The sequence below is a fragment of the Choloepus didactylus genome, chromosome X (assembly GCF_015220235.1).
Source record: "Choloepus didactylus isolate mChoDid1 chromosome X, mChoDid1.pri, whole genome shotgun sequence".
Taxonomy (NCBI): domain Eukaryota; kingdom Metazoa; phylum Chordata; class Mammalia; order Pilosa; family Megalonychidae; genus Choloepus; species Choloepus didactylus.
The window spans coordinates 160,996,513-161,068,601 of NC_051334.1; the positions used below are offsets into that span (position 1 = coordinate 160,996,513).

At 38.3% G+C, this 72,089-nt stretch overlaps 1 long non-coding RNA gene across 1 annotated transcript; it reads right to left on the reverse strand.

Moving 5' to 3' along the window:
- Positions 1-4,574: 4,574 nt before the first annotated feature.
- Positions 4,575-30,395, reverse strand: LOC119522953. Its single transcript, XR_005214571.1, has 3 exons — positions 30,184-30,395; positions 7,208-7,277; positions 4,575-4,622 (listed from the first exon to the last, which is right to left on the reverse strand). It is a non-coding gene; the product is annotated as an uncharacterized LOC119522953 (long non-coding RNA).
- Positions 30,396-72,089: the final 41,694 nt, after the last annotated feature.

A 72,089-nucleotide genomic window follows, 5' to 3' on the forward strand; every position in this document is an offset into this window, starting at 1 on the left:
AGCGTCGGCGCAGCAAGGAAGGAGACAGACACGCAAAGTGTCTGGGACGAAGCTCAGGGCTCCGACAATTTTAATGAAAAAGTGATTTTCTTTTATAGCTCAAAGTTACATAAGCTCTGCACCTGGATCACGCGGGTGAGAGCTGGCAAGCACAGCTTATAAATCACAAAACCATTGTTACTCAATTCCAGGGGACACTGGGGTCCGAACAGGGCGGGGGGACCGAGCAGTGTGTGTTTTCATCCCTATGTTAAGACAACTCTATTCCGGTGCAGACCTTCCAAGTTCCTCATGATATTCTTCCTTGTTCTCAGTAATGATCTCTGTTTTGGCTATTTTTAATTATTTAGGAGGGCTTGTTTTTGTACCTAAAGTAAATTAGCTGTGGGCTCATACGAGGAACTACTCTCGTACCATAAGCCCGTGGGGTGGGTGCCCAAAGAATTTCTTGTATGCTCTGGCTGCCCGAGGCCAGCCATAAGGCACTAGTGGAGCGTGTTGACCCTGATTCAGTTCTAACCTCAGCAAACAACGGGGCCTGTCAAGGAACTGGGTGATGAATTACGTGGTTTACATTGCTTCTGCTTTGGCCTTCTAATCACTTTCTCAGTGAAATATTTTTGGATGTCAAAGGGGGAACTTGTGTAAAGGAGGATGTCTGGAAAGGGGCAAGGGGGCTTCAGGCGGCTAAACGGGGTGGCTGCTTTCTCATAGGTGGAGGAGGGGGTTCATCGAAAGGTAAAATCATCGGAAGGTGCCCAACACTTTGTCATATCTTTGATTATTATCCAGAGTATATCCCAAATAATAACATTAGCAAAGAAAAAGAGAAAGCAGAAGCACAAAGATTCAAAGAATCAGCATTGCAATAGTCCATCGGTGGTAGGCTTTGCCAGGATCCGTCGAGGGGCCACGCCCGCCGCCGTGCGGCACATCCACAGTAATGTTTTCTGTTGAACCTGAGGCCTTGCCATCAGGTTTAGGATGTGGCGATTTGGCTCCCGACACATTCTCTTTAAATTGCTGGCAGGAAAAAAAAATCTTGACCAAACCAAAATTCTATATCCATTGAAAATAGTCTTCACAGGTAAAAGCAAAATGTATGACTTCAGACAAAGGAAAAATAAAATTATGTGTCACCACCAGACATACACTAAAATATAGGATATTCTTCAGGCCAAAAAGAAATGATACCAGAAGGAAACATTTTCAGGAGCCAATAAAGAACATCAAAAATGTTGAGTGTCTAGGTAAATACAAAAGATTGTATTTCTTTTCACTTAATTTCTTTGAAATAAATATGAATACTAAAAACAAAACTTTTAACTTTGTAGAGTTTATAATGTATGTAGATGAATTACATGTGACAACTATAGTATATAGGACACTGGGGGATGGTAAATGGACCTATATTTTGTAAGGTTATATTTTGCAGGAATTCTTCCTTCATGGATTGAAAGTGCATAAATATTAGAATTCGATATTATCCCAAAGGTCACTGAAACTCTTTCAAACTTATTAACCCTTTTTATCTTTGTGCTCAACATTGGATAACTATTGATATGTTTCATGCTCATTGATAATTTCTTCTTCAGTGTCTACTATGCTGTTCAATGTCCATAGAATTTTTCATTTCATATAATTTATTTTTCAAGTCTAGAATTTCTACTTGGTTCTATTTCTTCATTTCTATTGCTCTCTTTAATTCTCTATTTTTCTCCCTTACTATGTTCAAGTTTCCCTTTAAATTCTTGAATGTATATATGACTACTCCATTATAATCCTTGTTTGCTAATTCAATTTACTTTTGTCATATCTGTGCCGAGTTCTATTGACCAATTTTGTCCTGGTTATGGGTCATATTTTCACATTTTTATGTACTTCTAAAATTTGGGGCTGTGCACACCCACCCACACATACCCTTCTACAAACACATAAGGGAATCTGCTTCAGTGCACATAAAAAACGAACTCCAATCTTTGTATCTACACCATTGACTTAATTTGCTAATACAAGTATAAGAAACAAAAATGGAAGTCTTTCTCCATTTATGATTACCTAGAGCCATAAACATATATTGATTCTAAAGAATGAATATGCACAAAGGGAATTATCTGGAAGGCTTCTAATCAATCTATTAGTAGGGCCAATCTCTTCAGAGTGATGTTGCTAAGGAAGAGCCTACATGTTGTAACTTTAACCCTTTCTGAAGGATTGAAATGTTGACCATAAGCTATAAAACATCATTTATTGTAAGATTCTATTTTTCTATGAAATTACATACAACCCCATCTACATATTGGAATGATTAAATGTTGCAGTCTTAATGATCATGGAAACAAAAGACTTCTGGAAAATTATTACTTAACATAAAATCCAGTCTTTTTGAGGCTATTTAATGATATTTGAAGTGGCCTTGCAATAAAAGACCCAAGAAAATCATGAAAGAAGGAAAAATATCAAACCATAACAAAATCCCCTGTAGACTGTCAGTCAAAATCATACTAAAAATCTTCTGTACATAAAAAATACACAGAGACACAGATACAATATATATAGAAGAAAGAAGAATGCAATAGATCAGAAGGTCAATTGAGTTTCTACTAAGCTTATATGATTCAGAGTATCATCATTTTCCCATTTATAATTGCTTAATTTAGCATTTCTTTGCCACATGTATATATTACCCTTAGGACTTGATCAATAATAAAGGGCTGCTTAGAGATTTAACAAGAAAATGCGATCATAAATAGTTATGTTATCAGAAAGTCCATCATACAAGGCTGAGTAAATAAACCATGACAGTATAACGAAGATGCAATTCAAGAAAAAAAAATAATGTATTCATCTGTGGGTGACCACAGATGTGTGTGTTTCAAGCACCTTGCTGAACAAATAGGGGAGAACACTGATAAATAGTGGACACTATTCATTTAGTTAAATGATATCAGCTCTCATTTGATCACATGCACCCATTACGCTGCTAATGTTTCCTTGGGAAAGAGAGATTTGGGATGAAATGTGTCCCTATGTCCTTAAGAGACTTGTGTATTGCATGAGATTTTTCATAAAGCTTATATTATTACTTAAATATTATGCTGGTTTGAATCTGTTATTTACCCCAGAAAAGGCTGTTCTTTTAATCCATTCTTGTTGGGGCAGACCTACTGTGGGTGGGACTTTTCGGTTAGGCTATTCTAATTAAGATGTGATCCAGTCCATTCAAGGTGGGTCTTAATCCCCCAGCTGGAGTCCTTTATGAGAGGATAAAAGACAGATGAAATTCAGAGAGCTCAGCGAATCTAAGAGAGGAAAAGCCCCTGGGGGAGCCCAGAGACAAAGACATTTGGAGACAGCCACTGAAACTAAAACCAGGAGAGAAGGACCAGCAGTTGAAACCATGTGCCTTTCCATGTGACAGAGGAACTCCAGATGCCAGTAGCCTTTTCTCAGAGAAGGTATCTTCATCTTGATGTCTTAATTTGAATATTTTCATGGTCTTAGAACTGTAAATTTGTAACCTAACAAAATCCCATTGAAGAAGCCAACCCATTTCTGGTATACTGCATTCTGCGGCTTTAGCAAACCGAAATAAATCACAAATCCAGAAGACAAGAAATTATAGGGGAAAACTTTCTGTGTTGAATACATGAGACCTAACAAATATATGACAAAAATATGTGAACATAGACAAGAGGATTGAAGGTATAACCACTTTTTGCAAGTCCTTTTCTGCTTGAAGTGGGATTACCTGCAACTTTGCTGTACTTCTTTGTAAATGGTTGTAACTAGACAGTTTGTTAAGAAGCCTGTCTAATTTTGAGAGCCTACTCATGAGCAAGTAATCAGTATTTCAAAGCATATTTAATGAAGTTTGGAAAGATAAAGAAGTGCAGAAAACATATTTGTACACTGGAGCTAGAAAGGAATTTGAATTTTCTTTTTTGAAAGTTTTTATTTAAGTGTATTAGTAAGAGATGAGAATGACATTTTAAAAATCTTTATTTATACTTCTTGGTGTTGAACTACTATTTATTTTCATCTTTATAATTTCTCAAAATTTGAACAGTTTGCTAGCTGCAGGTATTGCTTTTGTGAATCTCTTGGATAATAATCTTTTGAATATGGAGTTAAATATAAAAGAATTTCAAGTTCTCAAAATACATATATGTATTTAGGAACACGGAAATTGTATAAGATAGTGATGAAGATTTTGTTTAAAACCCACCTTCAATTATGTTTAAAGGGAAACAAACACACAAATTACTATATATCCATCTATATGTGTACTAGTCAGGGTTCTCCAGAGAAACAGAACTGATGGGATATATACATATATATTAAATATGTAAACATTATGAGATTTATTATAGGAATTGGTTCATGCCACCATGGGGATTCTGTAAGGCAGGCCGTAAGTTGGGAACTCTGATGAAAATTTCCATGAATTCTCCAGGAGAAGCTGGCCAGCTGAAATAGAGATAGAAATTCTTCTTTCTAATAGTGATATCAGCAGTTTTCCCTTTAAGGCCTTCAACTGAGTGAATAAGACTTCTTTCATTGCTGAAGGCAATCTCCTTTGTTGACTGTAGATGTAATCAGCCATAGATGCAAGTAAGTTCCTGAAGATTTAAATCCATGAAATAGTCTCACATATCAATCAGGCCAGAGCTTGCTTGACCAAACAACTAGACACCATAACCCCTAGCCAAGTTGATACATAAACTTAACCATCACACCATGTTTACAAAAAGCATATTTTGTAATTAACCATAGTCATGGTGATTACTACAGTAACAATGCAATTAAACTTGAACCTCTGTGTCCATATATATGTGTGTATATGTATATACGTGTATATATATGCACGTTTGTGTGTGTGTGTGTGTGTGTGTGTGTGTGTATATATATATATATATATATATATATAGAAAGAGAGAGAGAGTAGTGAAAGATTATAGATGAATATAAAACATGTGAATGCATCCACCTCGAAGATCTGTTAGAATACATACCTGGGTCACAAAGATAGGAAGACAGAGACACAAACTTCATTTACTCATTAATGTGTCATTATACATCTTAAAGATAAAATGTTAGGATTAAATTTTAGATTAAAGTATAGGCTACAATTTTGAGAAAAGTTAAAAAAAAAAACCCCATACATTATCTGAGGCTTATGTGTATAGTTGTGAGTCAATATTTGTTTCAGAATATATATAAATATATATATATATACACACACAAAATAAAGCATATAAATATAATAAAGCATAATAAAGTTTAGACAATATAGGTCTTGAAATCATGATACCTGAGGGATGGTGGCCTAGGCGTTTAATTTCTGGTTGTTAAATAAGGGTCTGTAAGAACTGAAATTTTTTTCATTGAGATCCTAATATTTATTAGTAAATGTGGAAATCAAAAAACTCCTTGTGAATGTTTCATTTACTAAAAATCAGGTTTTGCAAATTTTTCATGATAATGGCAAATTGCCCAGGGAATACCAGTGAATATATGATCCAAACCGCAGCATATAAATCCTATTTCAGTGTACGCTTACTGTTGAGTATGAATTTAAATATAGAAGTCGGTATGTGAATATTGAAATGAATGTATGAGTACACTGAAACTGAGTTTGTATAGATATATTTGAAAAATAATCCAAGCGTTTATTAGCTTAAGGAAAATTAACAGGTTTTATGACGGTGCTTAACTATTGATAAGCACATCGTTATTTTCTGAGTTCTTTGCAAACACTATGTCTTAGTTACTAATGAGAAAATATTACAAGACTGACCCTTGAGAGGAAAACAGTGACACACACATACACAGTAAAGTGATAGGAAGCAGTCAAAGGACATTTAACGACATTGGAAAATGCTTATTTCCAAGGTCAAATGATGAAACCATGAAACAAAATCATGTGTCCCATCTAATTGGAATTTATACATATTTGAGCATATGCATTACTCCAAGTGGGACATTGTATGGCAAGCAAACTTGAAGCTATCTGGATCCTCTTCTCAGGATTCCAGCACAATGGCTGCTTCCTATTCAACACAGAAGGCCTAGTGCCTAGGTGAGAAAATGGACATCTGAGAAATGGACCAGATGTCCTAGTGTCCAACTTTGCTCTTCTCCAGGCCCTTAGGTGCAATCATTTTCCATTCCCTCTTAAGCCTGGACCCCTGAGGCTTGCCCCTTCAGCTTGTACAGGCTTGTTCCTTCACCACAAGACAATTTTAAATCTTGAAAAACTAGGCGTGAAGAAAAGGAGAGCTATGGATAGAGACCAGGTTGGGTAGAAATGTCTTGAAAAGAAAAGATGCCTAAAGAGTGTGGGGCTTAAGACCTCAGTTTGATTTCAAACGCAAACCGAAAAGCAAAAGCACAACATTGTGGACAGTTTGGTTGAAACGGGGAAAGATACAAAACTGCCATATTTCCTGGCAACTTGTGGCATTTTTCTTTTTCAGACAGGAAGGGCGGGAGAAGAGTGCAAAGGGGGCGGGATCAGTTAGAATTTCTGGAGCAACACTGCCATCATGAGGAAATAGTTGGAAAACAGCCCCAAGTCTTCTCTTAGTTGGTAAAGATCCATTAAGTAAAGAGGCTGAACTTATCTGGGCACCAAGCCAGAGCTCAGTACTTCTTCCTGAAGTCTACCAGGAACTTGGTATTGAGCTGGGGTATGGGTGTAGAAGCCGGCCAGTGAGAGGGCAGGACTGAGCCAGCAGCTGCCAGGAAGCTGGGAACAGGAAGTCTTGGGGTGGGGCCTTGGTATGATCCCAGTGTGGGCGGGACTAGGGGAATCCACTAATAATGTGCAGACCCTGTGGCTTTTGTTTCTTTCTCCCTGCCCCTCCAAGCGTGAGGCAGAGTGGCACGTGGTGTCCCCATGCCCTGGGGCTTGTACTCCTTTCAGTAGCCGAGTCAAAGCGGGGAGGACAGGCCAATTCCAGATGGCATGCAGCAGGAGCCTGTGTGTTTGCTGGAGGTCTCAGGTGCACCCAAATGTCTGGGGGCCGATTGCCTGGAGCTGGGAGGGCCTGAAGAGAAGTGGAACCATTCAGCCAAATCAAGAAAGGTTAGAACTTCTTCTAGGGGAGCAGATGCACACAAACAGATGGGGACCAAAAACAGTGAAGAGGATTGAAGAAGAACCCACATTTTAAAAGTCCTTGTCTGCAGGAGGTGGCATTACCTTTGGCCTGGCTTTACTTCTTCATACATGGCTGTTGTAGCAGGTACATTATAAAGAAGTGTGCTTGTTTCTAGAAATGCAAAAACAGGTGGCAAAATTTTAAAACATGTCAATATTCCAAGAGTTATTTAATGATGTTTGAAAAGCATTCAAGCTATAACTGAGAACTTGTTTGAACGCTTGAGGTACAAGGGAATTTGATCATTATTTTTTTAAAAGTACATATTAAATGTGCAAAGTGAAGAAATGAGCATAAAGGCAAAGATATTTTTTAAGTACCTGTTTTTTCTCCCTGTGACTGAGGTACCATTTATTTTCTAGTTTATAATTTCTCAAAATTTGAACTTTGCCAGCATCTGATATAGGCATTTTATATCCTATTTATTATTAAGTTCATACATAAAAAAATTTATGTGAGAACCTCATATTTTGAATTAATAAGCCAATCAAGAAGTTCTTTGGAAATGTTTTATTTTCTAAAATCCGGGTCGTGCAAATTTTTTCATGATAGTTTCAAATTGCCCAGGAATCAGAAGTGAAAATTTAGGATTTAAAACCAGATGTATATATCAATCCAATTTAAATGGAAATTTATTGTGTATGAATGTCAACTGTGTGTGTGTGTGTGTGTGTGTGTGTGTGTGTGTGTGTGCGTGCGCGCGCGCGCGCGCGTGTGTTGGAAGGAGTGGAAGTCAATATGCAAAGGGTTTTGGGTGCTTAATAGGTTTTATGCTTTTACTCTTGATCAGCACATGGTTATTTTCTGAATCCTTTGCACATTCCATGTCTTTATTTAGTAATGAAAACATACTGTAGGACATAATCAGTGATTTACACACATAGAAGGCGTTGAAGGTCATTTAGAAAAATGCTTGTGTTCCAAAGTTAAATGGTGAAACCATGAGACAATTATGTCCCCTCTGTCTGGAATTTATATATACACACACACACATATATATATATGTATATATATTTATTTAAAAATATATATATATTTAGTATAAATGTTACACCAAGTGAGGAAGGCATTATGCAGTAAGAGTCTCGTGAGCTATCTAGATCCTTATCTTGGGGTTCTGTTTAGGCTGCTTCCCACTCAACATACAAACCTGGTGCCTAGGCCAGTAAATGGAGGACTCCCGGGGAACCTGGGAAGTGAGCCAGGTTAAGGACCATGCATCCCTGAAGCTGGATTTGCTGTTCTCCAGAGATAGTTTCCATCATTTTCTTCACTTTCTCAGCCCCAGATCCCTAAGAATGGCCATTTGAAGCAGACAACTTGATAACTCAATGCTGGTGATCCAGGCTAAGTAAAGAACTGAAGACATGTGACGCCTTGGAGAAGTGGAAATGGAATTCTTGAAAGAGAATTTAGTTGATGAGGGTAGGTAGATTAGGCCTCGGTTTGATTTCAGATGAAAACCGGGAGCAAAAGTACCACTGTGGGAGATTTCCCCCAAACAAGGCAAGTTGCAAGTCAGCCTCTTTTTCCTGGCTCATTCTGTCTCTTGGTGTTTTTTTCAGACGTGAAGGATGGAAGTAGTAGAGGGCCCAGGGATAGGGCTAATTGGGTTTCTAGAGCAATACACGCCATCAAGAGGAAGTAGTTTGACAAAACCCAGAGCTGATAGTGTGAATTCCCATGGGGCCCAGCCATTGAGAAAGGAAGCTGAGTGGGCCCTGACCCCAAGCTGGTCCTCCTTCACTTCAACCTCAGGCCTTCCAGGAACTCTGGCTAAAGGTGGGAACCTGGTGAAGAAGCTGAGGAGTGAGAGGGCAGAACTGAACAGGCACACACCCAGGAGACCAACCACAGGAGGTCCTGTTGCGGGGTTTCAGTGTCTGCTCAGTGAGGGCCAGGCTAGAGGAAACTACTCTGGGCATTTGTCTCCTGTACTAGCCCTTTGGATAATAAGGCAGTAGAGTTGACACAAGGTATTCTTGCATTTTGGAGCTTAGGCTTCCAGTGGCAGCTGTATTAGAGTGTGGGTGGGAAAAAAAATCTCAATTTCAGGTGACATGTGACAGAAGCCAGTGCCCTTTTTTTGTGGATCTCAGGGACACCCAAAGATCTGGTGTCCCATTGCCTGGAACAAGTATGTGCCATGCTGTCAAGTCAGTAAACTCCAGAACATCAGTAGGAGTACAAATGTGCACGATCACAAGGGGACCAAGAATAGAGAAGAAGACCTGGAGAAATTCTCTGACTCCTTAAGTGACCTGATGTAGTGGCTTTGCAACTGTTTTCTAGGGCCCAGTGTGAAGGCCTACCTTCTTAGGGGGACCTCCTTTCATCTCAGCGCTCTTAAGAGACAGAAAGCGGTTTGTTGGCAGTTTGCATTCCCCAAAGGAAGATGAAACAGTTGAGGCTTGGAACTATGACTGTTCACATACACTAGCAAGTATTATTCTCTGTGCCTGCTTCTTAGCCTTTTACTGATGAAGATTCCTTGAGCACCTAAGAATACATCCTCATTTGGGGAGTTGAGCACCTAGGGTCTCAAAAACACTTGCTCTCAGCATAGCAAAAATGCTCTCAGCATAGCAAAAGATATCTAAGTTTCTTAGGAATTGATGTATCCCTCTTCTGTATTAGTGATGGTTTAGTACCTGACTTCTTGCAGAAGAGGAAGGGATTTTTTTTCTGGTGCACTGCTGTATTGTCTGATCACCTCCTGTACTCTGTTGTCCCAATGGGAAGCTACAGCTACCAGCAAGCTTCTAGCAACTATTATAATTACATGTGTCCCTTGGTGAAATTAGCTCTCTTGATTTCCATGCCTGGGCGTAGCTGTCCTTGAGACTCTTTTTGATTGAGGGCAGCAATAATCTATGGACATGGGCATCATTGGCTCCCAGGAGTGTCTGCAGACTTTTGAGAAAGCATGCCTCAATGCTTCCAAGTACCCTGTGAAGGTAGAAGGTGACTTCCGACTCTGTGGCCTACTTCAGCTGAAGCAGATCCAGAGAGAAACCCTGCATGCAGTGGGTTAAGCTTCCTGCTTTGGAGTGATAGTTTAACTTGACCCATACGCTGGACTGGGGAAACCAGATGTGTGAACACAGTGTCCCATATCTGAAGTTAGAATTGTGAATGACACAAGAGTAGCCCTGGTCTTGGAATTCCTCAGGCTCAAGAATTTTTGGTTTATACATTTTGACTTACATCAAGAGATTGCATCTGTCAAGGGAGTAGAAGAAATCCTAAATCAGCAGTACCTTGCACAGTCCCAGGAATTCAAGCATGACACTGTGAGCAGTACTGGGTGATTATAACTATTGCCAACTCTACCTACCATTCAACCACTGACACTCATCTCAGGTAAAATCTGTTTCCAAAATAAAAAGTTAAAAGGAAAACAACCCAGCAGGAAGGTGGCAAAGAAAGGAAGGAATGGGTACTTCCCTGACAGTAAAAGCTCATGTAACATGAAAGTCTATTAGCAGAGATTCTCAAATTAACCAGTACTCAAGTAAATTGCAATTCAAATTCTTCCATACTACCCCTCACCCTTCATCCTAACTCTGAGAGAGTCACTGAAAATGAAGCCATTGATATCACCTAGTTTGCGTGATGATTTTTAGAACTGGACATTTTCCTACCAGGTGAGAAGCAATGTCAATTGGTTCACCAATTTGGAGTTCAGTTTTTCACCATCAGTTATCTTTCACATGGACATATTATTTTTCCAGGCACTCTGTCTTTTGAAAGTGATTCCACATCCATAATCCCAAAGGAAGGTAGAGAGATGGGGCCACGGAGGATCACTGAGGTGTCCTTTGCAAAGGTGGACAGTGGGGAGGAGCAAAGATTCCATTATTTGGGTTCAGCTACAGTAGGTTCAGCTACAGTAGGTAGTCTTTAGAAAGACTGAAATTCATTCATTGTGCATTTATCCAGTGAAATGACCACACCTTTGATTTAAGGGAGAAAAAACAAACTATTTGACCCTTGGAATCAAGCCAGCCTAGGTGGCTCTTATGAGTTGAGTTGTGTCCCCCCAAAAGATATGTTCAAGTCCTAACTCCTTGTCCTGCTGGTCCTGTGAATGTGACCTTATTTGGAAATAGGATCTTTGTAGATGTTATTAGTTAAGGAGGCCAAAATAGATTAGGGTGGGTCCTAATCCAGTATGACTGGTATCCTTATAAGAAGAGGAAATTGGACACAGGTCGAGAGACAGAGTAAAGAACGCCATGTGATTGATGTCTGAGTCACAGAATGCCATGGCCTGCCCACAGACCATCACCAGAAGCCAGTAGAGAGGCATGGAACGGTTTCTCCCCTACAGGTGTATGGGGAAGCATGGCCCTGCCGACATCTTGATTTCAGACTTCTGTCTTCCACAACTGAATTTCTGTTGTTTTAAGTCATCCAGTTATGGTACTTTTTATGGCAGTCCTAGGATACTAAGAGTGGCTCATACAAGGGAAATGAAATGGAAAAATAAAGTCTGTCTTTCTCTATTACATGCATGACTGCCTTAAGTGGAACATATAAACACATATGGATCCAAAAATGAACGGAAACAAAGGAAGTATTTGGAAAACTTCTAATCAAGCAACTAACAGTGTCTAACTTTACAGAGTGATGTTTCCAATTGCATGTCTTCAGGTTTTAACTTTACACCTGTGTGAAGTCTTGAAATGTTGAAAACAACCAAGGCTTACATCTGAAATTCAAAAAAATCAAGAAACCAATATTCCAATATATAATTAAGAGAATAGTATGTTACAAGATTTACCTTTCTCTGAAAAGTGTGCATGCCTCTACGTCCATGCAGAAATGTTTAAAGTCCTCGCTGTTAATTGTTATGAGAACAGAATGCTGTTTAGAAATATTATTTAACAGAAAATCCAGTTTTCTGAGGCATGCTTAATAACATATGAAGATGCCTATGTGGTATAAGACCTGAAAAAACTATCGGAATGAAACAACTCAAACCGAATGATATTCCACATGTGTCATGTAAGTCAAAATTCATACCAACAAACCTTAGCCCATGCATATGCAGATGCACACAATTATATTATAAATATAAAATAAAAGCAGAATGCAATAGATCAAATATCAACGGATTATCTACTGTCCTGTGGCTTAAGAGTATTGTTTATTTACTGCTTTGTATTTGCTCAATTTACTGATTCCTTTCTAGATGTGTATGTTATTCTTATGATTTGATCAATAATAAAGGAATGGTGTGAGATTTAATGAAAAAACTATGTTCTTTTCCATGAATAGTTAATGCTTTTGGAAAGTGCCTATCATCCAATATTTGATCAAGAATTCATGGCACCAAACTCCATGTACAGTGCGATCAGTATGGATTGGAAGATAAGAAATGGAGATGTTTATTATGTGTGTATGTCTGTATATGTATTTAGCATTGTGCTAAGGAATATCATATATATATTGATGAGATGAAAACTAAACCTATTTAGTTAAATCATGTCAGCTCTCCTGAACAGTTGTATTTCTCTTTTATAATATTTAAATGATTGTATCCCTCAAGCTGCTAATAGTGGTTCCCTCAGGAAAGAGGGATTTGGTATAGTGTTTCCATTTGTCTTTGACAGATTTCTGTATTCTAAGAGATTCTTCAGGAAGCTGATAATATATTTGTAATTTGAGAAGCAATCCAGAACCAATACCGTTAGAAGAAATTGTTTGGTTAAAATTAATTTGTTTATCACTTGAGACCTAATTTATTTATATCTCTAAATGAGCACATAGAACAGGAGGATTGAAGACACCTACATTTTAAAATTCCTTGTCTGTTTGAGAGGGCAATGCTTGTGGCCACACTGCACTTCTTTATACATGAATAAGGTATCAGATTATTTTGTAAACAGATATGCTTAATTCTAAGAAAAGCAAAAGAATGAGAGACATTAAAAATATTAAATATTCCAAGGCATATTTAATGATGTTTGAAAGAATTCAAACTGTTATAAGTGAAGATAACATGTTTGAACACTTGAAGTACAAAGGAATTGGAATTTTAAGTTAAAAAATATATGTGCATAGGGAAGACACAAGAAGGCATGACAGAGGGCGGGGCAAGATGGCAGACTGGTGAGCTGTATGTTTTAGTTACTCCTCCAGGAAAGTAGGTAAAAAGCCAGGAACTGCGTGGACTGGACACCACAGAGCAATCTGTCTTTGGGCATACTTCATACAACACTCATGAAAACGTGGAACTGCTGAGATCAGCGAAATCTGTAAGTTTTTGCGGCCAGGGGACCCGCGCCCCTCCCTGCCAGGCTCAGTCCCGGGGGAGGAGGGGCTGTCAGCTCCGGGAAGGAGAAGGGAGAATTGCAGTGGCTGCTCTTATCGGAAACTCATTCTACTGATTCAAACTCCAACCATAGATAGACTGAGACCAGACACCAGAGACTCTGAGAGCAGCCAGCCCAGCAGAGAGGAGACAGGCATAGAAAAAAAACAACACGAAAAACTCCAAAATAAAAGCAGAGGATTTTTGGAGTTCTGGTGAACACAGAAAGGGGAAGGGCGGAGATCAGGCCTTGAGGCGCATATGCAAATCCCGAAGCAAAGCTGATCTCTCTGCCCTGTGGACCTTTCCTTAATGGCCCTGGTTGCTTTGTCTATTAGCATTTCAATAACCCATTAGATCTCTGAGGAGGGCCGTTTTTTTTTTTTTTTTTTTTTAAATCCTTTTTGCTTTTTCTAAAACAATTACTCTAAGAAGCTCAATACAGAAAGCTTCAAAGAATTGAAATTTGGGCACGTCAAGTCAAGAGCAGAACTAAGAGAGCTCTGAGACAAAAGGCAATATTCCAGTGGCTGAGAAAATTCACTAAACAACACAACTTCCCAAGAAAAGGGGGGTGTCCGCTCACAGCCACCATCCTGGTGGACAGGAAACACTCCTGCCCATCGCCAGCCCCATAGCCCAGAGCTGCCCCAGACAACCCAGTGTGACGGAAGTGCTTCAAATAACAGGCACACACCACAAAACTGGGCGTGGACATTAGCCTTCCCTGCAACCTCAGCTGAATGTCCCAGAGCTGGGAAGGGGGAGCAGTGTGAATTAACAGAGCCCCATTCAGCCATCATTTGAGCAGACTGGGAGCCTCCCAACACAGCCCAGCAGCCCAGAACTGCCCTGGGGGGACGGCACTCACCTGTGACATAGCACAGTCATCCCTCAACAGAGGACCCGGGGTGCACAGCCTGGAAGAGGGGCCCACTTGCAAGTCTCAGGAGCCATACGCCAATACCAAAGACTTGTGGGTCAGTGGCAGAGACAAACTGTGGCAGGACTGAACTGAAGGATTAGACTATTGCAGCAGCTTTAAAACTCTAGGATCATCAGGGAGATTTGATTGTTAGGGCCACCCCCCCTCCCCGACTGCCCAGAAACACGCCCCACATACAGGGCAGGCAACACCAACTACACAGGCAAGCTTGGTACACCAATTGGGCCCCACAAGACTCACTCCCCCACTCACCAAAAAGGCTAAGCAGGGGAGATCTGGCTTGTGGAGAACAGGTGGCTCGTGGACGCCACCTGCTGGTTAGTTAGAGAAAGTGTACTCCACGAAGCTGTAGATCTGATAAATTAGAGATAAGGACTTCAACTGGTCTACAAACCCTAAAAGAACCCTATCAAGTTCAGCAAATGCCACGAGGCCAAAAACAACAGAAAATTATAAAGCATATGAAAAAACCAGACGATATGGATAACCCAAGCCCAAGCACCCAAATCAAAAGACCAGAAGAGACACACCACCTAGAGCAGCTACTCAAAGAACTAAAGATGAACAATGAGACCCTAGTACGGGATATGAAGGAAATCAAGAAGACCCTAGAAGAGCATAAAGAAGACATTGCAAGACTAAATAAAAAAATGGATGATCTTATGGAAATTAAAGAAACTGTTGACCAAATTAAAAAGATTCTGGACACTCATAGTACAAGACTAGAGGAAGTTGAACAACGAATCAGTGACCTGGAAGATGACAGAATGGAAAATGAAAGCATAAAAGAAAGAATGGGGAAAAAAATTGAAAAACTCGAAATGGACCTCAGGGATATGATAGATAATATGAAACGTCCAAATATAAGACTCATTGGTGTCCCAGAAGGGGAAGAAAAGGGTAAAGGTCTAGGAAGAGTAATCAAAGAAATTGTTGGGGAAAACTTCCCAAATCTAAACAACATAAATACACAAATCATAAATGCTCAGCGAACTCCAAATAGAATAAATCCAAAAAAACCCACTCCGAGACATATACTGATCACACTGTCAAACATAGAAGAGAAGGAGCAAGTTCTGAAAGCAGCAAGAGAAAAGCAATTCACCACATACAAAGGAAACAGCATAAGACTAAGTAGTGACTACTCAGCAGCCACCATGGAGGCAAGAAGGCAGTGGCATGATATATTTAAAATTCTGAGTGAGAGGAATTTCCAGCCAAGAATACTTTATCCAGCAAAGCTCTCCTTCAAATTTGAGGGAGAGCTTAAATTTTTCACAGACAAAGAAATGCTGAGAGAATTTGCTAACAAGAGACCTGCCCTACTGGAGATACTAAAGGGAGCCCTACAGACAGAGAAACAAAGACAGGACAGAGAGACCTGGAGAAAGGTTCAGTACTAAAGAGATTCGGTATGGGTACAATAAAGGATATTAATAGAGAGAGGGAAAAATATGGCAAACATAATCCAAAGGATAAGATGGCCGATTCAAGAAATGCCTTCACGGTTTTAACGTTGAATGTAAATGGATTAAACTCCCCAATTAAAAGATATAGATTCGCAGAATGGATCAAAAAAAATGAACCATCAATATGTTGCATACAAGAGACTCATCTTAGACACAGGGACACAAAGAAACTGAAAGTGAAAGGATGGAAAAAAATATTTCATGCAAGCTACAGCCAAAAGAAAGCAGGTGTAGCAATATTAATCTCAGATAAAATAGACTTCAAATGCAGGGATGTTTTGAGAGACAAAGAAGGCCACTACATACTAATAAAAGGGGCAATTCAGCAAGAAGAAATAACAATCGTAAATGTCTATGCACCCAATCAAGGTGCCACAAAATACATGAGAGAAACACTGGCAAAACTAAAGGAAGCAATTGATGTTTCCACAATAATTGTGGGAGACTTCAACACATCACTCTCTCCTATAGATAGATCAACCAGACAGAAGACCAATAAGGAAATTGAAAACCTAAACAATCTCATAAATGAATTAGATTTAACAGACATATACAGGACATTACATCCCAAATCACCAGGATACACATACTTTTCTAGTGCTCACGGAACTTTCTCCAGAATAGATCATATGCTGGGACATAAAACAAGCCTCAATAAATTTAAAAAGATTGAAATTATTCAAAGCACATTCTCTGACCACAATGGAATACAATTAGAAGTCAATAACCATCAGAGACTTAGAAAATTCACAAATACCTGGAGGTTAAACAACACACTCCTAAACAATCAGTGGGTTAAAGAAGAAATAGCAAGAGAAATTGCTAAATATATAGAGACGAATGAAAATGAGAACACAACATACCAAAACCTATGGGATGCAGCAAAAGCAGTGCTAAGGGGGAAATTTATAGCACTAAACGCATATATTAAAAAGGAAGAAAGAGCCAAAATCAAAGAACTAATGGATCAACTGAAGAAGCTAGAAAATGAACAGCAAACCAATCCTAAACCAAGTACAAGAAAAGAAATAACAAGGATTAAAGCAGAAATAAATGACATAGAGAACAAAAAAACAATAGAAAGGATAAATATCACCAAAAGTTGGTTCTTTGAGAAGATCAACAAGATTGACAAGCCCCTAGCTAGACTGACAAAATCAAAAAGAGAGAAGACCCATATAAACAAAATAATGAATGAAAAAGGTAACATAACTGCAGATCCTGAAGAAATTTAAAAAATTATAAGAGGATATTATGAACAACTGTATGGCAACAAACTGGATAATGTAGAAGAAATGGACAATTTCCTGGAAACATATGAACAACCTAGACTGACCAGAGAAGAAATAGAAGACCTCAACCAACCCATCACAAGCAAAGAGATCCAATCAGTCATCAAAAATCTTCCCACAAATAAATGCCCAGGGCCAGATGGCTTCACAGGGGAATTCTACCAAACTTTCCAGAAAGAACTGACACCAATCTTACTCAAACTCTTTCAAAACATTGAAAAAAATGGAACACTACCTAACTCATTTTATGAAGCTAACATCAATCTAATACCAAAACCAGGCAAAGATGCTACAAAAAAGGAAAACTACCGGCCAATCTCCCTAATGAATATAGATGCAAAAATCCTCAACAAAATACTTGCAAATCGAATCCAAAGACACATTAAAAAAATCATACACCATGACCAAGTGGGGTTCATTCCAGGCATGCAAGGATGGTTCAACATAAGAAAAACAATCAATGTATTACAATACATTAAAAACTCGAAAGGGAAAAATCAGTTGATCATCTCAATAGATGCTGAAAAAGCATTTGACAAAATCCAACATCCCTTTTTGATAAAAACACTTCAAAAGGTAGGAATTGAAGGAAACTTCCTCAACATGATAAAGAGCATATATGAAAAACCCACAGCCAGCATAGTACTCAATGGTGAGAGACTGAAAGCCTTCCCTCTAAGATCAGGAACAAGACAAGGATGCCCGCTGTCACCACTGTTATTCAACATTGTGCTGGAAGTGCTAGCCAGGGCAATCCGGCAAGACAAAGAAATAAAAGGCATCCAAATTGGAAAAGAAGAAGTAAAACTGTCATTGTTTGCAGATGATATGATCTTATATCTAGAAAACCCTGAGAAATCGACGATACACCTACTAGAGCTAATAAATTTAGCAAAGTAGCAGGATACAAGATTAATGCACATAAGTCAGTAATGTTTCTATATGCTAGAAATGAACAACCTGAAGAGACACTCAAGAAAAAGATACCATTTTCAATAGCAACTAAAAAAATCAAGTACCTAGGAATAAACTTAACCAAAGATGTAAAAGACCTATACAAAGAAAACTACATAACTCTACTAAAAGAAATAGAAGGGGACCTTAAAAGATGGAAAAATATTCCATGTTCATGGATAGGAAGGCTAAATGTCATTAAGATGTCAATTCTACCCAAACTCATCTACAGATTCAATGCAATCCCAATCAAAATTCCAACAACCTACTTTGCAGACTTGGAAAAGCTAGTTATCAAATTTATTTGGAAAGGGAAGATGCCTCGAATTGCTAAAGACACTCTAAAAAAGAAAAACGAAGTGGGAGGACTTACACTCCCTGACTTTGAAGCTTATTAGAAAGCCACAGTTGCCAAAACAGCATGGTACTGGCACAAAGATAGACATATAGATCAATGGAATCGAATTGAGAATTCAGAGATAGACCCTCAGATCTATGGCCGACTGATCTTTGATAAGGCCCCCAAAGTCACCGAACTGAGCCATAATGGTCTTTTCAACAAATGGGGCTGGGAGAGTTGGATATCCATATCCAAAAGAATGAAAGAGGACCCCTACCTCACCCCCTACACAAAAATTAACTCAAAATGGACCAAAGATCTCAATATAAAAGAAAGTACCATAAAACTCCTAGAAGATAATGTAGGAAAACATCTTCAAGACCTTGTATTAGGAGGCCACTTCCTAGACTTTACACCCAAAGCACAAGCAACAAAAGAGAAAATAGATAAATGGGAACTCCTCAAGCTTAGAAGTTTCTGCACCTCAAAGGAATTTCTCAAAAAGGTAAAGAGGCAGCCAACTCAATGGGAAAAAATTTTTGGAAACCATGTATCTGACAAAAGACTGATATCTTGCATATACAAAGAAATCCTACAACTCAACGACAATAGTACAGACAGCCCAATTATAAAATGGGCAAAAGATATGAAAAGACAGTTCTCTGAAGAGGAAATACAAATGGCCAAGAAACACATGAAAAAATGTTCAGCTTCACTAGCTATTAGAGAGATGCAAATTAAGACCACAATGAGATACCATCTAACACCGGTTAGAATGGCTGCCATTAAACAAACAGGAAACTACAAATGCTGGAGGGGATGTGGAGAAATTGGAACTCTTATTCATTGTTGGTGGGACTGTATAATGGTTCAGCCACTCTGGAAGTCAGTCTGGCAGTTCCTTAGAAAACTAGATATAGAGCTACCATTAGATTCAGCGATTGCACTTCTCGGTATATACCCGGAAGATCGGAAAGCAGTGACACGAACAGATATCTGCACGCCAATGTTCATAGCAGCATTATTCACAATTGCCAAGAGATGGAAACAACCCAAATGTCCTTCAACAGATGAGTGGATAAATAAAATGTGGTATATACACACGATGGAATACTACGCGGCAGTAAGAAGGAACGATCTGGTGAAACATATGACAACATGGATGAACCTTGAAGACATAATGCTGAGCGAAATAAGCCAGGCACAAAAAGAGAAATATTATATGCTACCACTAATGTGAACTTTGAAAAATGTAAAACAAATGGTTTATAATGTAGAATGTAGGGGAACTAGCAGTAGAGAGCAATTAAGGAAGGGGGAACAGTAATCCAAGAAGAACAGATAAGCTATTTAACGTTCTGGGGATGCCCAGAAATGACTATGGTCTGTTAATTTCTGATGGATGTAGTAGGAACAAGTTCACTGAAATGTTGCTATATTATGTAACTTTCTTGGGGTAAAGTAGGAACATGTTGGAAGTTAAGCAGTTATCTTAGGTTAGTTGTCTTTTTCTTACTCCCTTGCTATGGTCTCTTTGAAATGTTCTTTTATTGTATGTTTGTTTTCTTTTTAACTTTTTTTTTCATACAGTTGATTTAAAAAAGAAGGGAAAGTTAAAAAAAAAAAAAAAAAAAAAAAAAAAAAGACAAACAAGGAAAAAAAAAAAAAAGGATGTAGTGCCCCCTTGAGGAGCCTGTGGAGAATGCAGGGGTATTTGCCTACCCCACCTTCATGGTTGCTAACATGACCACAGACATAGGGGACTGGTGGTTTGATGGGTTGAGCCCTCTACCATAAATTTTACCCTTGGGAAGATGGTTGCTGCCAAGGAGAGGCTAGGCCTCCCTGTATTTGTGCCTAAGAGTCTCCTCCTGAATGCCTCTTTGTTGCTCAGATGTGGCCCTCTCTCTCTGGCTAAGCGAAAGGTGAAATCACTGCCCTCCCCCCTACGTGGGATCAGACACCCAGGGAAGTGAATCTCCCTGGCAACGTGGAATATGACTCCTGGGGAGGAATGTAGACCCGGCATCGTGGGATGGAGAACATCTTCTTGACCAAAAGGGGGATGTGAAAGGAAATGAAATAAGCTTCAGTGGCAGAGAGATTCCAAAACGAGCCGAGAGATCACTCTGGTGGGCACTCTTACGCACACTTTAGACAACCTTTTTTAGGTTCTAAAGAATTGGGGTAGCTGGTGGTGGATACCTGAAACTATTAAACTACAACCCAGAACCCATGAATCTCGAAGACAGTTGTATAAAAATGTAGCTTATGAGGGGTGACAGTGGGATTGGGAATGCCATAAGGACCAAACTCCACTTTGTCTAGTTTATGGATGGATGTGTAGAAAAGTAGGGGAAGCAAACAAACAGACAAAGGTACCCAGTGTTCTTTTTTACTTCAATTGCTCTTTTTCACTCTAATTATTATTCTTGTTATTTTTGTGTGTGTGCTAATGAAGGTGTCAGGGATTGATTTAGGTGATGAAAGTACAACTATGTAATGGTACTGTAAACAATCGAAAGTACAATTTGTTTTGTATGACTGCGTGGTATGTGAATATATCTCAATAAAATGATGATTAAAAAAAAAAAAAAAAAAAAAAGACCCTATCTGAGACTATATATAAGTTTCTCTCACTAAGTTTATTTTTCAGAAATATAAATCCTCCAGAGTGTTCTTATGCCAATTAAGTCCCTGAACCCACAGGCAACAAATTCTGCAAGAGCATCAACCAGATGCATACCCCTTCCCCATAATGTTGACATCCCTTTCCAATATAAACAAATTATATTGGTCGCTACCTGGACATACCTGAACATTGAAAAAATGATTAAACGAGAGGAAGGGGTAGCAGCAGAGAAGACAGGATTTAACAAAAGATTACAAATACTGAATCTGAATATAAATATATTTTTTAGATGCTGCAGTATTAGAATAGCTAGAAGGAAATAACAGAAATGGTGGAACTGTAACCCATAACATCCTTTGAAATTTGCTCTATAGCTGCTCATTAAATTACTTTGAAAGTTATCATCCTTCTTTATATATGTTATATTTACAATAAGGAAATAACTGAAACTGTGAAATTGTAAACTGTAACATTTTGTGAATTTACATATGTAATTACTTGTTAAATCATACTTTGAAATTTATCACTTTCTCTGTATATGTTATATTTTACAATAAACAACTGAAATTGTGGAACTGTAAAAAAAAAAAAAAAAAAAAAGAAGGCATGACAGACACTTTCAAAGTAGTTAATCTAGTTTTGATTGAAGTACCATTTGTTTTTGGCTTTATCATTTCTCAAAATATGTGTAGGTTACCAACAGCAGGTGTTACTTTTATAATCTCTTGGAAAAGAATCCTCTTTCTACAATAAAATGTAAAGGAATTTCAAGGTGGGGAAATATATATTGATATGGGAGCATGCAGTTTAGACAAAACTTTGTGCAGAACTACACCCAGTATGAGTCAAATTACAACTAAGAAAACATATATCTATATGACTTTTTAAAAACACATTTATAATAATGGACAGTATTTTACTGAGAATGCAGCTGAACTTAATATACAAAATCTAAATTTATGTGTGTATACCTATGTCTTGGGGGGTTAGAGAGAGAGCTCAGCGAAAGAATATAGATGCATATGAAGCTTGTGAATGCACTCACTCAAAGGTTTTGTAAGAATGTCTGTCTGGAGCACATAATTTGAGCAATGTAAATTTCAAATTTTATTTATTTAGCTCTAGTTTATTTCCTTACATTAAAAAAATATTTTAAGAGACAATTTCAAGAGAAAATTTTGAGAAAGTTAAAAACAGCCAACTTGTGAGTTATATGCAGAGCCTGATCCAATATGGGTTTAAGAATATTTATATGTTAGCATAGCATATATATTAGACAAAAAAAGGGCACAATATTGAGACCCTTGAGGATGGCATCATAGGTACTTTATGCCTGGTTCTTTTTTTACATACCTTCATAAATTGAGAAATTTTTCTTTGACAATATGATATATTTAATAAAGTTTTTTCCTAATGATTAAAAATGAGGACTTGTAAATTTCTTATAATACTGTCAAACTGCCCAGAAATCAGGCGTGAACATTTCTGATGCAAACCATAATCTATAGACGTATCCAATTTTAATGTAAATTTATTGTTGAGTATGAGTTTAAATATAGAACTCTCTGTGTACTGAGAGGAAAAGAAGGACATCATCCAAAAATTTATCAGTGGTCTTAACAGTACTTTTCTTCTTGAACAGCACAAAGGTATTTCTGGATCCTTTGCAAAAGCCATGTTTTAGGTACTAATGAGAAAATGGTTTTAAGACTGATCTCTAAAAGAAAAACTCAGCACGTGCATGCATGCATACAAACACACACACACAGTCAAGTCGTAGGAAGTAGCTGAAGGCCATTTAATGACAGGGGAAAGTGTTTATGTTCCAATGTTAAATGAAACCATGAAACAAAACTGAGTAACTCCTGATTGGAGCTTATATCCTGCCATATGGTGAAAGCCATCTGGGCACTCCTACATTCTCAGCCAAATGGCTGCTAACAGTTAGGCACATAAGGCCTAGTTCTTTACCCAGAAAATGGAGAATTACTTGAGAGCCTTGTAGATGACCTAGGACAAGGACATGTGGATTGGTACTTAGCAAGCCCTCCTCCAGGCCTTGAGTTTCCAAAATTTTCTTTTTGTTCAGGCCTGGATCTTCGAGACTTGCCCCCAAACCAGACAACTTCATACCTTAGGAAAATACTGGAGATGTAATGCTGAGTGAATAACAGCAGAATTGTGAAGATGAGGTCTAGTGGAAATTGAATATTTGTAAAGAAACCATGCTTGGTGAAGGTGGGCAGTTTAGGTTGCAATTTAATTTCAGATGGAAACCAAAAGAAAAAGTACAGCAGTGTGAGCAGTTTTCCTCAAACTGGGCAAGATTCAAGCCAGCCCTGTTTCCTGGTGTCTTTGTCTCTTAGTTGTATTTTTTTTCAGACTTGGTGGGTGGGAGAAAAGGGCACAGAGGCAGGGCTTACTGGCATATCTACAACACAACTGCCATTGTGAGGAAATAGTTTTAAAACATCCTAAGCCATTGTTGCTTCATTCTCATGAGGACTTTTCCATTTAGAAAGGTCCATCCTTTGGAGCATGGCATCTAATTTTGCATTCTCCTGATTCCCTTTCAAGGTGGAAGTAAGGTGATTTTTCTAAAAAGTATAAACTAAAGAGACAGAGAAAATAAGACAACACCAACAGTATTTTAGAAGCTGGAAGCAAATGGAGAAGTAATAGATGAATAGCAGACAAGAGAAAACTTAGTCCTGATCCAGCAGAAGGCAAATCAAACCAAACCAAAATCGAAAACACACACACACAGACTTAGAAATTGCTTTTGCTTGGTACAGGGGATAGGTACCACTAAAATATGGTAAAATATGGATAGGTAGGCACTAAAACATGAAGGCTTTTAATTTTAATCTCTTTAAGAAGCAATTAGGGGACTTTGGGCTTCTTCCTAGAACGTAGAAAGCTAGAAAAAAATGATGTTTCCATTCTTACAAGAAGAAAAAAGCTGGATAATCTAAAAAATCGTATTTCTTGAACCCATCAGAGAGCTGAGGAAGCAGAGTAAACAACTGGCCTGAAATCTATGTAAAGACAGCTGGCTCTAGGGAGAAATAAACTGAAAACACTGGCTCACATGCAGTAGAAGACAGGAGGAAACAGAAGCACCATAAAAGCAGGTGACAAGAATTCAGCTAAACTTTTAATGACTTGTGAAAGACTAAGTGTGAGAGTAGAGAAGTCTTGGGAGCCATAGACCTTCACTTGGTGCTCATGAGAAAGATTGGAGGCAGGGCAGGAGACCAGAGAAAGCCTCGTTTAGGGCTGGAAACCTGGAGGCTGGGACCAGCCAGTGCTACCGGAAAGGCACAACATCCTGTCTGGATCCATCTTCCCTAAGGACAAGTGTTTTAAACCACTGGGGAAAGACAGCAAACCCTGCCACAGTTGAGGCATAGGTGAAGACCCATTAGAGCTTGGGGAAGGGAAAATAAAATCTCTTTATCCTTGTGGGAGGGTTTGGAAACCCTTCCGACTGGTAGTGGTCTCCTACTGCTGGGGAGACTGAGAATCCCATCCCTGAAATCCAAGCACACAAAGCCTGCTTAAGATGGAGGAAAGAATAGGACAACAGAAAAGCCCCCACTACCTGCAGGCATCAAGTAACAAGAAATAGCAGCATACCACTGGAGGACATGCAAGTGCATGGAAAGAGAGACAGCTTAGGCATACAGAGAAAGCAGAAAGCCTTTCAGAAGCGAGATGGAAACTATAAGGAAGTGCCAAATGAAAATGCTAGAAATGAGGTTATGTTTTCAATGGATTCATTAGTACACTCAAAAAGAGCTGGAGAAGGATCAATAGCAATTATGCACACTAATGAACAAAGAGAAAAAAAGTGTTGGAGGGAAAAGCAGTACAGATCATCCAGAATCTGAGGGATAATGTCAAATGAACTAAGATATTCAATTGGAAATACAAGAGAAGAAGAGAGTATGGGACAGAAAAAATATTTGAAGAGATAATGGCTGAGAATTTTAAAATAATAAAAGAAAAGAAAGACTTCAAACCACAGATCTATAAAGTTCAAAGAACTCCAAGTAGAATAAACACACAGACATACATACACCAAGAGGCATCAAAGCAAAACTCCCGAAAACTAAAGATAAAGAGAAAATCTACAAGGGTGATAAAGACAAAAGCCATTCCATGGAAAGGAACAACTGTAAGATGATTTACAGCAGAGTTCTTGTCAGAAATGATTCAAGCAATGAATCTTTATATTACTGGAAAAAGCAAAACTATCAACCCAGAACTTTATATCATCAAAATTGTCTTTCAAAAATCAAGTAAAAATAAACACTTTCAGACAAAACTAAGAGAATTTGTTACCACCAGATTCACTACAATAAATATTAAAGAAAACTCTTCAGGCAGAGGGAGTGTGATACCAGACAGAAGATTGGACTGACACAAATCAATGGAGTACTATGGAAACGGTTAAAATGAAGATAAATATGAATGACAGTTTTTCTTATTTTCCATTGCTCTAAAATATATTTGTCTTGTGGAAAAATTGTAGCATATGTAAAATTAAAATCTATGATGTTAACAGTATAAAAAATGGGAGGTAAGAATTGAGAGTTTACTGTTGTAAGGTTCTTAGACTACATGAGATGCAGTATACTATTTGAAAGCAGACTGAGATTTAATTACATGTATATATATATATATATTTTTAAAACCCTAGTTCAACCAGCTAACAATTAAAAAAGAAACATTAAAAAAAAAACTTAGTTGTTTCAGTAGAAGTTTAGGGAAGATGAAAAAAGGAACAAATAGAAAACAACCAGGAAAATGATAAATTTAAATCCTTCTATATCAGTGTCATTCAATGTAAATACCTAAACACTTCAATTAAAAGACAGATTTTCAGATCAGATGAACAAAATATGAGCCAACTATATCCTGGCTATGGGAAATCCACTTTAAATATGAAGACATAGCTATGTTAAAAACGAAATGATGGAAAAAATATACCAAGCAAACACTAATAAAAAGAAAGCCATAGTGCCTCTGTTAATCTCACATAAAGTAGACTTTAGACCAAAGATTATTACCAGGGATAAAGAACAACATTACAAAATGATAAAGTGGTCATCTCACCAAGAAGATATAACAATCCTAAGTATTTATTCATGTAAAACGAAAGCTTCAAAATTCAGAAACAAAACCTGATAGAACTGAAAGGAAAAGCAGACAAATCCATAATTACAGTTGGAAATTTCAAATCCGAATATATTCTTCTCTCAGTAATAGAACAACAAGTAGACAGAAGATCAGTAAGGACATAAAAGAAATACTATCAACCAACTAGACCTAACTGATATTTGCAGTACATGCCACCCAACAATAGCAAAATACAATCACCAAAAAGAACATATTCTAAGCCGTAAAACAAAACTCTACAAATTTAAAATAATTGAAATCATATGAAGTACATTCTCTGATCATGATAGTGTTATAATAGAAATCAATAAGAGAGAAATATCTGGAAAATCTCCAAATAATTTGACATTTAACAATTCACTATAAAATAACCCTTGAAACAAAGAGAAAGTCATGGGGAAATTAGAAAATATTTGGAAGTGAAGGAAAATGAAACCAAAACATGAAAATTGGTGAGATGCAATTAAGCAGTGCTTAGAGAGGAATTTATATCATTAAATACTTATGATAGAAAATTAAAGAATCTAGAAAAAAGCAGATTAAGCTCAAAGCAATCAGAAGAAAGAAAATAATGATGAGAGGAAATCAATGCAATTGAAAAGAGAAAAAACAATGGAAAGAATCAAAACAAATGCTGGTTATTTAAAAAGATCAATAATATTATTAAACCTCTAGCCAGGTTGAGAGTAGACACAAATTACAAATAAGAGGAATGCCAGAAGGACCCTCACTACAGATTCTACAGGCATTAACAGGATAATAAAGGAACATTATGAGCAACTTTTTGCCTATGCATTTGACAGTTAAGCTGAAATGGATACATTTCTTGAAAGACACAAACTATCCAAATTCACTGAAGGAAAAATATATAACCCATATTTATCTATTAATGCAAGTCACTTAGTAGTTAAGACTTCCAACATAGAAAATTTCAGGGAAGAGGGCTTTGCTAGTGAATTCTATCAACCATTTAAGGAACAAATAATGATTCTATACAAACTTCCGGAATATAAAAGAGGTGGGAATACCTTTTTCATAACCCATTTTATAAAGCCTCATTACCCTGATAGCAAAACCAGATAAAAATATTACAGACAACAAAACTATAGACCAATATCCTTGATGAACATAAACACAAAAACCTTCAACCAAATATTAGCAAATTGAATACAGCAGTAAATAAAACAGATAGCACATACAACCAAGTAGAGTTTATTCTGGGAATGCAATTATTTGAAATTCATGTATCAGTATAACTCAATATATTAACAGAAAAAAATACCATCTCAATAGATACAGGAAACACATGATAAAAAGTCAGAAAACTATGAATAGAAGGGAACATCCTTGGTTATAGAATAACCTACAGCCTACATCATGGTTAATGGTGAAATACTGAATGGAACTCATATATTACTAGTGGGACTGGAAAATGTAACAGCCTATTTGGAAAAATCTTTGGCACTTTCTTATAAAGTTAAATATGTATTTGCTATACAACACAGCAGTCCCACTCTTACGTATTTATCCAAGTGAAATAAAAACTTATTTACACACAAAACTTATAGATGACTGTTTATAGCAGCTATGTTCATAACTGTTCAGAACTGGAAAGAACCTAATATACCAATAGTGGTATATCCATACAATGAAATATTTTTATAGCAATAAAAGGAGATGAACTACTGATACAACGACATGGAAGGATCTCAAATGTATTATGCTAAGTGAAAGGTGCTGAACTCAAAAGTCTAAATATTTTGTGATTCTGTGCATATGATGTTCTGGAAAAGGCAAAATATAGGGACAGAAAATAGATTAGTGATTATCAGTAGATAAGATTGGAGGAAGGATTTAACTGCAAACATACATGAGGGGATTTGGGGGAGTGATGAACTGTCCTAAATCTTGATTGTAGTCATGCTTACACACTGTATATATTTAACACAGTTAATAGAACTGTTCACCTAGAAGTGGTATATTTCTCTGTATGCAAATTACACCTCAGTAAACCTAACCGCTCCTCTCCCAAATAGAAGAAGGAGAAGGAGGAGGACGAATAGGGAGTGTTATCTATGAGCACAAGGACGAATTGGTCCTGTAACAGATATAATGAATAACTGCATACATTTGTAAATGTGTGAAAACATAGACACACCAAAGTGCTAAGAGAAGTTACATTTGAAGACTGGTTTTAGGTAAGAATTATTTCCATATTTCATACTTAATACTTTTTTGTATTAGGGGGCTTTCCTAAAAGTATTCATAATACTTTTCATTATAGATATATTATCCACAAAGAATGATGAAGCAAAATGCACAGTAGACTACAAAATATATTTGTGACTACATTTGATTTCAAAATATCTCAGTGTTGCCATGGAAAAAAGTATAGAAGAATATGCAACATACTTGCAGCAGTCATTATCCATAAACAAAACAGGATTTTTAAGTAATGTCTTAGTTTCCTAGGGCTATATAACAATATACCACAAACAAGGTGGCTTAAAACAACAGAAATTTATTATTATTCTCAGTTCTGGAACTGGAAGTCCAAAATCAAGGTGTCAGAAGGGCCCTGTTCCCTTTAAAGTCTTTAGAAGCATCTGTTCCAAATCTCTTGAACATGTCTTTTTGGGGGATGCAATTTAACTCATACCAAGTAACATCTGTTTTTATCATCATACATACATAAAGTATATGGATATTTCATAAATAAACATGTTAAATTAATTTTAAATATGGAGCTATTTGATTAATGTCTAAAAAACAAATCCCAAGAGTATAAAAAGCTTTTGGCAAGATATTCATTATATAATACATGAAAAAATAATAATAAAAAATATGTCTTAAAGTGTGTGGGAGCCGAAGTCCCAGGCTTCTCCCTGACACTGTGAAATCCCAAAAGCACACAGCAGCCTGCATGACCTAGGTCAGCTAATGTTTAAGCTAAACTTGCTAAGGAGGGAGGCGTGTGCAGATGGTCAATGTTAGCTAGACACCAGGCTCTCCTCTGTGTAGGATGTCAGCCCATGCCTTGCTCTTCTCTGGAGCCCTTGAGGTGTTATCTGATATCCTGGGGACAGTTAATCTTTCCCCTAAGTCATAAGACCCCCTTTCAGGTATCTATGTCCTTATACTCTTTGGAATGTCTTTGTTTCAGGCCTCTGTAACTGGCCTTGCTATTCCCGCCTAATTGTGGCATACTTTCACACTGAGCTCTGAACTGGCCACCAGCAGAGCAGCTTGACTGCCTTCCCGCTTCACTCCTGTAAATAAGTTCCCATAACAACATTTATGTCGGGTTCAATTCCTGGTGTATTCTTTGGCCTTCCTGTGGAACAAGCTCCTATGAGCCAGAACAAAGAAAAACCTAGTTTATGTTAAAATAATATCAACCTACAGAGCAGATGTTGGAAAAAACTTCAGACAAGACTGCAATTGAAATCTTAATAAGGTCCAACTATATTTCACAAGATTCACTAAAAAACAGAATAATCTTATATCTGTTCTAAAATAGAGTAGAAATTAGCCCCTCTTACAATGGAGGCGATTTAAAAAATGGGAAAATAATGCATGTGCACAATTATGTGAATTAGAAAATAAAGGTATGTTTGGTACCCCATGTAAGACATTGGTGCTCCATGAAGGCTGCATTGTAACCCAATAAGAGCTATATAGGCCTGAAGAAAAGAACCTCTGAAATAACAACCTTCTACCTTACACAAAAGTCCTACTGTCTCCCAGAAAGTGGATGAAGACTCTGGGAGGTCAGGAAGCCAGGTCAAGGACCATGAGGTCTTCAGACTAGATGATCACCTCTAGGCCTGGATCTCCCAGCATTTTTTTCTCCCATTTAGGCCCAGATCTCTGAGACTTACCTCAGAAGAAGATAACTTGAAAACTTGGGGAAATGCTGGAGAACAAAAGTTGAGTGAAGAAAAGCTGAATTGTAAAGCAGAGGTCTGGTGCAAATGTCATGCTTGAAAAGAGAAGACCTCAGAGGAAGGTGAGTATTTTAGGCCTCAGTTTGATTTCAGATGGAAACCAAAAACAAAAGTACAGGAGTGTGTGCAAGTTTCCTCAGACTGAGCAAGATTTGAAACAGCTCTGTTTGGCCTGGTGCCTGTGGGTTTTAGTAGCGTTTTTTTCAGACTGGATGGGCGGGAGAAGAGGATGTGCGGGACAAGGCTGGTTGACTCTTCTGGAGTTCTACTGCCATCCTGAGGAAACTGTTTAACAAAGCCCCAAAGCCATGGGTGTTTCTTCCCGTGAAACCCATAAATTGAGGAAGGTTGGACCTGTGGAGAGACTGAGCAGGCCTTCATTCTCTGAAGCCTTTCTGGAACTCTGGACACAGGTGTTAGAGAAGTTGGCTAGTGAGTGTTCAGCGCTCAGCAAGCATCTGCCAGGAAGTCCAGGCACAGGAAGTAGTGGGGTGGGGCTTCAGTTTCCTCCCAAAGAAGGGACTAGAGGAAGAAATTCTTAGCTAAGTCCAAGGCTTCTGGGCACTTGTCTCCTGTCTCTTCCCCTTGGTCATGAGGCAGACAGTCTGGGAAACATTATTCCCACATTCTGGGTCCTGAGTCCCTTGTGGCAGCATTATCAGAACTCAGAGCTTGTGTAGAAGGAGCTGGGTTTCTAAATTACAGATGTTATTTAACAACAGCCAGTGTGTTTTCTGGGGGTCTCATGGTTACCCAAAGGTCTGGTGTCCCATTGTCTGGAGCTTGAGTAGGATTGGGGGCCACCCTTCAAGCTAAGAAGGACTTTGGCTGGGGAATCAGATGCACAGGCAGATGAGGACCAAGAACGTAGAGAAAGGACTGAAGGAATTCCCTGAGTCCACAGTTCACTGGCTGTAGTGGCTTTGCAGTTGTTTTCTGGGCCCAGTGTGAAGGAAAGATGTCCCACAAGTTTGATTTAGGGATTAAAGAAAATCATTGGATTTTGGGATCAAACCAACCTAGTTTTCTAATTCAAGAAAGCAGAAAGAAAAAAAGCAAAGTCTGTCTTTCTCTACTCATTACATATACGTTACCTCATGTGGAATACATAAATACATGTGGATTCTAAAGAATGAATATGTACAAGGGTAGTATTATAACCAACTTACTCATAGTGTCTATCTTTCTGGAATGATTTTTCTGAGGTAATGCTATTAGGTTTTAATTTTATATATGTTTTAAAATCTGAAATATTGACAAGCAAGGTTTATATTTGAAATTAAGAAACCAATGTATACCCCCTCATGTTTTAGAACAGCATTCAGTGTAAGATTCTCTTTCTCTGCAAAGAAAAAAAAATACACAAAGCTCTATCTATTTACATGTGTTAATGAGTAAAGATTCCACATTTTATAGTGAAGAAAACAAGACTTTGGGCAAATTTCTAAGTAACACCAAATCATTCTTCTGAAGGATATTTAATGATGTGAAATGACGTCATGCTATAAGGCCTGGGAAAAGTATGATAGAAGGAAAAAAGTCAAACCCAAGGAGATCCTCATAATGTGGAAGTCTAAAGTCATACCAACAACCCCATGGGAGTTCTCTCTCTCAGTCTCCCCCCCCCCCGCAGACAAATAGGCAAATACAATAGATTCAATACAGTAAGAAGGGAGAGCAGAAAAAAAAGTCAAAATACAGGATGCCTTTCCTTTAAGAAGTCAGATACTGAGACCATCTGGGTCCAGAAGAGTGACACCAAAAAAGACAAGTGTTTTGAGGGTCCTGATGTATTCAGTTCCCAAAGGAGGATATCTTCTCAGGCCTACAATGAATCTTCATCAATAAAAAGCTAAGAATCAGGCATAGAGAATAATACTTGCTTGTATGGGGCATTCATGATTACTTGCCTCAAGGGTCTCATCTTCCTTTGGGGAGAGCCAACTGCTAAAGAACCCTGTTCTGTCCCCGAAGAGAGCTGAGATGGGAGCAGATCCCTCTAAGTGGATAGGGCTTCAATACTAGACCCTAGAAAACAGCTGCAAAGCCACTAGCTCTTGGGCTTAGAAAATTCCTTCAGACTTTCTTCTCCATTGTTTTTCCCATCCTGTTGTGCACATCTGCACTCCTACTCATGTTCTGGAGTTTATCAACTTGCAAGGTGATATGTACTCCTCCTCAGGCCCTTCTTGCTCCAAGTGATGGGGCACCAGACCTTTGGGTGTCCCTGAGACCCATAGAAAGCACACTGGCTGCTGTTAAGATGTCACTTGGAATTGAGATTCCCCCTACCCCAACCCCCTACCCGGGGCTCTGGCACCCTGCCACAGGGGGCCCAGTCCCAGAATGCAGGGACGCCTTGTACCAGCCAGACTAACTCATTCTCCAAAGGGGTGGGGTCAGAAGACAAATGCCCAGAAGCCCTGCATAGGCTGAGTAGTTTCCTCTAGACCCGCCCACAGCGGGAGGAAACAAAGACCGACTACAGCCCTTCCCTGCATTCCCCTTTCTCACCAGGATCCTGCCTTTGCACAGAGCTCCTGGAAGGCCTCCGATTTAATATGAAGGAGGCCTAGCTTGGGGTCAGGACCCACTCAGCCTCCTCGCCGGCCAGACCATTCTCGACAGCTAGGCTTCTTGGGAATTCGCACTAACAGCTTTGGATATTGTTAAACTTTTTCCGCTTGGTGGCAGTATTGCTCCAGAAAAGCCAACTAGCCCAGCACCCAGGCCCTTTACTCCCGCCCATCCAGTCTGAAAAAAACATCCAAGAGAGTAAGGTGCCAGGAAACATGGCTACCTTGCGTCTTGCCGGGTTTGAGGAAATCTTTAAGCATTGTTGAATTTTTGCTCCTGGTTTCCAGCTGAAATCACCGGAGGCCTAAGCCACTCCATATTCATCTGGGATCTTTTCAAGAATTTCATTTCTAATAGACCCAGGTTTCACAGATCTGCTCTTCTTATTAGATCTCTAGAATTTTCCAAATTTTCCAGTTCTCTGAATCAAGTCTCAGGGTTCCAGGCCTGAAGAAGAGAAGTTGCTGGATTCTCAAGGCCCAGAGGAGGCCCTCTGTAGACTTCAGATCTTATGGCCCTTTGCCTAGCTCATATCCCAGGTTCCTGGGGAGTCCTCCATTTTCTAGCTTATATATTTTAGAAAGTAATCAAATGGCAGCCCTGCTTTTAAATGTCATTTCATATGGTTGAGTGTAAATTTTTCAGTTGCTCAAATATAATGCTCACAATAAATATTCATATTTATTCTCATTTAAAGACATTCAAGTCAAGCTCTACATAGGTTTTAAACTAATATGTTAAACTTCTACATTTTCATGTGACTTTTTTCTTATATCTTTAAACTTTATTTTAGGCCTCATAGATTCATATTTTCATTTTGGGAAAAGCATTAATGCTTTATATGATTATAGAAATAGTGCATTTTGTATAGAGTTGGGCAGCAGAGTGGAGAACATAACCAGAGCACCCTAATTAAGTGATAGTCAAAGGCAGATAATTGCCATAAACTGTGACTTCCCAAGGGGATTGTTCACCCTATTTTTTTTAATTCAATAGCCTTCAGACAAACACTGATCACATCTTTATGCTTTCCTTAGCCGTGTTTTAAATTTAACTACATATAGTGATACAGTTTTAATTACATATAAACATACATGTTTACAAAAATTGGGCATTTTCTTGCATATATATATATATTTTTAAACTTTATCAAAAAATTAAAAAACATTTCAAACAAAGGAGTAAGAAAAACAAATATTTTTCATTTTATACTTTTGCCATTTAGATCATGAATATCTTGAAACTATACTTTAGTTGTCTCAAAGTATGATTTTAAAACATGAAAGTAGCTGTTTTTCTCTTTATAAAAAATAAACTTTCCTCAATATAGAATATTTAGTTAATATAGAATTCAAATAAGTGCAATCAAAGCGACCCATAATATTCCTGTAACCCGTAAGTATTTTTCTTTAAACACAACTTGGATCATACTGCAGGTTGGAATTTTTTCTCTGCTGGCAGTCTTTATTTGCCTCTCTTTATCAATTTTTCCTTTTTCTTCACTTCTCTTTCCCTCAAATGGCTGGCTTGTATGGACTACCTAATCTGTCTCTTTTGCCCTGTGTGTCCTAGGTATGTTCTGCCATGGGGGGCTTCTGGCAGGATTTCAGAGGAAGGCAGGGGTATTTATTTTATTTGATCCTTCCCTGTGGATTTACAATGGGCTGGTTTTATCCCATGGCCAAATATCACTAATCCTAAGAGTATCCAAGAGGAGATCTGGAACTATTTGGTAAATAGCCACAATGAATACCATAATGGTATGCTGAAAAATACAGGAATAATAGCAGTACTCATGTACCCTTGTCAATTAAACAACGATCAATGGAAGACTGGGACCTAAACATGGCTGCATACTTCTTTACTCCCAACTCTAATTCATCTGTTTTGCCTAAGCCAAAGGGTCCTTGTACATACAGGTAGCTGAATATACGTGGGGCCTTGATGGGAATTTCTCCTTGGGCTGCTTAAGTTACCTGAAGATCAGCTTGGGAAGTTTCAAGACTTGGAGTGAAAAGTAGCAGATTGTGGAAAGAGCTTGACTTGAGAAATAATTTGAAGGTCAACAGAGTCTGATTTATTTTTGCCTTGTTGTTTGTGAATGCCAAAAAACAAAGAAATAACTGGATTTCTCACCTTGATTTCTTCCTGCTTCTGAGGCTTGGAAAATGCCAGAAAACCAGGAAAAGCTAGGAAGCTTCCTCAAAGTGCCTCAGAAGTGGTCTCACAGCTTGCCTCCCTAGTGCCCAAGAGTATGGCACTGAAGCCTGACAAGTCTGATTTTAAAATTTGCCTCTAGCTATTAATAGTTCTGTGACCATGGGCAAGATTTTTAAACTTTCTGTGCCACCTTTCCTCACATATTAATTAGCAAAAATCATAGTACCTAGCTCAGAGTGATGTTGTTAAGAATAAATGCAGGAATCCTTATCAAGATCCATAGACTATTCCCTGATAGATGGTAAGTGCTCAATAATTTTAGCTGTTCTTGGTATTCCAGGAGCCCACACAGGTAAACACTTTATACTCCACCACTTATTAGAGTCAAGCCACTTGATACTGAGTGAATCCAAAAAGATAAATTACAGCCCACTTAAAAAGGTCTAGAAACCTTAAATAGGAAGATAGCTCAAAACAAACAGAACTCCAACACAGTAAATAGAGTTGCTAAGTGAGAAAGGTGGCAGCTTGAATTAACAAAAACAAATATGAAATTATTTAAGTTCAGATGCATCACAAAAGACTTTATTTAGCTAAAAAAAACTACACCACTGGGTTGATGATTTGAAAGGGAGATCAACTTACGTCAAATAAGAGGCTACAACAATTTACCATATGAAATAAGGCAAAGGAAAATATAAAGCAATGGAAAAAATGAGGTAAAGTTTAATAGCGTTAGAGATATATATCATAGTCCTGATATATCACAGTCCTGACAGATTGAAAGGTGTTATAGAAGAAAAAAGAAAAATGAAAAAAACAGAATAAATGAGGCAAAATTTACATTTGAAAATTTCCCACAGCTGTACGAGGCCTGGATTTTCAGATTTTAAGTTCTCACTAAGGTCTAGAATGGAGCAAAGACCTGAGTTATGCACATGCTGGTAAAATACTAGAATTATTAAAAAGTAATCTTATAACCTCCAAGAAAAAAATGAAAATTACCTATGAAAAGAAAAGGAAATGAGACTGCATTTTGACTTCTCATCTGCAACACTGGAAAACAAAACAGTGTAATAGCATCTATAGACTATTGAGAGAAGGGGAATACAACACAAAGTCTTCTGTCCACCTAAGGTTCCTTTCTTGTGATAACTAAGGCCTAGATTAAAGCCCAAGGATTGTAGGCAAACCATCAGAAGCTAGGAAGAAGCAAGGAAAAATTCTCCCCTATAGATTTCAAGCTTCTAGCTTCCAAAACTGAGAGACAATAAATTTTTTTTACAGCCAACTAAAACACCTATGTACCCCATATAAGGACAATAGTCGAAAAAACTATTTAGCTAAAAAGTACTCCAGAATAGAGACCTTAAGTGGGTGAAGATTGATTACCCAGAGTAAAAATAGTAAATCTGAATTATAAGAACAGACTCTGTAAAAGAATAAGATAAGTATTAAATAAATAGTTAAAACTCAAGAAGCATACTGCAAGAGAAATTCCACTAAGAGCATAGAACTAAAAATATTAAACAATTCTGGCAAAAGCTTTTGGAGTGGGAAAAATGCAAGTGGATGGAATGAGATAAACATTTTAATGATAAACATTTTACCACCACAACCTGGGGTAGTGTTGAGGCAGTAATCGAGAATCTTATCTGAGAAACAATGTTCCTTGGAACAGGGACATTACAGCATTTTGTTTCAAGTGATATCAAAGAAATATGTGCCTTTTTTATAAGCACAGAGAAATGAAAGTAATCATTAATGGAAATTAGTTGGCAAAAAGGAATTTTCAGCAGCTTGATTAGGATATCAATAACAAGAAATGGAAAAATAAATAATAAACATAAAGATTTATGGGGACATACTGGGGGCAAGATGGTGGACTGGTGAGCTGTATGTTTTAGTTACTCCTCCAGGAAAGTAGGTAGAAAGCCAGGATCTGCGTGGACTGGACACCACAGAGCAATCTGACTTTGGGCATACTTCATACAACACTCATGAAAACGTGGAAATGCTGAGATCAGCGAAATCTGTAAGTTTTTGCGGCCAGGGGACATGCACCCCTCCCTGCCAGGCTCAGTCCCGTGGGAGGAGGGGCTGTCAGCTCCAGGAAGGAGAAGGGAGAACTGCAGTGGCAGCCCTTATCAGAAACTCATTCTGCTGATCCAAACTCCAACCATAGATAGACTGAGACCAGACACCAGAGAATCTGAGAGCAGCCAGCCCAGCAGAGAGGAGACAGGCATAGAAAAAACAGCATGAAAGACTCCAAAATAAAAGCGGAGGATTTTTGGAGTTCTGGTGAACATAGAAAGGGGAAGGGCAGAGCTCAGGCCCTGAGGCTCATATGCAAATCCCGAAGAAAAGCTGATCTCTCTGCCCTGTGGACCTTTCCTTAATGTCCGTAATTGCTTTGTCTATTAGCATTTCAATAACACATTAGATCTCTGAGTTGGGCCTTTTTTTTTTTGTTTTAATCCTTTTTTCTTTTTCTAAAACAATTACACTAAGAAGCCCAATACAGAAAGCTTCAAAGACTTGCAATTTGGGCAGGTCAAGACAAGAGCAGAACTAAGAGAGCTCTGAGACAAAAGGCAATAACCCAGTGGCTGAGAAAATTCACTAAACACCACAACTTCCCAAGAAAAGGGGGTGTCTGCTCACAGCCATCATCTGGTGGACAGAAAACACTCCTGCCCATTGCCAGCCCCATAGCCCAGAGCTGCCCCAGACAACCCAGTGTGACGGAAGTGCTTCAAATGACGGGCACACACCACAAAACTGGGCGTGGACATTAGCCTTCCCTGCAACCTCAGCTGATTGTCCCAGAGTTGGGAAGGTGGAGCAGTGTGAATTAACACAGCCCCATTCAGCCATCATTTCAGGAGACTGGGAGCCTCCCTACACAGCCCAGCAGCCCAGAACCGCTCTGGGGGGATGGCACTCACCTGTGACATAGCACGGTCATCCCTCAACAGAGGACCAGGGGGTGCACAGCCTGGAAGAGGGGCCCACTGTCAAGTCCCAGGAGCCATACACCAATACCAAGGACTTGTGGGTCAGTGGCAGAAACAAACTATGGCAGGACTGAACTGAAGTATTAGACTATTGCAGCAGCTTTAAATCTCTAGGATCACCAGGGAGATTTGATAGTTAGAGCCACACCCCCTCCCTGACTGCCCAGAAACACGCCCCATATACAGGGTGGGCAACACCAACTACACATGCAAGCTTGGTACACCAGTTGGACCCCACAAGACTCACTCCCCCACTCACCACAAAGGCTAAATGGGCGAACTGGTTTGTGGAGAACAGGTGGCTCGTGGATGCCACCTGCTGGTTAGTTAGAGAAAGTGTACTCCACGAAGCTGTAGATCTGATAGATTAGAGATAAGGACTTCAATTGGTCTACAAAACCTCAAAGAACCCTATCAAGTTCAGCAAATGCCAAGAGGCCAAAAACAACAGAAAATTTTAAAGCATATGAAAAAACCAGACAGTATGGATAACCCAAGCCCAAGCACCCAAATCAAAAGATCCAAAGAGACACAGCACCTAGAGCAGCTACTCAAAGAACTAGAGATGAACAATGAGACCATAGTACGGGATACAAAGGATATCAAGAAGACCCTAGAAGAGCATAAAGAAGACATTGCAAGACTAAATAAAAAAATAGATGATCTTATGGAAATTAAAGAAACTGTTGACCAAATTAAAAAGATTCTGGACACTCATAGCACAAGACTGGAGGAAGTTGAACAACGAATCAGTGACCTTGAAGATGACAGAATGGAAAATGAAAGCATAAAAGAAAGAATGGGGAAAAAATTGAAAAAATCGAAACGGACCTCACGATATCATAGATAATATAAGACGTCCGAATATAAGACTCATTGGTGTTCCAGAAGGGGAAGAAAAGGGTAAAGGTCTAGGAAGAGTATTCAAAGAAATTGTTGGGGAAAACTTCCCAAATCTTCTAAACAACATAAATACACAAATCATAAATGCTCAGCGAACTCCAAATAGAATAAATCCAAGTAAACCTACTCCGAGACATATTCTGATCACACTGTCAAACACGGAAGAGATGCAGCAAGTTCTGAAAGCAGCAAGAGAAAAGCAGTTCACCACGTACAAAGGAGGCAGCATAAGAGTAAGTAGTGACTACTCATCAGCCACCATGGAGGTGAGACGGCAGTGGCATGATATATTTAAAATTCTGAGTGAGAAAAACTTCCAACCAAGAATACTTTATCCAGCAAAGCTGTCCTTCAAATTTGAGGGAGAGCTTAAATTTTTCACACACAAACAAATGCTGAGAGAATTTGCTAACAAGAGACCTGCCCTACTGGAGACACTAAAGGGAGCCCTACAGACAGAGAAACAAAGAAAGGACAGAGAGACTTGGAGAAAGGTTCAGTACTAAAGAGATTCAGTATGTGTATAATAAAGGATATTAATAGAGAGAGGGGAAAAATATGAAAAACATAAACCAAAGGATAAGATGGCTGATTCAAGAAATGCCTTCACGGTTATAACGTTGAATGTAAATGGATTAAACTCCCCAATTAAAAGATATAGATTCACAGAATGGATCAAAATAAATGAACCATCAATATGTTGCATACAAGAGACTCATCTTAGACACAGGGACACAAAGAAACTGAAAGTGAAAGGATGGAAAAAAATATTTCATGCAAGCTACAGCCAAAAGAAAGCAGGTGTAGCAATATTAATCTCAGATAAAATAGACTTTAAATGCAGGGATGTTTTGAGAGACAAAGAAGGCCACTACATACTAATAAAAGGGGCAATTCAACAAGAAGAAAGAGCAATCATAAATGTCTATGTACCCAATCAAGGTGCCACAAAATACATGAGAGAAACACTGGCAAAACTAAAGGAAGCAATTGATTTTTCCACAATAATTGTGGGAGACTTCAACACATCACTCTCTCCTATAGATAGATCAACCAGACAGAAGACCAATAAGGAAATTGAAAACCTAAACAATCTGATAAATGAATAAGATTTAACAGACATATACAGGATATTACATCCCAAATCACCAGGATACACATACTTTTCTAGTGCTCACGGAACTTTCTCGAGAATAGATCATATGCTGGGACATAAAACAAGCCTCAATAAATTTAAAAAGATTGAAATTATTCAAAGCACATTCTCTGACCACAGTGGAATACAATTAGAAGTCAATAACCATCAGAGGCTTAGAAAATTCACAAATACCTGGAGGTTAAACAACACATTCCTAAACAATCAGTGGGTTAAAGAAGAAATAGCAAGAGAAATTGCTAAATATATAGAGACAAATGAAAATGTGAACACAACATACCAAAACCTATGGGATGCAGCAAAAGCAGTGCTAAGGGGGAAATTTCTAGCACTAAACGCATATATTACAAAGGAAGAAAGAGCCAAAATCAAAGAACTAATGGATCAACTGAAGAAGCTAGAAAATGAACAGCAAACCAAGCCTAAACCACGTAGAAGAAAAGAAATAACAAGGATTAAAGCAGAAATAAATGACATAGAGAACAAAAAAACAATAGAGAGGATAAATATCACCAAAAGTTGGTTCTTTGAGAAGATCAACAAGATTGACAAGCCCTTAGCTAGACTGACAAAATCAAAAAGAGACAAGACCCATATAAACAAAATAATGAATGAAAAAGGTGACATAACTACAGATCCTGAAGAAATTAAAAAAATTACAACAGGATACTATGAACAACTGCATGGCAACAAACTGGATAATGTAGAGGAAATGGACAATTTCCTGGAAACATATGAGCAATCTAGACTGACCAGAGAAGAAATAGAAGACCTCAACCAACCCATCACAAGCAAAGAGATCCAATCAGTCATCAAAAATCTTCCCACAAATAAATGCCCAGGGCCAGATGGCTTCACAGGGGAATTCTACCAAACTTTCCAGAAAGAACTGACACCAGTCTTACTCAAACTCTTTCAAAACATTGAAGAAAATGGAACACTACCTAACTCATTTTATGAAGCTAACATCAATCTAATACCAAAACCAGGCAAAGATGCTACAAAAAGTACAACTACCGGCCAATCTCCCTAATGAATATAGACGCAGAAATCCTCAACAAAATACTTCCAAATCGAATCCAAAGACACATTAAAAAAATCGTACACTGTGACCAAGTGGGGTTCATTCCAGTCATGAAAGGATGGTTCAGCATAAGAAAATCAATCAACGTATTACAGTACATTAACAATTCGAAAGGGAAAAATCAAATAATCATCTCAATACATGCTGAAAAAGCATTTGACAAAATCCAACATCCGTTTTTGATAAAAACACTTCAAAAGTTAGGAATTGAAGGAAACTTCTTCAATATGATAAAGAGCATATATGAAAAACCCACAGCCAGCATAGTACTCAATGGTGAGAGACTGAAAGCCTTCCCTCTAAGATCAGGAACAAGACAAGGATGCCTGCTGTCACCACTGTTATTCAACATTGCGCTGGAGGTGCTAGCCAGGGCAATCCGGCAAGACAAAGAAATAATAGGCATGCAAATTGGAAAGGAAGAGTTAAAACTGTCATTGTTTACAGATGATATGATCTTATATCTAGAAAACCCTGAGAAATCGATGATACAGCTACTAGAGCTAATAAACAAATTTAGCGAAGTAGTGGGATACAAGGTTATGTTTCTATATGCTAGCAATGAACAAACTGAAGAGACACTCAAGAAAAAGATACCATTTTCAATAGCAACTAAAAAAATCAAGTACCTAGGAATAAACTTAACCAAAAATGTAAAAGACCTATAGAAAGAAAACTACATAACTCTACTGAAAGAAATAGAAGGGGACCTTAAAGGATGGAAATATATTCCATGTTCATGGATAGGAAGACTAAATGTCATTAAGATGTCAATTCTACCCAAACTCATCTATAGATACAATGCAATCCGAATCAAAATTCCAACAACCTACTTTGCAGGCTTGGAAAAGCTAGTTTTCAAATTTGTTTGGAAAGGGAAGATGCCTTGAATTGCTAAAGACACTCTAAAAAAGAAAAACGAAGTGGGATGACTTACACTCCCTGACTCTGAAGCTTATTATAAAGCCACAGTTGCCAAAACAGCATGGTACTGGCACAAAGATAGACATATAGATCAATGGAATGAAATTGAGAATTCAGAGGTAGACCCTCAGATCTATGGCCAACTGATCTTTGATAAGGCTCCCAAAGTCACTGAACTGAGTCATAATGGTCTATTCAACAAATGGGGCTGGGAGAGTTGGATATCCATATCCCAAAGAATGAAAGAGGACCCCTACCTCACACCCTACACAAAAATTAACTCAAAATGGATGAAAGATCTCAATATTAAAGAAAGTACCATAAAACTCCTAGAAGATAATGTAGGAAAACATCTTCAAGACCTTGTATTAGGCGGCCACTTCCTAGACTTTACACCCAAAGCACAAGCAACAAAAGGAAAAATAGATAAATGGGAAGTCCTCAAGCTTAGAAGTTTCTGCACCTCAAAGGAATTTCTCAAAAAGGTAAAGAGGCAGCCAACTCAATGGGAAAAAAATTTTGAAAACCATGTATCTGACAAAAGACTGATATCTTGCATATATAAAGAAATCCTACAACTCAATGACAATAGCACAGGCGGCCCAATTATAAAATGGGCAAAAGATATGAAAAGACAGTTCTCTGAAGAGGAACTACAAATGACCAAGAAACATGGAAAAATATTCAGCTTCACCAGCTATTAGAGAGATGCAAATTAAGACCACAATGAGATACCATGTCACACCAATTAGAATCACTGCTATTAAACAAACAGGAAACTACAAATGCTGGAGGGGATGTGGAGAAATTGGAACTCTTATTCATTGTTGGTGGGACTGTATAATGGTTCAGCCACTCTGGAAGTCAGTCTGGCAGTTCCTTAGAAAACTAGATATAGAGTTACCGTTCGATCCAGCGATTGCACTTCTCGGTATATACCCGGGAGATCGGAAAGCAGTGACACGAACAGATATCTGCACGCCAATGTTCATAGCAGCATTATTCACAATTGCCAAGAGATGGAAACAACCCAAATGTCCTTCAGCAGATGAGTGGATAAAGAAAATGTGGCATATACACACGATGGAATACTACACAGCAGTAAGAAGGAACGATCTCGTGAAACATATGACAACATGGATGAACCTTGAAGACATAATGCTGAGCGAAATAAGCCAGGCACAAAAAAGAGAAATATTATATGCTACCAGTAATGTGAACTTTGAAAAATGTAAAACAAATGGTTTATAATGTAGAATGTAGGGGAACTAGCAATAGAGAGCAATTAAGGAAGGGGGAACAATAATCCAAGAAGAACAGATAAGCTATTTAACGTTCTGGGGATGCCCGGGAATGACTATGGTCTGTTAATTTCTGATGTTTATAGTAGGAACAAGTTCACAGAAATGTTGCTATATTAGGTAACTTTCTTGGGGTAAAGTAGGAACAGGTTGAAAGTTAAGCAGTTATCTTAGGTTAGTTGTCTTATTCCCTTGGTATGGTCTCTTTGAAATTTTCTTTTATTGTACGTTTTTTTTTTTATTTTTTTTTCATACAGTTGATTTAAAAAAGAAGGGAAAGTTAAAAAAAAAAAAAAGAAAAACAAGGAAAAAAATATGTAGTGCCCTCTTGAGGAGTCTGTGGAGAATGCAGGGGTATTGGCCTACCCCACCTGGATGGTTGCTAACATGACTACAGACATAGGGGACTGGTGGTTTGATGCGCTGAGCCCTCTACCATAGGTTTTACCCTTCGGAAGACGGTTGCTGCAAAGGAGAGGCTAGGGCTCCCTATAATTGTGCCTAAGAGCCTCCTCCCGAATGCCTCTTTGTTGCTCAGATGTGGCCCTCTCTCTCTGGCTAAGCCAACTTGAAAGGTGAAATCACTGCCCTCCCCCCTACGTGGGATCAGACACCCAGGGGAGTGAATCTCCCTGGCAACGTGAAATATGACTCCTCGGGAGGAATGTAGACCTGGCATCGTGGGACGGAGAACATTTTCTTGACCAAAAGGGGGATGTGAAAGGAAATGAAATAAGCTTCAGTGGCAGAGAGATTCCAAAAGGAGCCGAGAGGTCGCTCTGGTGGGCACTCTTACGCACACTTTAGACAACCCTTTTTAGGTTCTAAAGAATTGGGGTAGATGGTGGTGGATACCTGAAACTATCAAACTTCAACCCAGAACCCATGAATCTCGAAGACGATTGTATAAAATTGTAGCTTATGAGGGGTGACAATGGGATTGGGAAAGCCATAAAGACCACACTCTACTTTGTCTAGTTTATGGATGGATGAGTAGAAAAGCAGGGGAAGGAAACAAACAAACAAACAGACAAAGGTACCCGGTGTTTCTTTTTACTTTAATTGCTCTTTTTCACTTTAATTATTATTCTTGTTATTTTTGTGTGTGTGCTAATGAAGGTGTCAGGGATTGATTTAGGTGATGAATGTACAACTATGTAATGGTACTGTGAACAATCGAATGTTCGATTTGTTTTGTATGACTGTGTGGTATGTGAATGTATTTCAATAAAATCAAGTTAAAAAAAAGATTTATGGGAAGAATAAAAGTAAGTGTTTTGTTCATTACACCAAATGCTAGCTAACTGAATTCTGTCCTCAGGAGACAGAGAATGTCAGATTGGTCGGCTAAACAATATCAAAATACTCTTTTTGCTTTTTACAATTAAGTCACTTAAAGCCAGTAATTATTAAAAGTTTGAAAATTAAGGATTGCACAAGTATCAGACATCTACACACAGAAGGAAAGCAGCAGTGGCAATATCAGTAACAGCCAAATACACTTTGAAGCTAAAGGAACTGAAACATAAAAAGGTATATTTTGAAATGAAAAAATGGAGTAGCATTGAATTGATGAATAAATTCAGGTAGAATTCATATCTTTATGGTATTATATCTTCCTATACTTGATCTTGGCATCTCTCTTTGAGATTTCTTTACTATGTTTCCAGTAAATTTATAAGATTTTCTAGCTAAGTTTTGCACATCTTTTATTACTAATTAATTTATAGTTATTGGGGGTATGGTAAATGGTATCTTTTAAAATAATTAGTTTTTCTAATTTTTTGTCACTGTATGGAAATACAGTTTAATTTTATAAATTGATTTTATACTCAGAGAGTTTGATAAATTCTCATTATTTATGGTGATTTGTCCCTAGATTCCTTTGTATATTCTTTGTAAGCCATCATGCTATATATAAGTAATGGCAGTTTTATTTTTTCTTTTCTATTCCCAATGTTTCAATTTTTTTTATTTTTTTCATTGTGCAACTAGGACCTTCAGTACAATGTTCAATAGAAGTGCTATTATTGAGCACCATTTTATTATTCATAGTTGTAAAAGAAATTCTTTTCAGGTTTCCCCATTAAGCATTATGTTTCATGTTGGTGTTTTGGTAGGCACCCACCAAATTGAGTGTAAAAATGCTCTAAATTTCCCATCCCTATGTCCATACTTCTTGAAATGTGACTGCCCCTCCTTCCATTAAGAGGTAGAGTCTATTTCTTGAATTTGGGCTGCCTTCGTGACTTAATTTGCTTAATACAATGCAGAAGTGATGGTATGTCATTTTTGGGTCTGGGTCCTTTATAGTCGTTGCTTCCAAGCTTCCACCATGAATGATGTTGAGTTTACCAAATATTTTGATTTTTCTGCATCTATTGAGATGACCATATACATTTCTCTTTATTTGGAAATATGGCAAATTACATTTCTTTTTCAAAGTTAAAATACCATTGCATTCATAGGATAAATACAAATTGTTCATCGCTTACTATCATTTATATAATGATGGATTTAGTTTGATAATATTTCATTTGAATTTTTACATCCATAGTCATAAATGAAATTGTTCTCTCAATTTCTCTTCAGGCATGATCCATGTCTGGTTTGAATATCATGTTTCTAAAAGTGTCACAGAATATGTTGGAGAGTAACCCATCTTAATGTCCCTTCTAAAAGATTTTTTATAGGATTGAAATAATCTTTTGCTTGAAAAGTTGTAGAACTAACCTGTACACCATCTGTAATAGGGGTTTTCTATGGAGGAAGACATTTAAGTACTGCATAATTTTTTAATACTTATAGATTCCTTTAGGGTTTTACTTCTGTTCTTTGTCACCAGTGCATCCCTGAAACTGAAATCCAATTTTGCCCAGCTAAGCAAATACCCAGAAGGCAAGGAGACTGGATACTTTGGAGCTTCCCTTAACTCTCTCTGCCATAGATTTTAATTCTACAGTTCATTTCTCTTTTGTGGAATTTCTGATAGTTTTACAGAGAATTTTGTATTTCATCCTTGAAATTTTGTTTTTGGTGGAGGGAGGTGGGTGAAGAAGTGGTCCAAAAAATAGCCCATCATAAACAAATAATGAATTAGACCTCAATCTATTTTACAAGTTTAAATATTTCTAGGCTCTTATGTTAGATTTGTCATTAATATCAATGATACATTTCCTTATTCTCTGAAGAACTTGCAAGCGACAATATTACTTTTCAAATGAGAAGAGATAGAATTAAAAATATAAAATAAAATGAAATAAAATATTTTTAAATAGGAAGCATAAAATAATATGTGTTTCCAAGTTAAAAGCTGAAACCATGAGATAAAATTATAAATGACTTGATTGGAATTTATACATATTAAGTATATGTAGCAATCAAAGTAGGGCATCATAAGATGAGGGATGAGAGCTATCTGGGTTCTCATCTCATAAGGGATGAGAGCTATCTGGGTTCTCCTCTTATGGCTCCTGCCAAATGGCTGCCAACAAGTCAATACTTCAAGGCCAGAAAATGGAGGAGGACTCCCCAGTTTGCCTGGAAGGCAAGTCACATCAAGACCTTTTGGATTTGTGAATTGGAGGTTAGAGATGCCCACCTCCAGGCTTCAGTAATTACTTCTTCCTTTTCTTCCTGGATCCATGTAACTTATCCACGGAAGCCAACAATTTGATGACATTGAAAAAGGCTGGATATGCAATGCTGAGTGGAAAACAGTAGACCTACATAGACTTGGTCAAATGGAAATTGAATTACTGAAAGAACAAAATGCCTGGTGAGGATGGATGTTTTGGGCCTCAGTTTGATTCCATATGGAAACCCAAAGCAAAAGTACCACAGTGTGAGATTTCCTCAAGCTGGGCAAGATGCAAGGCAGCCATGTCCTGGTGCTTTTGTCCTCTGGTGGTGTTTTTTCAGACTGGATGGACGGGGGAAGAGTGCACAAGGACCGGGCCTGTTGGCATAAGTGGAGCACTACTGCAATCATGAGGAAATAGTTTAAGAAAACTCGTTAAGTGGTTCCAGCTTCCTTCCCTTCAGGCCTAGCAGTGGAGGTGTGTTGGTCTATGAGGAAGTGGAAAGGGTTTGGGCCCCAAGCTAGGCATTGTGCATACTCCTCCAAGCCTTACAGGAGATCTGGACACTGGGTGGGATCTTGGTGTAGAACCTGGTGAGTGAGGATCCAGGACTGAACCAGCAGCTGCCCTGCAGGTCAGGCATGGGACATTGTGGGGCGGGGTCTCAGTTTCCTCCCATTTAGGGGCGGGACTAGAGGAAACCACTCAAAGACAAGTAGGAGCCCTGTGGACAAGTGAGACTCCTGTGGATATCCTGTTTCTGCCCCTTGGAGCAATAGTTGTCAGGCTTTCATGTGCTGTCTCTGTGATATGGGGCATGGGCTCCTTTTGGTAGCAGAATAAATGCAGAAGACAGGCCAATTCCAAGTGAAATTTAGAAACATCTGGTAGCTTGCTGTGGGTCTCATACCACACAAAATTCTGGTGCTCCATTGCCTGAAGTTAGGAGGTGTTGAAGACAAGTGGATCCATCCAGTTAAACCAGACTTTAGAGCTTCTTAGGGGAGAAAATGTGCACAAATGGCTATCAAAAGCAGTGAAGAGGATTGAAAATGTACTCACATATTAAAAGACCTGTTCTGCTGGAGGTGGCATTACCTGTGACCTCACTTCCTTCATACAAGGCTATTATTGCAGATACATTGAAAACAAACATGATTGTTTCTGAAATGTGAATCAAGTGACAAAGAGGTCACCAAAAAATGGCAAAGTAGGGAATTGCAGTGCTCAGTCCCTTCAGAAAAGCAACTGATAAACTGGCAAAAATGATCAAAATCAATTTGTACAGAAATCTAGCATCTATTTAAAAATTTTTGACAGCCATGGGAAAGCTTGATGAATAAAGAAGCAACTGCTTTGTGGCAAGAGAGCCCTGTGGCATTTTACATTGCCCACATGCCACCACAGCCTGGCGTAAGGACAGCATCCCACACTCCTGATGTAGGATGTTAGTGCCAGAGAGCAATTTGGACATTGATCTCAAAAAATTGTGTTTGTTCATTTCAACCTGTGGTGCCCTGAAGGACCATTGCAAGGACTTTTCCTATGTTTTGCATAACTCAGAGCATTCCCAAGGCTGGGGTGATTTCCTTGTCAGTGTTGGTTGAAAGCACCTAAAAGCACAAATATTGGCCACAGCATACTGGGGCAAGGGACAACAGTTGTGACATGCAATAAAGAGACCAAAAGGCCTCGTAAGGAAAAGCCTGGGAAACAAGATATGTGGGGGAATAAGGGCTTTAAAAACTCCAGTATATACCAGGGATTCAAGAAGGGCATGTGCATGCCCAAGGCTGGACACATGCTCAGCAAAGGTCTGAGAAGACCCTAACCTTTCACCACTCACTGACCTTCAGGCTCAGCACAAGCAGGAAGTGAAGGCTAAGGAAGAGTTGTAATTAGCTTGACTAGATATTGAAGTTGCATTTGGATGTTCCTTCTCCCAAAGACTGGGAGAGAGCTTGTTTTTCTTTCTTTGTCTCCAGGTGTGCAAGGAAATTCTGTAAAATCACTAGGTGACCACTAAGCTAACAGAATAGAGACTTCAGTGACCACACATGACAAGGAATACAGATTTTACAAAACTTGTTTAGAAAAGTCACTAAACAGGCAAACAACAACAACCAAAAACAAGTACCAACAACTAATCCTGGAAAAGGAGAAGAATTTGATTTTCAGAGTTTCCACATTATAATATTAAAAATGTCCAGTTTTCAACAAAAATTAGGAAGTGTGCAAAGAAATTATGACCCATTCACCGGAAAAAAATAAATTAATTAAAACTGTCCATGAGGAAGCCCAGGCATTGGACTTACAAGACAAAGACTTTAAGTTGGCTGTCTTAAATACACTAAAAGAACTAAAGGAAACAATGGGTAAAGAACTAAAGAAAACCAGGAGGCCAATACGTCACCAAACAGAGAATATCAATAAAGATATAGATATTATTAAAAGGAACCAAACAGAAATACAGGGGCTGAAAAGTACAATAATTGATATGAAAAATTTACTAGAGGGTTTTAACAGGAGATTTGTGTGGGCAGAAGAAAGAATCAGTGAAACTGAAAATAGGTCAATAGATTTTCCAGTCTAAGGAACAGAAATAGACAATAATGAGGAAAAATGAAGCTATCCTAAGGGTCAGTTGTAGGATGGGAGGAAAGAGAGAAGAGGTCAGAAAGAATATTTGCAGAAAAAGGGGCTGAAACTCCCCAAATTTGAGATAAAAACATAAATCTACATATCACTGGATCTCAGTAAACCCAAAGCAGGATAATCTCAAAGAGATCCACACTGATCATTATTATGGTAAAATATGTAAAGACAGAATTTTGAAAGCAGCAAGAGAGAAGAGACTTGTCATTGTATAAAGAATTGTCGGTAAGATTAATAGCCATTATCTCCTCAGAAACCGTGGCATCAGAAGGGAGTGAAATGGCATATTTTTTAAGTGCTGAAAGACAAAAAAAACTATCCAACAAGAATTCCATAGCTGGCAACTGTCTTTCAAAAATGAAGGAGAAATTAAGACATTCCTAGAGTAAACAAAAACAGAGAGTTCATCACTAGTACATCTTCTCCATAAGAAATGCTAAAAGTTGTCCTCCAGGCTGAAATGAATGAGCACTAGGAAGTAACTCAAAACCATACAAACAAATAAATAACAATGGTGAAGTAGCCACACAGGTAAACCTAAAAGCAAGTAGTATCACATTTTTGGTTTGTAATTCCTATTGTGTACCTATATAATTTAAAAGGCCAATGAATACAAAGTATTTCTACATCAATATTAATGGGCACACAATGTATAAAGACATAATTTGAAACAATAACAGAAGAAGGTGGCTGAGGGTTTGTATTCTATTGAAACTAAGCTGGTTGTCATTTCATAAATTTGAGATGTTTAATTGTAATCCACAGGGTAAACACTAAGTGGAAAACTTAAAACATATAGAAAAAAATGAGAGGATACAAACGAAACTTATACATGGATGTTCATAGCAGCGCTGTTCCATAGTAGGTAAAAGGTGAAAACAACCCATTGTCCATCAACAAATGAATGGATAAACAAAATGTGGTGTAACCATGCAGTGGACTACCATTCAGCCATAAAAAGGAAAGAAATACTGGTATATGCTACAACATAGAAGTACCTCAAAAGCGTAATGCTAAGTGAAAGGAGCCAGAGACAAAAGGTCACACATTCAGTGATTTCTTTATATGAAATATCCAGAGGAGGCGAATCCATAGAGTCATAAAGCAGATTTGTGGTTGCTAGTGGAATAGGAAATGGGGAGTGACTGCTTATTGGGTATGGGTTTTGCTTTTCAGGTGATGAAAATGTTTCAGAACTAGATAGAGGTGATGGTTGAACAGTATTGTGAATGTACTAAATACCAGTGAATTGTACACTTAAAATATTTAATTTTATGTTACATGAATTTTACCTCAATAAAAATTATTTGTTACCAAATTATTTGTTAGAAGCCAGTTTACTCACATGTTTGGTGGGAAGAGATTATGCAAGAGTGGCTATTTGAGGACTTAAGGTGTGTCCTCAACAGTCCATAAACATGAAGGATTTTTTGGTAACCAAATCCATTTTTCAGTCTCTTTTTTAAAAGCTCTGTAAATTTTGTTGAAGGAAAGTAAGGAATTGGAGACTTGGTCATATTCTTTCAGCATTCCTCTTTATCTCAGTTCATTGTCTAATCTGGGGGAGTATTAATATGACTGACCACTGTTCTGTCCCAAACTAGCCTGCCTACAAGTTCCTTGACTACTGTCCTGAATCAAATCTTGTACTCTGTTTCACTTCTTTCTTAGGATGCCTGCATTATCTTTGTCTAGTTTGCCTCAATAACTAGATCTCCACCGACTTATCTGCATTAGGCCGTATTTTCTCCGTAAACTGCAACCAAACAACGTATTGCAACTGATCGACTGCAGAATTAGATCTGAGAGTCCAACTGCCTTTATTAAAGCAGAGATTAAAGAGATATGCTGTAATTTATAATGATGCCTCACTTCATAACTTTTTTTGTAATTTTGAAAAACAACTTATTTCATAAAGAATGTTATTTATATTTAGAAAAAAAGGTAAAATTTAAAAATGTGTCAGTATTCCAAAGAATTATTAAGATATTTGAAAAACTTTAAACTATAAAAAAGTGAGGAAAATTTGTTTTCACACTCAAGATACATTAATTTGAACATTATTTTCTAAAAGTACATTTTATATATGCATAGGAAAGAAATGAGAATGCATGGTAAAGATATTTTAAAAGTGGTTCTTCTCACTGATTGAGAAGAACTGATTTATTTCGTACTTTATAATTTCTCAAAGGTCTTCTAGAGTAAAATACAAGAAATTTCAAGCACTCGAAATATATGTTGATATGGAAGTATTCAAACCATATAAAGTGATGCTGAAGACTGTGCAAAACTTCACACAGAATTCACCCACATAGTTTTAAAGAGCAGTATATGTGTATGTGTTTGTGTGTGTATCCATCTATGTGTATAAAAAATTTTTAAAAAGCTGTGTATTCACAGTCATGCCAGTATTATAGAGTCTGTTTGAACTTACCATTCTTGGTCAACATATATATGGGTCTGTATTCTATTGAAACTATAAGCATTTTATTTATATGAACAGAGACATTAATGAAAGATTGTAATTTCATATAAAGGGTATGAATATATATCCATCTGAAAATTTTCTAAGAGTACACATCTGAGTCATTGAATTTAAGAGATGCAAATATCAACCATTCAATTTATTGAATTTGGTTTTCTTTCTTTACAGCAGTTCTTAATGATAAAATTTTATGATAAAATTTTGGGACAAAAATTGAGAAGGATAGAAAAGAAACCCTAGAGTTCTGAGGTATAAATATGTACTGTCTCTTCATTATTTTAGAATACACCCACACACACACATATGTCAGCATAGTAAAAATTAGGTAAGGTAAGTCTCAAAGTAAATATTCCTGACTAGTGGCATTATAGGCATTTTATGCCCTGGTTATTATTAAGGGTTTGTGTGAATCAAAAAAATTTTAAATGAGAACTTAATATTTTTTTAATGAATAGAACAATCAAGAAGTTCTTTGCAACTGTTTTATTTTCTAAAATCCAGGTCTTGCAAATTTTTTTATGTCAAACTGCCCAGAAATCAGAAGTGGAAATTTTGGATCTAAAACATGATGTAAAAATAACTTCAAATTAAATGTTAATTTATAGTTGTGTATGATCATAAATATAGGACTATGGTGTGCATATTGTAACAGTAGAAATAAGTATGCAAAAGGTTATTTGTGTTTACAACAAAGTTTTATGCGAGCACTTTTAGTCTTGAGTGGTTATTTTTGAATTCTTTTCAACATCCATGTCTGAACTACTAATAAGAAAATGTTACAAGACTAATCCTTAAAAGAAAAACAGTGACACACCGGCACAACAAAGTCATAGGAAGTTATTGAAGGTCATTTAATGACATTGGAAAATGCTTATGCTACAATGTTAAATGATAAAACCATGAGACACAATCCTATGTCCTACATAATTGGAATTTATACATACTCAAATATATGTGTCACTGCAAGTGAGGCATTGTATGGCAAGCATTCTTGAGAGCTATCTGGAACTTCTTAAGGCTCCTGCCAAATGGTTGCTTCCCACTCAACACACAAGACCTGGTGTCTAGGCCAGAAAATGGAGGAGGACTCCCAGGGAACCTGGGGTGTGAGCCAAGTCAAGAACCGCTTTCCCTGGGGCCTAGCTTTGCTCTTCTCCAGGCCCTTAAGTGCAACCATTTTCTTTGCCCTCTTAGGCCTGGATTCCTGATACCATAGGACAACTTGACAACTTTTAGAAAAAGTACTGGAGTGGTGAAGAGCAATACTGTGAAGACCAGGTAAAATTGAAATTGAATTCTTGGAAAGAGAAGGTGCCTGATCAGGGTGGGTGATTTAGATCTCTGATGGAAAGCAAAAGCAAAGGAACAATGGTGATAGCAGGTTTCCTAAAACTGTGCAAGTTGCCAGGCAGCTGTGTTTCTGATGTCTTTGTCTCCTGGTGATACGTTTTGAAACTGGATGGACAGGAGAAATTTTCCTGAAGGCTGGTCTTGTTTCCATTTCTGGAGCACTACTGCCATTGTGAAGAAAGAGTTTGATCAAGTTCCAAACTGTGAGTGTTTCCTGTCTGTAAGACTTGACAGTTGAGGAAGGTTTCACCTCTGGGGAGGCTAAGCAGGCCCTGGACCCAACCCTGACCTCCCTACTTATCCCTCTGAGGTCTTCCAGGAAATAAAAGCAAAAGCAGAGTCCTACTGTAGTACCTGGTTAGTGAAGGTGTAGGAGTGAGCCAGCAACCACCAGATAGGTCAGAAACAAGAAGTTGTAGGGCAGGCTTTGGTTTCTTCCCAGTGAGGGCAGGACTAGAGTAAGCCACTGGAAGACAATTGTTGGCTTTGGGGGCATTTGCCTCCTGGCCATGCCCTTTGGAGTTTTTGGTAGGCTGGCTGTCTCAGTGCTATGGGGATTATATCCCTTGTGTCAGTAGTGTCATAGCCCAAAGGACAGGACAGTTCCTGGTACCATGTAATTCTAGACAGTAGTGGGATCTTAGCCACAACAAAGTGTAGAGCACAAATGCTTGGAGCAAGAAGGACCTGTGTAGAATGAATGGTAATACACTGACATGCCAACATGTGCCAAAACATCTTGTAGGAGAACAGATTGGCTCAAAGTGGATGAAAACCAAGAATGGAGAGGAAAGCCTTGAGAAATTCTCTGAGGTCACTAGCTAGCTTTGCAGGTTCATTATCAGGCCCAGGATAAAATCCTTTGTCTTGACAGTACCCTGCTTTCATTTGATCTCTCACTAAGAGGGCAGGAGGGAGGCTTATGTCCTTTTGGCTTTTCCCTGAGGAGAATGACATTATTTAGGGCTGAGAAAACCATTATCTACCTCATACTAGCTAATATTCTCTCTGCCAGCTCCACACTTGGCTCCTGATGGAGATTCCTCAATGACCTTGGAAGATATCCACACATTTTTGTTTTGAGCCCTTCGGGGACTCCATGCCTAACAGTTGCTAAATCATGAAGAGTGGCTAAAATTTCCTGGGAGTCTCTTTCCTCATGATGCTCTATTCACTCTATTCTTAAAAAGGGGGAGGAATGTTGGTCTCATGCTTTGCTGTGACTTTCTAATGGCTCAAGATCCTATTGAAGTATGAATTCTCCTAGACTCTGAAGACTCAGCCAGGTCTATCACACTGAAAGGCAAGCTTCCATCAACTACTGTGGGGACGATGCTGTTCCATGAGAACTGACATTTGTGACATTCTCACCTGTGCCTAGCTCTCCGTCAGGCTGATCGTGGTTGAGGTCAGGGATGGCCTGTGGTCATAGGTGCCATTTGCTTTCATTAGTACCTTGGAAACCCTCTGGAAAGGATGCCACAAGGGCTCCAGGTATCCTGCAAAGGAGAAAAATGACCTCTAAACTCCCCAACCTATTTCAGCTAAAGTAAATACAAAGAGAAAACCTAGAAATAGATGAGCTGGGCTGTGCCCTATTGAGGAATAGTTTGACTTGGCCATCTTCTTGGAATATTACAGCCATATGTATAGGGACAGTGCCTTGTATTTGAAGCTAGATGTGTGGGTGACAGCAGGGGTGGTCTTAAACCTTGAATTCCTTAGGCTCAAGGATGTTGTGTTTATCTCTTTCTGGGTATATTAATAGAGGACCATCTACCTGGACAGTGGATGGATGCCTAAGGCAAAGGCGGCTAGTTGAATTTCAGTGCTTCAGTCAGGACACCACAAACAATGACAACCAGGAGACAAAACAACTATTACTAATGCTTAATACTGTTCAACCATTGACACAGATATCAGATTTAGAGCCAATCCAAAGTTAAAGGTAAAATGGCATGGAAAGGAAATGAGCAGACCCTTCCCAGAATAACAAAGGCCAAGGCACAAGATTCTATTGGGAAAGATTCTCAGTTCTATCCGTACCAAAGACAATGGCATGAAAGGCACTTTTAGTGATGTCCATCAACTGTTGGCAGCAGTTACCTTTCATCATTGGCAGGCATCCCAGATGTCTTTCCACAATTCTTGTCATTTAAACAGCTATCTCAGGTGCAGCAACTTTAGCTGTTGAATCCTCTATATAGGACAGTGGTCCAAGAATCTCTTTTTGCCCTTTTTGCCTTTTTAAACACAGCCTATTGGGAGGGGTTCCATTCCCAAGGATAGCCTTTCCTACTTAAGAAAAACAAGGTTTTTAACACTTGGGCTAAGTGAAGAACAAAGGTCTCCAATACCACAACAACCCCAAGAAAGCCATTAGTTGCTTTGACGTTTGTGGCACGGGGAAACTGCATCTTACAGAGTTACTGGTAGTGAAATAGAGTTACACTTGTGGGGCTTTTCCACTTTGCCATGAGATTGTGGCAGACGATCGGGCTATGTACATAGCCTTAGGGAAGCACAGTAAAAGTCCATTGTGGGCCTCCTCTGGAGAAAGCAAATGCAGGCTGGCATGATTTTCCCAGGGAGTTACTTAAAAAAAGCACTAACAAATATGTCCTATTAGGCAGCATTTTTTCTATGCCTGCCTACCATTTCTAATTTCCAGGCCCAGTTTGAAAAAAAAAAAAGAATTTTAAACTTCACCTCCCCCATCTTTCTGCACCCAGCCCTTCCCTCATAGCTGCCTTAGGTGCTTAGGCCTTGGGGGCAGGGATAAGTGAGACTGCAAGAAAGAGGCTTATCTTGTTGAAGTTGGATTTAAAAGTTTTAAATCAGGGTGGTGGGATTTGGAAGTTTCTATGCCCTACTTTTAATTGTTTACAATTATTAGCTCTGTTTCTCTTAAAGCTGTGATCCAGACAATTGGGAAAGTTCTTTGCCTTTTCCAGAGGCAGCCCTCTGGCAGTGTTCTGTTGCCTTGGGGAAATTCCAGGGGCTGTTTCCTTTTAATGTCCAGGTTTATTTATAGTAATTATAGAAGTAAAGCTTTGAACCTCATTGCAAAGAGGGTTTTTTAAATGCTTTTTTCTTTTGGGACTCCAAGAGTATATATGCGTGTGTGTGTGTGTGTGTGTGTGTGTGTGTGTGTGTGTGTGTGTTTTTATTTATTTAAGCAATTCAAATAGAGCTGTTTAAGAATTTTTGTGAATTTGTTGTTACCATCTGGAAGTATAAGAATATACATTAAACAGGCAGACCATGAGAACAATACATTGAACAGGCAGACGACACAAAAAGAAAGTTAGTCACAAGAAACAGAAACACAGAAATGCTTTTGAGAGGGACAAATACAGGGTTGAATATACATCATTTCATCCCATTTCTACCCTTTTTCTGAACAATTCTAATACTGTGTTCTTTCCATAAGGTCATTTCTCTCTTGATTTTAAATCATTCTGAGGCCAGATTGTGTTACAAAAATTAATGTTTTTCTCATAGGCTCATAACTAAAATCTTTCCAATTTTTTTTTTTACTTCATTCAAAAGGTTTCCATTCTTCCTCCCCTTCCTCTTCTGAGGAGGGGTCTATGAGGTCCCACAGTATCCCAAGTAGCTAAAATTATATTGGGACTCAAGCCCAAGGCAATTTATGGCCTTTGACTAATGCATATTTGCATGCCAAAGTCTCTAACTGATCATCCACTCAGAGCAGCAACCAGTCAGAGAGTCCTTCATTTCAGCCTGGGCAAGGTGCTTATCTCTCTAGTTTTACTTTCTCTTCTGTCTACTCTGTGTGCTGTCTGTGGCTAAACACTTAGCAACTCTGCTGGAGTTTTCAGAGCATCCCCATACTCTTGCAGCCATCCCAGTTTGTCTAGGATGGCAGCCACCTCTCCTCTTGTAGACGATATGGGACAATTTGGGATTCCCCCAATGGACTCTCCCTTCGTATAGAATTCATGCTTGCTATAGCCACCAGCTTTTAGATCCCCCTGTCTGTGCCCACCAATTGTCATAACCCAGCTTTGCCCTAGGACCAAGAACATGCCATGCATGGAATAAGGCATGATTTTAATAGAACTTACAGGAGATGATTTGTTCCATGATGGCAGTGGGCTGGGAAAGATGGAAGTTAGTACTCCACAAAAACAGGGGTGCCAGGGGGTGGCTGATAAGGATTAGGACAAAGGGGGTGTGCGAACAGTTTCAGCAGGGTCTAGTGAGACAAGGGTGTGGAGATTTGTTGTCAACGGTGATCAGAGGAGGGAATTTTCAATGTTTTGTTAATGATATATTTTTTTCCTCCCCTGGGGAGGTCTGATGACTTCTATCATCTGTCCTGAACAAGTAGGCAGCTACATGAAATCCCTATGGAGGGAAGGGGTCCCAAACACATTATATGACACATAATAGTGAGAACTACCTGGGCCCTCCTCTTATGACTCCTGCCAAACAGCTGCCAACAGTTCAAAACCTAAGGCTAGACAATGGAAGGGATTGCCCTAGATTGCCTGGGAGGCCAGCCAAGTTAAAGACCACTTGTATTTGTGATTTGGAGGCTAGAGATACCCTCCCTAGACTTCTGGTATGGGAAAAGGCTGGGCATACAATGCCGAGTGAAGAAAAGTAGATCTGCATAGACTTGGTCAAGTGGAAATTGAATTTCTGAAAGAACAAGATGCCTGGTGAATGTAGGTGGTTTGATATCAGATGTAAATCCAAAGGAGTGAAAGGTTTTCTGAAACTGGGCAAGATGCAAAGCAGCCATGTCCTGGTGCTGTTGTCCTTTGGTGGCATTTTTTCAGACTGGATGGGCGGGAGAAGAGTGCACAAGGACAAGGCTTATTGCCATAAGTGAGCACTACTGCCATCGTGAGGAAATAGTTTGAGAAAACTCGTTAAGTGGTTCCAGCTTCCTTCCCTTCAGGCCTAGCAGTGGAGGTGTGTCAGTCTATGAGGAAGTGGAAAGGGTTTGGGCCCCAAGCTAGGCCTTCTTCATTCTCCTCCAAGCCTTACAGGAGATCTGGGCACTGGGCGAGATCTTGGTGTAGAACCTGGTGAGTGAGGATCCAGGACTGAACCAGCAGCTGCCCTGCAGGTCAGATACAGAAAGTTGTGGGGTGGGGCCTCAGTTTCCTCCCAGTTAGGGGTAGGACTAGAGGAAACCACTCAAAGATAAGTGGGAGCCCTGTGGACAAGTGGGAGCCCTGTGGATATCCTGTTTCTGCCGTTGGAGCAATAGTTAGCAGGCTTTCACCTGGTGTCTCCATGGTATGGGGCATGGGCTCCTTTTGGTAGCAGAATCAATGCATAGGACAGGCCAATTCCAAGTGAAATTTAGCAGCATCTGGTAGCTTGCTATGGGTCTCATGCCACACAAAATTCTTGTGCTCCATTGCCTGGAGGAAAAAGGACCTGATTAGAATAAGTGGAGGCTAAGCTGTCCAGACTGACTATTTCTAGCTGAGGACATGCACACTGCCAGATGGAGGCCGCAAATGGGGAGGAAGGACAGGAAGAACTCTTCATGTCCAAGAGAAAAAGGCAGCTACAGTGGAAGTTCCTTTTTATTCCCTGTTCTTTACATTTTTTTTTCATTAAGTGTTCTCTTTTGTCAAATTATTTGTCTGCCTCTCTTGAGATAATCTGGTGGGTTTTGTCTTTTATTCTATTTATATGGTTGATCACATTGATTGATTTTCATATGTTAAACCAACCTCACATTCCTGTGATACATCCACTTATTCCTGGTGTATAATCACTTATATTTATTCTAGATTCAGTCTGCTAGTATTTTTTTTGAAGATACTTTTTTCAAATGCATTTTTATTGAGATATATTCACATACCATACAGTCATCCATGGTGTACAATCAACTGTTCACAGTACCATCTTATAGCTGTACATTTATCACCCCAATCTATTTTTGAACATTTTCCTTATACCAGAAAGAATCAGAATCAGAATTAAAAATAAAAATAAAAAAGAACACCCAAATCATCCCCCCATCCCACCCTATTTTTCATCTAGATTTTGTCCCCATTTTTCTACTCATCTGTCTATACACTGAATAAAGGCATTGCAATCTACAAGGTTTTCACAATCACACTGTCACCCCTTGTAATCTACATTGTTATACAATCATCTTCAAGAGTCAAGGCTACTGGGTTGGAGTTTGGTAGTTTCAGGTATTTACTTCTAGCTATTTCAATACATTAAAACGTAAAAAGTGTTATCTATATAGGGCGTAAGAATGTCCACCTGAGTGACCTCTTGACTCCATTTGAAATCTCTCAGCCACTGAAGCTTTATTTTGTTTCATTTTGCATCCCCCTTTTGGTCAAGAAGATGTTCTCAGTCTCTTGATGCTGGGTCCAAATTCATCCCTGGGAGTCATATCCTGCATTGCCAGGGAGATTTATACCCCTGGGAGTCAGGTCCCATGTAGGGGGGAGGGCAGTGAGATTACCTGCCAAGGTGGCTTAGTTAGAGAGAGAGGGCCATATCTGAGCAACAAAGAGGCACTCAGGGGGAGACTCTTAGGCACAATTATAAGCAGGTTTACCCTCCCCTTTGCAGTAACAAGCTTTTGAAGATACTTTTGTCTGTATGCATAAGAAATATTGGTCTGTAGTTTTCTTTCTTGTGATTGCTCTGTCTAGATTTGGTATCAGTGAAATAATGGCCTTATCAAATAAGTTAGGAAGTATGCTCTCCTGTTTCATTTCTTGGAAAAGTTGTGACATTCTTTAAATGTTTGGTAGATTTCACCAGTAAAGCAATTTGGGCCTGGGCTTTTCTATGTGATGAGTTTTTTTTTTTTTTTTTTTTTAATTATTATAACTAATTCATTCTCTTTACTTGTTATAGGTCTGGTCAGATTTTCTATTCCTGACTTAGTTTCATAGTTTGTATGTTTCTAGGAAATTCTTCACTTCATCTAGGTTTTTTAATTTTTAGCATACAGTAGTTCATACTATTTCCATATACCGTTTTTATTTCTGTAAGGTCAGTAGTGATATGCTGTCCTTATTACTCTTACAATAACTTGAGTTAGTCTCCTTTTCCTATTCAGTCTACAGTTTTGTCAATTTAGTTGATCTTTTCAAAGAAGCAACTTTTGATTTCCTTTTCTCTATTTTTCTTTTCTATATTTAATTAATTTTCACTCTAATATTTATTATGCCTTTCCTTTGCTTGCTTTGTGTATAGTTTACTCTTTATCTTGTCTTAAGATGGAGGTTTGGTCATTAATTTCAAATATTTCTTCTTTTTTATATAGATTTTTACAATATAAATTTCATTCCCAGTACTTCCTTAGCTGCATCCCATAAACATTGGTTTCTTATGTTTCCATTTTCATTCATCTTAAAATATTTTCTAATTACCCTTTGATTTCTTCTTTGGCCATCAGTTATCAGTTGTTAATTTCCAAATATTTTTGAATTTTAAAACTTCAATCTTTTATTGATTCCTAATTTCATTCCATTGTGGTAAGAGGACATATTTTGTATGATTTCAATATTTTAAAATTTCTTAATACTTCCTTTTTGGCCTAGCATTTGGCCTACCCTGGGGAATGTTCCATGTGTGCTAGAGAATAATGATAGTCTGCTACTATATGGTGTTCTATATATGTCTGTTAGGTCTAGTTGCTTTATAATTTTGATCAAGTTTTCTATTGCCTTGTTGATCTTCTGCATAATTGTTCTATCCATTATTGAAAGTGGTATCAATGTGTCTAACTATTTTTGTTGAGTTTTCTATATCTTCTTCAATTATCAAAAAGTGCTTCATGCATTTTCAAGCTGTGGTGTTAGGTGCATGTATCTTTATAATTGCTACATTTCCCTGACAGATTTAAACTTTTATGATTATAAATTGAACCTCTTTATTTCATATAGTTATTGTCTTAAAGTCTGTTTTTTCTGAAATTAATATAGCCAACCCAACTCACTTTTGCATAGTTTGCATGATATACCTTTATCAATCCTTTTATTTTCACCCTGCTTGGGTCTCTGTGTCTAAAGTGTGTCCTTTGTAGACAGCATATAATTGAATCATGTTTTCCTCTATTCATTCTTATTTTGATTGGAGTGTTTAGTCCATTTATATTTAATGCAATTATTGATAATGCAAGATACGTCTACCATTTTGTATCTTTTTCTATATAAATGTGATTTCATTTTTTATGGTTTTTTCTCTTGATTGATTTTTTTAAATTCAGTTTTATTGAGATAGATTCACATATAATACAGTCATCCATGTTGTACAATCAATTGTTCACAGTACCATTATATACTTGTACATTCATCACCACAGTCAATTTTTGAAGATTTTCATTACCACACACAAAAAAGAATAAGAAAAAAGTTAAAGTACAATAGAACACCCAAAACATCCCATACTCCCAATCCCTCCCTATTATTCATTTACTTTTTGTCCTCATTTTCTATTCATTTGTCCATACACTGGATAAAGGGAGTGGGAGCCACAAAGTTTTCACCATCACATGGTCTACACAGTGTAAGCTATATAGTTATACAATCATCTGTAAGAATCAAGGCTACTGGGTTGCAGTTCAACAGTTGCAGGCATTTCCTTCTAGCTATTCCAATACACTAAAAACTAAATAGGGATATCTGTATAATGCATAAGAATAACCTCCAGAATGACCTCTTGACTCTATTTGAAATCTCTCAGTCACTGAAACTTAATTTTGTTTCATTTCTCTTTCCCCTTTTGGTCCAAGAAAGCTTTCTCAATCCCATGTTTCCAGGGCCAATTTCATCCCCATGAGTCATGTCTCACATTGCCAGGGAAGTTTACAGCCATGGGAGTCATGTCCCACATAGGGGAGAGGGCAGTGAGTTTACCTGCAGAGTTGGCTTAGCCAGAGAGAGAGGGCCACATCTGAGCAACAAAGAGGCATTCGGGAGGAGGCTCTTAGGCACAACCATAGGGAGGCCTAGCCTCTCCTTTGCAGTAACCGTCTTCCCAAGGGTAAAACCTATGGTAGAGGGCTCAACCCATCAAACCACCAGTCCCCTATGTCTGTGGTCATGTTAGCAACCATCAAAGTGGGGTAGGCGAATACCCCTGCATTCCCCACAGGCTCCTCAAGGGGGCACTACATCTTTTTTTCCTTGTTTTTCTTTTTTTTTTTCTTTAACTTTCCCTTCATTTTTAAATCTACTGTATGAAAAAAAAGTTAAAAAGAAAACAAACATACAATAAAAGAACATTTCAAAGAGACCATAACAAGGGAGTAAGAAAAAGACAACTAACCTAAGATAACTGCTTTACTTCCAAGATGTTCCTACTTTACCCCAAGAAAGTTACTTAATATAGCAACATTTCTGTGGACTTGTTCCTACTATATCCATCAGAAATTAACAGACCATAGTCATTCCTGGGCATCCCCAGAATATTAAATAGCTTATCTGTTCTTCTTGGATTATTGTTCCCCCTTCCTTAATTGCTCTCTATTGCTAGTTCCCCTACATTCTACATTATAAACCATTTGTTTTACATTTTTCAAAGTTCACATTACTGGTAGCATATAATATTTCTCTTTTTGTGCCTGGCTTATTTCGCTCAGCATTATGTCTTCGAGGTTCATCCATGTTGTCATATGTTTCACGAGATCGTTCCTTCTTACTGCCGCGTAGCATTCCATCGTGTGTATATACCACATTTTATTTATCCACTCATCTGTTGAAGGACATTTGGGTTGTTTCCATGTCTTGGCAATTGTGAATAATGCTGCTATGAACATTGGTATGCAGATATCTGTTCGTGTCACTGCTTTCCGATCTCCCGGGTATATACCGAGAAGTGCAATCGCTGGATCGAATGGTAACTCTATATCTAGTTTTCTAAGGAACTGCCAGACTGACTTCCAGAGTGGCTGAACCATTATACAGTCCCACCAACAATGAATAAGAGTTCCAATTTCTCCACACCCCCCCCAGCATTTGTAGTTTCCTGTTTGTTTAATGGCAGCCATTCTAACTGGTATTAGATGGTATCTCATTGTGGTCTTAATTTGCATCTCTTTAATAGCTAGTGAAGCTGAACATTTTTTCATGTGTTTCTTGGCCATTTGTATTTCCTCTTCAGAGAACTGTCTTTTCATATCTTTTGCCCATTTTATAATTGGGCTGTCTGTACTATTGTCATTGAGTTGTAGGATTTCTTTATATATGCAAGATATCAGTCTTTTGTCAGATACATGGTTTCCAAAAATTTTTTCCCATTGAATTGGCTGCCTCTTTACCTTTTTGAGAAATTCCTTTGAGGTGCAGAAACTTCTAAGCCTGAGGAGTTCCCATTTATCTATTTTCTCTTTTGTTGCTTGTGCTTTGGGTGTAAAGTCTAGGAAGTGGCCGCCTAATACAAGGTCTTGAAGATGTTTTCCTACATTATCTTCTAGGAGTTTTATGGTACTTTCTTTTATATTGAGATCTTTGGTTCATTTTGAGTTAATTTTTGTGTAGGGGGTGAGGTAGGGGTCCTCTTTCATTCTTTTGGATATGGATATCCAACTCTCTCAGCCCCATTTGTTGAAAAGACCATTATGACTCAGTTCAGTGACTTTGGGGGCCTTATCAAAGATCAGTCGGCCATAGATCTGAGGGTCTATCTCTGAATTCTCAATTCGATTCCATTGATGTATATGTCTATCTTTGTGCCAATACCATGCTGTTTTAGCAACTGTGGCTTTATAATAAGCTTCAAAGTCAGGGAGTGTAAGTCCTCCCACTTCGTTTTTCTATTTTAGAGTGTCTTTAGCAATTCGAGGCATCTTCCCTTTCCAAATAAATTTGATAACTAGCTTTTTCAAGTCTGCAAAGTAGGTTGCTGGAATTTTGATTGGCATTGCATTGAATCTGTAGATGAGTTTGGGTAGAATTGACATCTTAATGACATTTAGCCTTCCTATCCATGAACATGGAATATATTTCCATCTTTTAAGGTCCCCTTCTATTTCTTTTAGTAGAGTTATGTAGTTTTCTTTGTATAGGTCTTTTACATCTTTGGTTAAGTTTATTCCTAGGTACTTGATGTTTTTAGTTGCTATTGAAAATGGTATCTTTTTTCTTGAGAGTCTCTTCAGTTTGTTCATTTCTAGCATATAGAAACATTACTGACTTATGTGCATTAATCTTGTATCCCGCTACTTTGCTAAATTTGTTTATTAGCTCTAGTAGGTTTATCGTTGATTTCTCAGGGTTTTCTAGATATAAGATCATATCATCTGCAAACAATGACAGTTTTACTTCTTCTTTTCCAATTTGGATGCCTTTTATTTCTTTGTCTTGCCGGATTGCCCTGGCTAGCACTTCCAGCACAATGTTGAATAACAGTGGTGACAGCGGGCATCCTTGTCTTGTTCCTGATCTTAGAGGGAAGGCTTTCAGTCTCTCACCATTGAGTACTATGCTGGCTGTGGGTTTTTCATATATGCTCTTTATCATGTTGAGGAAGTTTCCTTCAATTCCTACCTTGAAGTGTTTTTATCAAAAAGGGATGTTGGATTTTGTCAAATGTTTTTTCAGCATCTATTGAGATGATCAATTGATTTTTCCCTTTTGACTTGTTAATGTGTTGTAATACATTGATTGATTTTCTTATGTTGAACCATCCTTGCATGCGTGGAATGAACCCCACTTGGTCATGGTGTATGATTTTTTTAATGTGTCTTTGGATTCGATTTGCAAGTATTTTGTTGAGGATTTTTGCATCTATATTCATTAGGGAGATTGGCCGGTAGTTTTCCTTTTTAGTAGCATCTTTGCCTGGTTTTGGTATTAGATTGATGTTAGCTTCATAAAATGAGTTAGGTAGTATTCCATTTTCTTCAATGTTTTGAAAGAGTTTGAGTAAGATTGGTGTCAGTTCTTTCTGGAAAGTTTGGTAGAATTCCCCTGTGAAGCCATCTGGCCATGGGCATTTATTTGTGGGAAGAGTTTTGATGACTGATTGGATCTCTTTGCTTGTGATGGGTTGGTTGAGGTCTTCTATTTCTTCTCTGGTCAGTCTAGGTTGTTCATATGTTTCCAGGAAATTGTCCATTTCCTCGACGTTATCCAGTTTGTTGCCATGCAGTTGTTCACAGTATCCTCTTATAATTTTTTTAATTTCTTCAGGATCTGCAGTTATGTCACCTTTTTCATTCATTATTTTGTTTATATGGGTCTTCTCTCTTTTTGATTTTGTCAGACTAGCTAGGGGCTTGTCAATCTTGTTGATCTTCTCAAAAAACCAACTTTTGGTGATATTTATCCTCTCTATTGTTTTTTTGTTCTCTATGTCATTTATTTCTGCTTTAATCCTTGTTATTTCTTTTCTTGTACTTGGTTTAGGATTGGTTTGCTGTTCATTTTCTAGCTTCTTCAGTTGATCCATTAGTTCTTTGATTTTGGCTCTTTCTTCCTTTTTAATATATGCGTTTAGTGCTATAAATTTCCCCCTTAGCACTGCTTTTGCTGCATCCCATAGGTTTTGGTATGTTGTGTTCTCATTTCATTCGTCTCTATATATTTAGCAATTTCTCTTGCTATTTCTTCTTTAACCCACTGATTGTTTAGGAGTGTGTTGTTTAACCTCCAGGTATTTGTGAATTTTCTAAGTCTCTGATGGTTATTGACTTCTAATTGTATTCCATTGTGGTCAGAGAATGTGCTTTGAATAATTTCAATCTTTTTAAATTTATTGAGGCTTGTTTTATGTGCCAGCATATGATCTATTCTGGAGAAAGTTCCATGAGCACTAGAAAAGTATGTGTATCCTGGTGATTTGGGATGTAATGTCCTGTATATGTCTGTTAAATCTTATTCATTTATCAGATTGTTTAGGTTTTCAATTTCCTTATTGGTCTTCTCTCTGGTTGATCTATCTATAGGAGAGAGTGATGTGTTGGTCTCCCACAATTATTGTGGAAAAATCAATTGCTTCCTTTAGTTTTGCCAGTGTTTCTCTCATGTATTTTGTGGCACCTTGATTGGGTACATAGACATTTATGATTGCTCTTTCTTCTTGTTGAATTGCCCCTTTTATTAGTATGTAGTGGCCTTCTTTGTCTTTCAAAACATCCCTGCATTTAAAGTCTATTTTATCTGAGATTAATATTGCTACACCTGCTTTCTTTTGGCTGTAGCTTTCATGAAATATTTTTTTCCATCCTTTCACTTTCAGTTTCTTTGTGTCCCTGTGTCTAAGATGAGTCTCTTGTATGCAACATATTGATGGTTCATTTATTTTGATCCAGTCTGTGAATCTATATCTTTTAATTGGGGAGTTTAATCCATTTACATTCAACGTTATAACCGTGAAGGCATTTCTTGAATCGGCCATCTTATCCTTTGGTTTATGTTTGTCATATTTTTCCCCTCTCTCTATTAATATCCTTTATTGTATCCATACTTAATCTCTTTAGTACTGAACCTTTCTCCAAGTCTCTCTGTCCTTTCTTTGTTTCTCTGTCTGTAGGGCTCCCTTTAGTATCTCCAGTAGGGCAGATCTCTTGTTAGCAAATTCTCTCAGCATTTGTTTGTCTCTGAAAATTTAAGCTCTCTCTCAAATTTGAAGGAGAGCTTTTCTGGATAAAGTATTCTTGGCTGGAAGTTTTTCTCACTCAGAATTTTAAATATATCGTGCCACTGCCTTCTCGCCTGCATGGTGGCTGCTGAGTAGTCACTACTTAGTCTTATGCTGTTTCCTTTGTATGTGGTGAATTGCTTTACTCTTGCTGCTTTCAGAACTTGCTCCTTCTCTTCTGTGTTTGACAGTGTGATCAGAATATGTCTCGGAGTGGGTTTATTTGGATTTATTCTATTTGGAGTTCGCTGAGCATTTATGATTTGTGTATTTATGTTGTTTAGAAGATTTGGGAAGTTTTCCCCAACAATTTCTTTGAATACTCTTCCTAGACCTTTACCCTTTACTTCCTCTTCTGGAACACCAATGAGTCTTATATTCGCACGTTTCATATTATCTATCATATCCCTGAGGTCCATTTCGATTTTTTCAATTTTTTCCCCATTGTTTCTTTTATGCTTTCATTTTCCATTCTGTCATCTTCAAGGTCACTGATTCATTGTTCAACTTCCTCTAGTCTTGTACTATGAGTGTCCAGAATCTTTTTAATTTGGTCAACAGTTTCTTTAATTTCCATAAGATCATCCATTTTTTTATTGAGTCTTGCAATGTCTTCTTTATGCTCTTCTAGGGTCTCCTTGATATCCTTTGTATCCCGTACTATGGTCTCATTGTTCATCTTTAGTTCTTTGAGTAGTTGTTCTAGGTGGTGTGACTCTTCAGATCTTTTGATTTGGGTGCTTGGGCTTGGGTTATCCATATCGTCTGGTTTTTTCATATGCTTTATAATTTTCTGTTGTTTTTGGCCTCTTGGCATTTGCTGAAGTTGATAGGGTTCTTTTAGGATTTGTAGACCAATTGAAGTCCTTATCTCTAATTTATCAGATCTACAGCTTCGTGGAGTACACTTTCTCTAACTAACCAGCAGGTGGCATCCACGAGCCACCTGTTCTCCTCAAGCCAGTTCTCCCCTGCTTAGCCTTTTTGGTGAGTGGGGGAGTGAGTCTTGTGGGGTCCAATTGTTGTACCAAGCTTGCGTGTGTAGTTGGTGTTGCCTGCCCTGTATATGGGGCATGTTTCTGGACAGTCAGGGAGGGAGTGTGGCTCTAACACTCAAATCTCCCTGGTGATCCTAGAGTTTTAAAGCTGCTGCAATAGTCTAATCCTTCATTTCAGTCCTGCCACAGTTTGTCTCTGCCACTGACCCACAAGTCCTTGGTATTGGCGTATGGCTCCTGAGACTTGCAAGTGGGTCCGTCTTCCAGGCTGTGCATCCTGGGTCCTCTGTTGAGGGATGACTGTGCTATGTCACAGGTGAGTGCCATCCCCCCAGGGCAGTTCTGGGCTGCTGGGCTGTGTAGGGAGGCTCCCAGTCTGCTGAAATGATGGCTGAATGGGGCTTTGTTAATTTACACTGCTCCACCTTCCCAACTCTGAGACAATCAGCTGAGTTTGCAGGGAAGGCTAATGTCCACGCCCTGTTTTGTTGTGTTTGCCTGTTATTTGAAGCGCTTCCATCACACTGGGTTGTCTGGGGCAGCTCTGGGCTATGGGGCTGGTGATGAGCAGGAGTGTTTCCTGTACACCAGGATGATGGCTGTGAGCGGACACCCCCCTTTTCATGGGAAGTCGTGGTGTTTACTGAATTTTCTCAGCCACTGGATTATTGCCTTTTGTCTCAGAGCTCTCTTAGTTCTTCTCTTGTCTTGACCTGCCCAAATTGCAAGTCTTTGAGGCTTTCTGTATTGGGCTTCTTAGAGTAATTGTTTTAGAAAAAGAAAAGAGGATTTAAAAAAAAAGAAAAAAAAGGGCCCTTCTCACAGATCTAATGGGTTATTTAAATGCTAAGAGACAAAGCAATTAGGGCCATTAAGGAAAGGTCCACAGGGCAGAGAGATCAGCTTTTCTTCAGGATTTGCATATGAGCCTCAGGTCCTGAGCTCTGCCCTTCCCCTTTCTATGTTCACCAGAACTCCAAAAATCCTCCGCTTTTATTTTGGAGTTTTTCGTGTTGTTTTTTTTCTATGCCTGTCTCCTCTCTGCTGGGCTGGCTGCTCTCAGATTCTCTGGTGTCTGGTCTCAGTCTGTGTGTGGTTGGAGTTTGGATCAGTAGAATGAGTTTCTGATAAGGGCTGCCACTGCAGTTCTCCCTTCTCCTTCCTGGAGCTGACAGCCCCTCCTCCCACGGGACTGAGCCTGGCAGGGAGGGGTGCGGGTCCCCTGGCCACAAAACTTACAGATTTCGCTGATCTCAGCAGTTCGACGTTTTCATGAGTGTTGTATGAAGTATGCCGAAAGTCGGATTACTCTCTGATGTCCACTCAACGCAGATCCTGGCTTTCTACCTACTTTCCTGGAGGAGTAACTAAAACCTCTTATATTTGTTTTAATACCAACTTAATTTCAAGAATATAAAAACTTTGCTTCAATATAGCTCTAGTAGCTCCTCCCTCGTTTATGCTGTTATTGACAAATTACTTTTTATATATTAGAAATCCATGAACAGTTTTATAATTATTGCTTTATGCAGTTGTTCTTTAAATTAGAAAGGAGAAGAAAAGAGTTACAAATAATAACACATTCATAGTGTCTTTTGTATTTACTTATGTAGTTACCTTAACTGGTGCTTTTTATTTCTTCATGTGGGTTTGATTTATTGTCTGTTGTCCTTTCATTTCAGCCTGAAGGATTTCTTATAGGATTTATCATAGTGCGTGTATATTAGTGAATTCTCTGTTTTTGTTTACCTACTGTCTTAATTTTTCTTTCATTTTTAAAGCATAGGTTTGCTGTACATATAGAATTCGTGGTTGACAGTGTTTTACATGCAATATTTTGAATGTCATCCCATTGCCTTTTGTCCTACATGCTTTTTCATTAGAAATATTTGTTGATCTTGTTGAGGATCCCTGTACAGGAAGAGCCACTTCTCTTTTGCTGCATTCAAGATCCTGTGTTTTAGTAGGAACAATTCACAGAAATGTTATTTTAGGTTATCTGTTTTTCTTGTTCCTTTGCTGGGTTATAGTCTGTATATTTTCTTTGGGTCAGGTAGGAAAATTATGGAAGTAATGTAGTTATTTTAGATTTTTTTTTCTTATTCCTTTGTTTTGGTTTTGTTTGAAATGTTCTTTTATTGTATTTTTTTTTTTTAGTTTTTTGATAAAGTCAATTAAAAAATGAAAAAAATGTGCAGAGCCCCCCCTGAGGAGCTGGGGGAAAATGCAGAGGTGTTGGGCCTCCTCCCTTGGATGTTTGCTGATGTTCTCACAAACACTGAGGACTGGTGGTTTGATGTGCTGCACCCTCTATCGTGGGATTTGCCCTTAAGAAGCCTGTTACTGCAAAGGAGAGGCTACACCTGCTTATAAGTGTGCCTAAGAGTCTCCCCCTGAATCCCTCTTTGTTGCTCAGATGTGGCCCTCTCTCTCTAGCTAAGCCAACTTGAAAGGTGAAATCACTGCCCTCCCCCGTATGTGGAATTTGACACCCAGGGTTGTAAATCTCCCCGGCAATGCAGGATATGACTCCCAGGGAGGAATCTAGACCCAGCATCATGGAATGGAGAACATCTTCTTGAGCAAAAGGGGGATGTGGAATGAAATAAAGTTTCACTGGCTGACAGATTCCACATGGAGTCGAGAGGTCACTCTGGTGGGCACTCTTATGCACAATATAGATAACTTTTTAGGTTTTAATACATTGGACTAGCTAGTAGTAAATACCTGAAACTACCAAGCTACAACCAAGTAGCCTTGAAGCTTGAAGACAATTCTATAACAATTTAGCTTACAAAGGGTGACAATGTGATTGTGAAAGCCTTGTGGATCACACCCCCCTTTATCCAGTGTATGGATTAATGAATAGAAAAATAGGGGCAAAAAACTAAAGGAAAAATAGGATGGTAAGGGGGGATGATTAGAGTGTTCATTTTTTACTCTTATTTATTCTTATTTTCACTTTTTCTGGTACAAGGATAATGTTAAAAAATAGACTGGGGTGATGAGGGAACAACTATATGATGGTAATGTGAACAATTGATTGTATACTTTGGATGATGTGGTATGTGAATAAATCTTAATAAAATCTTTTAAAATGGTAAAAAAGGTCCTATGTTTTAGGCTTTTGCAATTTTGATTATGATGTGTCTTGATGTGGCCCTCTATGAGGTTATCTTACTTGGAGTTTGTTGTGCTTCTTGGAGATATACATTAAAGTCACACATCAAATTTGGGAATATTACTGACATGATTCCTGCAAATATTCTTTCTGTCCCTTTCTCTCTTCTTCTGGGACTCACATTATATGTGTTCATATGCTTTGTGGTGTCTCACAGGTTTTGATGCTCTGTTACTTTCTGTTTCTGTTTCTTTCTGCACCTCAGACTGGTTCTTTCCTCTGCCAGTTAAAATCTACCAGTGGCCCCATTAGTTACAGTTTCATTTCAATTATTGTACATTTTGGCTACAAAGTGATGATTTTTTAAAAATAAATTCTACCTCATTGTTGATATTCTCTGTTTGGTGAGTCATCCTAACCATGTGTTCACTTAGATCTTTAAGCATATTTTAAAGAGGTGATTTAATTTCTTTGCCTAGTAAGTTCAACATCTGGGCTTCCTCTTCTCCAAGAAGTCAGTTACTGACACTGTGACACATCATAGGGGTAGCTGATGTCTTGTAGACAACTACTATCAATAAATATCATTCTTTAAAATCCTTGGGCATGTGTCCTTGGGGTTCTGGAATGCTCAACCTCTAAAAAAGAGATATCTTGTCAGGCCTATGAGACTCTTCATTGCCAAGCAGCTATGGAACAGGAAAAGAGAACACTGGTTAATATTATGTGACTTGTGGTCCCAGGCTTCAAGGACCTCAGTATCCTCTGTAAAAGCCAAGAGATAAAGAGTCTGTTTCCCACCTCTCTTGTGACACCTGTGATGAGTTCAAGGCTGCATCTTGGGTAGGACTTTTCTCTAGGCCTGAGAAACCAGCTACACATCCACTGTAGCTGCCTCTTTCTCTTGGACATGGAGA